This window comes from Berghia stephanieae, chromosome 7, assembly GCF_034508935.2.
Source record: "Berghia stephanieae isolate SIO BIC M18660-M18661 chromosome 7, UCSD_Bste_1.3, whole genome shotgun sequence".
NCBI classification, from domain to species: domain Eukaryota; kingdom Metazoa; phylum Mollusca; class Gastropoda; order Nudibranchia; family Aeolidiidae; genus Berghia; species Berghia stephanieae.
In genome coordinates this window covers 34,648,965-34,706,464 of record NC_088366.1, presented here as the reverse complement: position 1 = coordinate 34,706,464, position 57,500 = coordinate 34,648,965, and the positions used below count along the sequence as shown (strand labels likewise).

Sequence of the window (57,500 nt, the reverse complement as noted above, 5' to 3'; positions counted from 1 at the left end):
CTCCCATTTATTGTACGACGAATTACCTAAAAAAATCATAGAACATAAAACCAAAATAGTTTTGACCATTCGTTGCCCCAAAGATACAGCAGTGTCTTTATACCACCACAATATAAACTTCTTTGAATTGTATCACTACAATGGGACTTTTGACGACCACTTTAAAATGTTCATGAAGGGAGAACTTGACTTTGGTAGTTATTTCAACACTTATCACTCATGGGGAAAAGTGACGAAAGAGCAACAAGACAACCAAATATTTGTGCTCGAGTTTGAAGAGTTGCGGGAGAATCCCGTTCAGAAAATTATGGAGCTAGCGAACTTTTTGGATCTTTTGACCACTGAAGAATTTGCAGAGAAAGTTGCCGCAGCGTCACAATTTTATAACCCCCAGATACAATGTCATGAAACTTGTCCAATCTTCAGAAAAGGTAAGTACTCAAAATCAAAATGTTTCAAACAACCTGTTGTCAGCTTTTTGTTTTGTCTTGCTAAAGATCTATCATCTATCCATGTTTGATGGTAACTCCATATGGGGCAGAGCGGACGCATTCTTATTCAATTTGACCTGATAACCAACATTGATATGGTCTCATTGCTGTAATGGAAATACTCTTTTTTGAAAAGCAACTTTGTGTCCATTACAATAATGTTAAACCAATCCTATAATTATGTTCGGTTATCCGACCTACGAATGTGTGCACGTAGGGCAGAGCCATGGAAATTCGATGATTTGGGCCCGTTTTCATGAACGCGAACTAGCGCTTAGTCTCTGACTATCTCTGACTTTGGTCAAGGACTTGAAAAAATCGGATTTCATGTGAGCTGACGAAGAAAATCTCCGACTAAAATCACAGCACCTTCGGACTAAGTTTGGTCAAGTTTTAGTCATTTCCTGTGGCAGGACTTCAAGCTTAGTCTGAGACTAGTTACTAGGATACATCATAGCGTCGACAAGATCGCAGCTATGTTTAGATTGACAGATTCGGAAGGAAAATGCGTCGGTTACGAATGACAGAGGCAAAAAATGTTCTGTTGCTATTGACACTGGCTTAACCCTCTCCTTATCAAACATAGGAAAATCGTCACATTCGTTACGATATAACCAACAATTTATTTGCTTATTCCGATTTTAATTTGTTATAGTTATAGCTATAAAAACTCGACACTGTGATACAGAGCTCATTTTCTGAACAAAATACAGAATATACTCGTTTCTATCTGTTTGAAAAATCTATTTTTGTGTTGTTTGAGTGTGAAGTTTCGGGTAAAATTCTGAAAATAGCTGGTAAGGAGAGAGTTAAAAAAAACCCCGAAAAACTATAAGATAAGTGCAGATTGTCGAAAGTTCACATTTTTTATGAGTTAAAACTAAAAAAAAAAAACTGAATCTAATCGGTTCGCGAGTTGCGAATGACCGGAGACTCGAAATCGACGAATTTGCGTCAAAGAACAATAAAAAATGATTAGAAAGTATGGTGGAGACAAAATTTATTTTATCGGAGTGGCTATTCGTCAGTACTGACCCCCAGGCGCTGGCACCTGCGGGTCAGTACTGACGAACAGGCACCGGCGTCTGGGGGTCAGTACTGACTAATACTATTACTAGTACTGATGCCAATTGGTCAGTTCTGACCCGGCCACGGGCGTTGACGGTACCAAAATTATGGAAAAATGCCATTTTTTAAAATAACTTGCTCTACGACAAATAAATCAGCATTTCCTGTCCCATACTAGTCGCAGGGAAGCCCTTGTTTTCACTAAATCTTTTTGTCGGTTTACGTGAGATTTGTTTAATAAATATATCAATAAATTAAACAAATGAAATTGTCCAATCCTGAGAAAAAGACCAAATTTGGTGTTGAAACGCCAAACTGGAAGCCATATATTTCGGTTCATCCAACGCGCATGCTCACTGCACTGATGCGTGGCGCCAGAACTGAAAGTGAAAGCTCTTTCATTGTCTCGTCTTTCTTCATTCCTGTCATTTGAAATTCGGCTTGCTCGCATCTTACTGAGACAGGAAAAGTAGAAAACGGTAAGGGCTGCCTGAAGCCGGTGATCGTAAAATACTAACAAAAGAGTGAAAATGAAAGGCTTCGTATGGGAACAAAACAGACAATGGACGTTTCGGGTACAAACCCTTCATTAACACAACAATACACCAAAAAAAAAAAAAAACAACGTGGAAAACAAATAAAATATAATGAAAAATAACTTGTATCGTCTGTACTCAATGGTGGTTGCAGTATGAATGAAATGTTTGCGTGGGTAGAGGATAGGGTGCCCCAGGGGGGTGATCTGATTGATAAGAAAAGGTCAGCGTCAGGGAACAGAACCTTCCAGAAAATAATGGAAGATAAAAGACATATAAGTAGTAGTAGTAGTAGTAGTAGTAGTAGTAGTAGTAGTAGTAGTAGTAGTAGTAGTAGTAGTAGTAGTAGTAGTAGTAGTAGCAGCAGTAGTAGTAGTAGCAGTAGTGATAGTAGTAGTAGTAGTAATAGAATGGACAAAGTATTATAAAAGAATCGTAACAGGAAATATTTTATAACACATTTTCCTCTATTTTTCTTTAAATTAAGCTATAACGAAAATATACGGGGAAAAAAACAATAAAAACAAGATAACCCAAAGAAATAGAATAAACAACATAAAATAAAAAAGAATCTTACGGTGGCTTGAAATAACGAGTCATATCGTTGCCCCAACGGCATCTAACGCGTTAGAAATCAAACTTATCTAAGTGACCAAGTGTTACTGTGTGCCATCGGATAAGTTGGCCTGAGAGCCTGGAATTTTAATTGTTTTGTTTTTTTAATGGTATACTTTAGGAAGTGACGAATAAGTGCGAAGAGGTCTTTGCACTGACGAACAGGTCCGATGTTCGTCTGTGCTGATCAATGGTGGGCGGTGGCACAGACCGAAGAGAGGTTGTCTGTGGGCGGTGGCACCTGTTGTTCAATACTGACCAATAGACACCAGGTTATTGGTCAGTACTGACCTCCAGGCACTGGCGTCTGTTCGTCAGTACTGACCCGCATGTGCTAGCGCCTGGGAGTCAGTACTGACCAATAGCCCAATGGCATTGTAACTGACTGAAATGATCAGGTGATCAGGTGCCCCTGATCAAGAGCAACACGTAATATGTAGAACGAGACATGACGTCTGTTAGGAGATACTACTTTTTTCCCGACAGAGACAACACTGTTAACGACCATGTACTCATTTTACACATGAGTACGGTGAGAGAATGTGAGTAAAGAGCTTTTTCCAGGGACTCAACTATGCGCCAAGCTAGATCAAACCCAGGACCTTCCGATGTGAAAGCGAGTGTCAGACCACAAGGCCAGATAGCCGCACTCAATGAACACTCTCACGCAATCTATTGGACACCTTAGAATCACCAGAGAAAATTTGAAATATCAGAACACTCAGGGTATTGTTCTTTGATTCAGGCAAGACAAGCACTTAGGGTATTGTTCTTTGATTCAGGCAAGACAAGCACTTTCCTCTTTAAGTCACTAAATAACTGACACAAAATTGCAGTTTTCTCTGAATGTGTGAATGCGACTTATGGCGTTTTGAAAGATACCCCACCATATTATAATATAATATATATTATTATATGAACAAACCAAGTCATTTCTACTTTGCTGACAATTTAAGATTAATATTATTAATTTATTTGGCCAAGCACTTTCTACCAGATATGTTAAAACTGCCATACGTTGACAAAACACATTTTTATCATTTTGGCCAGAAAATATTTATTTCACATGCCGATAGATTAAGGTGACCATGAACTTGACAAAACATCTCAAACGTAAGCTTTCCTTTTTAAAATATCAAGTTTTGCTGTAGTTTAATACTGTTTCCAGAAGTTGGGACTTAGACCTTTATAGATATTAAAGATTGTTGGCCAATGAATATGAAAAGAGTGCGTCTCAATATTGTAAGTTATTGCAGATCGCATTTTCTCTGTTTAAAAGAAAATGTAATGTAGATTACATGCATTCAGATCAGGTTTTTATTAAGAACATCTGAAAGCTGGGCGTTTACATTACGGTTCTTATCGTGCAACAAAAGTAAAGTAATGTCAAGCGTGATCAGTGGCCGACTGGATGACAATGATCGTAGAAAATTTGGTCTCGGCGTCGTGTTTCTGCGCACCTTACACATATTACCCCTTTCGACTCAGGTGTGAATGAGTACCTGGCTACAAGCAGTGGTGTATATTGTGAGAGTGCATGGACTTAACGGTATCTTGAGAGTGTTTGCACAAAAAGGACACATTACCATCGACTGGTACTGTAAGAAATAGAAACATGGTTCCATATGACCTGTTGAGGGAATATATCAAACTTTATGAATCGCATTGAGCGTGGAATTACGCTATATAAATGTTCATATTTATTTTTTAAACCTAAAGTATTGAATATAATATGTTTTTTTTTATTCTCAGGAGAATTTGGGGACTGGCGGAACGTGTTGACCAATGAACAGACAGTCGAGGTTGACAGAGCTTGGAGAGACAGTATGTCGGACTTTGAATAACAAATTGGACTTCAGATGTTATCACGTACATAAATTTATATTATTGTATTATTGAGACGGTAAAAGAGCAATCTTTTCTGCTGTATATAATTTGCAAAACACGTTACTCAGTTTTGACAGAAAATGTTACTTCAAATTATAGGAGATCGAAAAAGTTAAATGATCCCTCAAAAAGCCTTAAATCTGAGATCTCAGAAGCATAAGTCTCCCGTTTGAGTTTTCTTTTATTTTTGTGTGTGTAATTCTTGGGCCACATTCATAACGCCCCAAATATAGAATGAAGTTGACGTTACTCGGGTCTTTGCTATTGTTTTTGCCATCCACGTTAATAAGTAATTCTCACTTAACTGTTTTATCCAGACTATAAAAGTTCATGGTTACAGAGAGTTTTGTGTGGTGGCCGTTATACTTCCTGATGGCAATATTGTGAGCTTCTTACCCAAGAGCATATTATCTATAACAGACCTGTCTACTATTACGAAAAAAATCGACGAATTACGAAATTATGGCTCCAATTTCAGAACTTAATGAGCATCTCTTAAGTCATTAAAACTTATCGAAAATGGAAGACTACATATTTTGAGTAATCCTTTTGAGGGAAAATTTTACACTTTTAAAGTTAACTATAGCGACTACAATTTTTATCTCCTAAAAATTAAGAATTTTATGATTTTCAAGTGGGCAGGTCTGCTATACCGTCAAGTGGGGTGACTTTACCTTTATGGATTTTGACAAATTAGATTATATTTAGTATTGTGACAGTTATTTCTTTTGGTAAAAAAGCAAGTCCTCTAACTGCAACAAGCCTGAGAATACTCAAAATGTTCCAAATCAGCAAAGGCAAAGTCACCCCCTGAGGCAAAGTAACTCCATCTCTCGGTACCTAATATGTATACAACTCGAGTTGATGAATAAAGCAGAGGCAGTTCAGTCCACAGACCAACGAGAGGGGCCCCTCTTTGGTCTGTGGTTCAGTCTGAGTTTGCTATAGAAAACATCGTGTCACTGTTCTTTATTTGAGATTCTTAGCTATTATTATATCTACTATAGTATGAGAGCGGAATGCATGGTAATACAGAAAAACTCCGAAAACAACAACACCTGCAATATAACGATTCACGGCGAGCAACTTACCAACGTAGAAAGTTTTAAATACCTAGGTTCAATAGTGACAACAGATGGAAGATGTAACCGAGACATACGAGCAAGAATAACTCAAGCCAAACAGGCCTTCATGGACCTGGGAAACATTTTGAAAAACAAACAGATGTCGTTCGGGATTAGATTCCGAGTCTTGAAGTGCTACGTGTGGCCAATCTTGTTATACGGATGCGAAAGCTGGACTACAAATGCAGAAACACAAAAGAACATTGAAGCTTTTGAAATGTGGTGCTTGAGAAGGATGCAGAGAATATCGTATACTGCACACAAAACGAACGAAGAAGTGCTAAAACAAACATACCAACAAAGGAAACTAATGCCCTTAATAGTGGATCGACAACTATCCTTTTTCGGACACATAGTAAGGAAAGATAAGAATGAATACCTGGCAAGTTGTGGAAAAATACCTGGTAAACGCGCCCGGGGGAGACAAAGAAAAACACTCATAGACCAACTGAAGGGCTTCACCAACCTAACAATCCAAGAGCTGTTTGAAAAAGCAAGAGACAGGGAGGAATGGAGAGAGATAATTCATGCAGTATCCGAAGCCTGGACCAGGCATGGAACCTAGAAGAAGAAGAAGAAGTATGAGAGCATGATGTAACTGATGTGTGGGCATCTACTTGGAGCATCTGCTATTAACCAGTAGATTTTTGACCGATCAAAACATGGAATTTGTGACACACCTTCTCACGAGCTCAGACAAACATGGTTGATTGTTTATAAACAATAATGTGAATGAAATCGACCTCTCTCCGATCATTATTATAATTTTTATATCGCCAAATGGGTGAGGACTTATCACACGATTTTTTCGATCATAAATTACTAACGTTTAAATTTACACATAGTTTTTTGTGTTGGTTCTATTGATCAAGCGGTAGAATAGTGGGTATTTTCCTCAGACAAATACCACTGATAGGAAAGCCTGTGTAATTTACTATGTTTACCAATCACTGTCATTGTTTACATTATGACGACTGTCTGAGAAGCGTGGTTTTCTAGGTGCCTATTGTTATCTATGTTGTTGAGCTTCTAAGCTATTACTACAATATGAGGGCATAACTGCTGTGTGGGAGTCTACTTGGAGCATCTGCTATTTTTATCAACGTATGTGTTGCACCCATTGTGAACTTAACTTAGAGTTCACGATGGTTGCACCTCCCGGATCACAATTATTATTATTATTATTATTATTATTATTATTATTATTATTATTATTATTATTATTATTATTATTATTATTATTATCATAATTGATTAAATAATTATTTTATTTATGCAAGGAATCGTTTCCACAACAAGTATCAGTGTTGAGGAAAAAGGGAGGGGAGGAAGAAAGGAAGGGAGATAGAGACATTAATATAGTTAGATAGGTAAACAAAAAGATAGACAGATAGATAGATAGATAGATAGATAGATAGATAGATAGATAGATAGATGATAGATAGATAGATAGATAGATAGATAGATAGATAGATAGATAGTAGATAGATAGATAGATAGATAGAGAGAGAGAGAGAGAGAGAGAGAGAGAGAGAGAGAGAGAGAGAGAGAGAGAGAGAGAGAGAGAGAGAGAGAGAGAGGAGGGGGGGGGGGAAGAGAGAGAGAAAGATAAAACAACAATTGAGAGAGGCAGGGGGGGGGGGGGAGGAAAGAGAAGATAGACTCATACAACACATTACTGAGAGTGAGTAAGTTTACAGGTGAATTGTGCTCATATCAAATAAGGGTGGAATCAAGATAGTGACAGGCATAAAGATTTATCAAATCAAATGTTTAAAAACTGTAAAACACCCAATGGTGAAAAAGTGTCATCATTTTATCTGAAATCGACAAAAACACCAGTTGAAATTAAAAACAAAACAAAAAACAAAAAAAACACACAAAAAAACAAAACAAAACAAAACAAAACAAAACAAAACAAAACAAAACAAAAAAAAAACAAAAAACAACGAAGACTGAGAAACCATGGCTTCATCTAACAAGAGGAACGATATCACATTACAGTCTTAGGGTGATGAGTGATGTCAAACGCAAAGGAAAATGATGGAATTTACAACCAATAAAAGCAAAAAACAAAAAACAAAAAAACAAAAAAACAAACAAAACAAAACAAAAACAAGACAATAACAACAAAACCCCCAAAAATAAAACAAAACAAAGCAAAAAAAAAACAAAAAAAAAAAAAAAAAAAAAAAACAAAACAAAAAAAACACAACAGAAACAAAACAGCAACAACAACAAAACTATTTTTTTTAAATGCCAAAACAAAATATTTTAATGAGGCCATGGACAGTCCCCAGCCCGTGGAAGCTCAGAGGGAAAATTTTGCAATAGTGGACAAAAAACTCAACTTCGGTAATCGCAACTTCGGCTAATCGCAACACTTTCGCTGATTCCAAAACGTTGCGATTATCCGGAGTGGACTGTAATATAATATAATATAATATAATATAATATAATATAATATAATATAATGTAATATAATATAATATAATATAATATAATATAATATAATATAATATATATATTAATAATATAATATAATATAATATATTATTATATAATATTATATTATATTTAATTAATTATATTATATTAATATATATTATATTATATTATATTATATTATATTATATTATATTATATTATATTATATTATATTATATTATATTATATTATATTATATTATATTATATTATATTATATTATATCATATTATATTATATTATATTATATTATATGATTATATTATTACAACTAGTGGGAAAGAGGAAAAAGGGACGCCCAAAGACTAGATGGTGGGATAAGGAAAAAGATGATATGAAAGAACTGGGCCTGGAGGAAGATGATGAGCTGAACCAAGATGCATATGGAGATGTGGCATTCATTATGGCACCCTGCAAAATGCGGGAAAATCTGAAAGAAGAATATAATATAATATAATATAATATAATATAATATAATATAATATAATATAATATAATATAATATAATATAATATAATATAATATAATATAATATAAAATAATATAATATAATATAATTTATTAATATAATATAATATAATATGTATTATGATATAATCTGAATCTGTATATGAATCTTCCTTTGATGTCCACCTTCACTCATGAAGATTTTGACATGAACAATAATTAAGGTGAAAATCCAGCAGTGATCTAGAAGCTCTGTAAATAAATATAAAGTGGCTGCAGATGTAACTTATCGTGGTAAATTGTTCCAATCTGTGATGGTTCTGGAGTAAAATGAGAATGTTCTAAGGTCTTTGGTGGATGTTAGGGGGGTCCTGGGACAGTCCTGTCCCAAATCTGTAACATATATTAATAAAGAGAAACCTACCGCACCTATTGGGACGGGACAAAACAGTCCTAGCGTGTCCCGAGCCGTTGTGAAATGCTACAAAATCGGGAATTCTCAATGAAAATATTTTTTAAGTCATCATCATCATATCGTGTCGCGCCAGTGGTGGATCCATTGGATGGCTTCAGGGGTGCAGCCTCTCAGGTCCATATCACTGATATGTGGTCCAAGTTCGCACTCGTGAAGGATGTGGTCCATGTTTTGAGCCGTGTGTCCACATTGACATCGGCAGTCTGAAGAAAGTCCCCATTTTTGTAAGGTTGTTTTGGTCTTCCCCACTTTAGACCTTGCCCGGTTCAGTGTCAACCAATCTTTCCTGGGGAGATTTACTCCGCTTGGCAGTTCTTCTTTGGGTTCCTGAATGGCATCATTTGGGCAGCAGTCCCATTCTTTCCATGAATGCACTCTGTATATGGCTGCATGGTCTGGGTGGATGGCTTCAGTTGTCAGGAAGCTTTTCCTAGATGTCAGTCTCCTTGGCACGATGTTATGCTCATAAAGAGGATGTCTGGTGTCACTTTCTTGTTTGTATTTCTGGAATTTGGTCTGTGCGTCTCTCTATCGTTTGCTCAACATGCAAAGAAGATTAAGGGGAAGGTGGCCACCAGGAACAGCCTGCTTTGGAAACTTGCAAACACAAGATGGGGAACAGACCCGAAAACCCGAAGGACAACGGCCCTGGCACTTTGTTACTCCTCGGCCGAGTATTGCTAGGTCAAGCCACGCCAATAAGATAGACCCTGAACTAAACAATGCTTGTCGCATTATTACTGGGACACTGAGACCTATCCCCATACCAGCCATCTATAGACTAGCGGGGATAGCACCACCACACATCCGCAGAGACGCACATTTTTAAAGTAAGTCCTTCTGAGCCGCTTGGGCTCATTGTAAGACAAATTAAGTCCGTTAGAACCTTGTAGCCAATGGTGCAGGAGTTATCCCGGTTTCAATAGCGTGAAGCGGACAATTAACGTATTTGTTTGAAAACCTTTGAACAGGACGCTAGTCTATAGGAGATTACTAATTCCAGCTTGACAGATACCTTTTTACACCTGAATGGAGTGAGTGATTTGAGTAAATTTTCTTGCTCTAGGAAAGTACAAATTGGCTTCGGTCGGAATCGAAAACAGAACCTCTTAGTCCAGAGTACAACGCGCTAACCATTCGGCCATCCTGCCTCCTAAGCTTATAAATCTGGAACTTATCCATGTTTCTGTAGCGTTGAGCAGACAGATAACAGTTTAAAATTTAAAAAAAAATCCCTTTATTCATCCCATAGGGGAATTTTTTCTCGAAGGTCTATTCCAAGGGAAGACTGGAATAACCTAGGCGTCAGCAGGCAGTGCAGCGACGCAAATTGAGCTAGGGCGAGGTGACTTACCCAAGGCCACATAGCGCAGCAGCGGGTGATCGAACCTGGTACCTTTCGGGTACGAAGCAAAGACCGTACCACCGAGCCATGCTGACTTTCTATTATCCTCTTGAATGTACGCTAGTCCGTCGAAGATTACTTTCATCAGCGAACTGGTACTCATTTGCACCTGGGTAAAGTGAGGTGATTCCAAGAAAAATATTTTAAGATAAGATCGGAGATCACCATAGAGTCTATGGAATTGACACTTGAGCAATCTTTGGGTCATTAAAGGATGCACCCAATTTTGTTTTCTCTTTCCATTTTTCTTTTTTCTAAAGCACATGCACATGCAACCTCTATTTAATCCATACTTATAATCCATTTGCGCAAGCGATACGCAAGGTGTGTCCCAGGACAGTCATGTCCTAGTGCGGTACCCCTTTTGAATACTAGAAGTTTTCTCCAGTGGGACAGGACAAATTCGTCCTGGGACAGTCCTGTCCTAGTGCGGAAGGAGCCCTAGGGGGATGAAACTGTCCATGCGGGAAGTCTTAGATGTTCGTGTCGGTGTTTGGAGATCAGGAGTTGAAATCGCCACCAGGTTGTTCTTTATCTTATAGATCATGGTCAGGCGAGATATTTCCTCCTAGTTTGGAGTGACTTCCATTCAAGTTGATCAATCATGCTGCTCACACCTGATGTTTTCTCATAGTTTCCCTTACCAAAACGAGCGGCTCGTCTCTGTTTTGCCTCCAGTTTATAAAAAAGGTCTTTTTTTTTGGTGTGCTGTCGTTGTTTTTAAAAACACATTAGATACAACGTTAACCATATAGCACATGCTGTGTTCATTAAACAAACGGCAGTGTGGTTCCCAAACAATGCACGTGTATTCAATTTGTGGTCGAACTCATGACTTGTAAGCTAATGATTTTAGGCTTGCTGATTAATTAATCTTTAAATTTCTTCGGAGGAAACCCAGGGTCCTATTTGCTTTTCTTTTTTATGATGTTGTTGATGTGCTCGTCCTACTTTAAGTCTGATTTTATTGTTATTATGTATTTGGCTGATGTTATGTGCTCTAAGGTGTGGTTGTGTAGCTTGTAATTGCATGTGATTGGAGATTTCTTTCTGGAGGGTTGAAATGACAGTGCATTTCACTGGATGAAACTCAATGCAGTGCCTCTGTTCCCAAGCCGCCAGTTTCTCAAGGTCGTGTTGCAAATGTGCTCCAACCTCATGTGGTTTTATTATCAAGTATCCAAAAGTGTCATCTGCAAGAAGGCGAACTTTAGATTCAAGAGCATCTACCAGGTAGGTCGTGAATATAAAAAAGAAAGAGTTGGATCAAGGACTTGGTCTCGAGGAACACCAGGGCCCGTTTTCATGAACGAGGACTGGATTTAGTAATTTACTAGTCTAGTAAATGACTAAAAAGTCTTGAGCCCAAGCGAAGCAAGCGTATAAAATTTTTAAAAAATAATCGGATTTCACGAACGCTTTCTAGTCTCGGACTAGCTAGTCTCTTGCCTAGAAATGGGCGTTGTAAGGACGGCGACTAATTCGGCTATTTTGTGCGGTAATATCACCTCTCTACTACACGAAGGCAGATAAGATACACCCGCTTTCATACATCAATGCAAAAGATTTCCAAAGAGGAAATTAACAACACACGTGATATTGACTGTCGACTGTTATAATATAATACAATATAATAATAATATAATATAATATAATATAATAAAATAATATAATATAATAAAACATAATATAATATAATATAATAATATAATAACATAATAATATAATATAATATAATATAATATAATATAATATAATATAATATAATATAATATAATATAATATAATATAATAATGATAAAATCCTAATCTCATTTTAGTTTACTATATTATATTTTATCAAAATATTATATTATTATTATATTTTATTAAAAAGTAATGAACAAAAATGAATATGATAGCTTCGCAAAAATGCTTTTGCTATTGGCTGAAGAGGGAGTTTGAGCCCGAAACTTTCTGTATTTGGTATAATTTGTTTATTTTTGAAGCTGTTATTACATTTGTTTTTGTTCACCAAGATTCATTACCTTCGACCATTAACATCTCTAGTACATAATAGAAGATAATGGATAGATAAACGATACTTACCAAAGTTGAAGTTTGTCTGTTATTCTACAACACTGGTCGATTGTGAATTCATTTGAGTGATGAACCATCCATTTACCGATCACACTTTAAATTTTGAGCGGGCTACTATATGAGCCCAGATACTACCCAACTCTAACATAAACTGCTCATGGATTGTATGAAGATAATATAAATCTATCACCAGAACTAGAGGGGAGGGTATATTATGATAATTATGGTAAGGGAGGGCAAATGAATTCACAATCGACCAGTGTTGTAGAATAACAGACAAACTTCAACTTTGGTAAGTATCGTTTATCTATCCATTCTACAACACAATTGGTCGAATTGTGAATTCATATGAGACTTCAAAGTCATATAGTAGCACGCGATGTAAAACGATGAAAACCCACAAAATATTATCGCTTCAAGACTAACTAAATGAATCGTAAAATATAATGAAATATCCGCTACATTATTAGTCCAAATGAACGAATCCATTATACTTAATGCATACCACCCTTTGTGGCAATAGAGTAAGGTCTGTTGTACGAAGAGAGTAATTGATATCCCGAGTTACACATGCATGCACCCTACAGAAACACCTAAACTGTAGCTTCCGTAAAATAACCTGACTCTACCAAATATTTCAGTCAAAAGTGAAGGCCATGGTCATACCACCAAAAGTGAACAAATCGTTGATTTTATACAACAGTTCAACCAACAGGGTAGTATTTATGTTCCCTGGCCACTCCTAACAACAAAACACCAGTCGACGCAATTGTCTTAAATGACGTCAAAATTACATGGGAGTCGGACTATAATAATCATTCCAGTAACACCACAAGCTAATAATATAAGTCAAACATTAGCACGTAGCAGCGATGATGGCACGTAGACAACAAGCAAGTCCTCGGGCTGGGATCAGAACCTCCATAACATAGAGGCGACAGTTTATAACTCATAAGGCCTCTGGATCCATCCCTAAGGCCATTAACTCGCTCAACCCTAAAACTGACTATATCCGTAGTTTAACAGAGTTACTTTTGCCCCATGCCTATTTATTGCGTATTTTATGCGACAAATTATAGGCGTAGTATCAAAGCTAATGTTTTTAGTTTTACATGTTAATGGTGGTTGAACAAAAATGTCTATGTATATGCTCATTTTTAATATATCCAATTTTGAAAAGTAGCAAAAAATTCTAGGATTGAGTGAGTTAAAACACCCGCTAATCCTGCCTTGATTAGGCATAAATACTAGAATATGCATCAATCAAGCCCGAATCAACAAAGCCCACCTAAATACAATCGAACAAGTACAAAGAAAATCTTCGTGAATGTCACCAACTGGAACTCAAACCAGGAAGAATCATCCCCATACTAGGCTAAAGTAAGTGACTCACATTACAGAATAAGAGATTAACTCCTACCAGCGTTCACACCAGAAACCAACATCGGACACGCCCGAAACCCGAAGTTCTGACAAACCGACCAGTCCCATCAGTCATAACAGGCATGCCTGCCCAAGCCGAAAGACAATTGCCTAATCGGACCTGTTCACCAATTAAAATGTTTAAGATACTACATTAGTTTCTCCTTTCACCTTCATAAACATCCATCTGTCTTCACTCCTTGTCAATAAGATGTGACTCAGACAGCCTCATCCTCCTCATCCTCTTCACCATCACCAACGCTATTATCATCATCCTCATCATCATCTCATCATCATTCCTCACACGTCCCTAATCCTCATCGTCACCAGTTTCCCCCTGGTGCAGCTTTGTAACCAAATATACAAAGACCTCCATGGAACAATCTGACAAATTCTGCTTCGGCCCATTTAAATAATAAAATGAACTAAATATACCGATATCCGTGTCACGTCATGTGGATATTACACTATGCTGGAAACTAAGACTGCCGCAAATCGTGGGTCGATGAGTCTTTTGCATTTAAACGGGAATCAAGACCCATGTTGTATGTATGCATTAAAAAATTATACACAAAATAGTTGCTAAAAATCCCAAACAATTTCAATCGAAACAAGGGAAAATATACTGTAGGTCATTGTATATTAACAACACTGATAAAAACTTAAGTATAAAAGTTAGTGCATCAGCCTCACAACCATAAGTCGTTACCCATAGTCTCCAATCAATAAAGATCTAGAATCTAATATCATCAGAAATTCTTTCCAGAGATGGCAAAACTGTTGAAAACCAGCTCCCCCTTTATCCAGCGCAAATGTCAGATCGAAGGACTCCCTACTAAGTATGAAAATGTTAAACCACCTAGGTTAATGGTCCAAGTAACATAGAATGTTGTCAAATCAACCAATACAGAGTGTTAAGTAATGCCACTCTGAGTGAATACACCACGGCTCTTATTAAAGAGCGCCTGTCTAACGCCATATGTAAGGAGATGTCTATAAAATATCTAGTTTAAAAAGATGTGAACAAAATATCCAACCAGGTCTATTAAGGATATGTATAATCCAAAATCAAGAGGTAAACCACCCCTACACAACAGATATCCCTGACACCCAGTATGCAAAGTTAGGTAATCCAGCAGAGATATATGACTAAGCGCATACTATCCCTGGCCCCGGCCAAAGCTGAGGAAGCCATTCACAAAAACCCAAAAGTTATCAGGGTCATCAAGGCACTTTGACCCTAGCAAATAACTGCCCACCTTACAAAGTCTAAAAATCAGGCAAACAGTGATAGTTGACTGAGTGCATACTATCCCTGGTCCGGAACAGAGGCTGACTAACAGTCAAAGCCCCGTCCCATACTACTATCCTTGTTCCGGAACTGAGGCTGACTAACAGTCAAATCCCCGTCCCATACTATCCCTGGTCCGGAACCGAGGCTGACAAACAGTCAAAGCCCCGTCCCATACTATCCCTGGTCCGGAACCGAGGCTGACTAACAGTCAAAACCCCGTCCCATACTATCCCTGGTCCGGAACCGAGGCTGACAAACAGTCAAAGCCCGTCCCATACTATCCCTGGTCCGGAACCGAGGCTGACTAACAGTCAAAGCCCCGTCCCATACCATCCCTGGTCCGGAACAGAGGCCGACTAACAGTCAAAGCCCCGACCGAATAAAAATCAGACGTAAATAGATCGTTTGATACAAACAATCTGGCTGATGAGGCCTAGACAAAGCACCTGACATCTATGGTCAGAGTAGTCTAAAGTATAACGGCAGAAAACCGTGCCGGTGACAGGTGACTTAGTGCACACTACCCCCGGGCCAGGACAAAAGATTAAGCACCTAGAGTCCCGTAGGTCATTAGAGACGTAATGACAGTAAAAAAGGATGATCAATCCTGGACATATAAGCTATGTCCGGAACCTCACAAGAGGGTTCCCTGGCATTGACAAACTTTACCTATGCCTGCTCCAAACGCAAATACCACGAGCGAAGCAGCATAGATCTACCTGAAAAATAAAAATAAAATAACTATAGTATGACCCAAGCATTTGAGACACAAAACCGTCTCAAATGTCTAAAATATGAATGCCAAAAGAGCTAAAAAAAAAACGGCAGAAAACCGTACCATTGATAGATGACTTGCTTAGTCAATACTATCTCCGGTCCAGGGCCAAAGGCTTAGGCAGCCAGAGTCTGGAAATGATGTGGGTCATACATAAAGATTGCTTGATACAAACAATCTGGCTGATGAGGCCTAGACAGAGCCTCAGACATCTAATGTCTGGGTTGTCTAACGTATAACGGCAGAAAACCGTGCCGGTGACAGGTGACTTAGTGCACACTACCCCCGGGCCAGGACAAAAGATTAAGCACCTAGAGTCCCGTAGGTCATTAGAGTCGTAATGACAGTGAAAAAGGATGATCAATCCTGGACATAATATAAGGTATGTTCGGAACCTCACAAGAGGGTTCCTTAGCATTGCTATTTGTACCAATGACTATTCCAAACGCCAAAAACACGAGTGGAAATCTCATAGGTATCCCTATCCAAACCCAACAATCCCTATGCAGTGAGTAAATATCCAACAATTATAATATGTGCTATCTCACATGATGAAAAATTGAAATAAATGTTCTCTCACCTGTATGCTCCAGGCCCAAAGATTAAGCTTATGTAGTTCGTTAGAATAGTAATGACAGTAAGAAAGGATGATCGATCCTGGACATAATATAAGCTATGTCCGGAACCCCACAAAGAGGTTTCATGTCATTGTCAAATTATTCCTATGTCTGCCCCTAAACACAAATAGGACGAGCGAAGCACCATAAATCTACATCAAAATAAATAAATAAAAATAACTATTGTATGACCCAAACATTTGAGACACAAAACCATCTCAAATGTCTAAAATATGAATGCCAAAAGAGCTAAAATACGGCAGAAAACCGTACCGTTGATAGATGACATGCTTTGTCAATACTATCTCCGGTCCAGGGCCAAAGGTTTAGGCAGCCAGAGTCTGGAAATGATGTGGGTCATACATAAAGATTGCTTGATACAAACAATCTGGCTGATGAGGCCTAGACAGAGCCTCGGACATCTAATGTCTGGGTTGTCTAACGTATAACGGCAGAAAACCGTGCCGGTGACAGGTGACTTAGTGCACACTACCCCCGGGCCAGGACAAAAGATTAAGCACCTAGAGTCCCGTAGGTCATTAGAGACGTAATGACAGTGAAAAAGGATAATCAATCCTGGACATATAAGCTATGTCCGGAACCTCACAAGAGGGTTCCCTGGCATTGACAAACTTTACCTATGCCTGCTCCAAACTCAAATAGTATGAGCGAAGCAGCATAGATCTACATCAGAGAGAAAAACTAACTAATGTATGACCCACGCATATGAGACAAAAATCGTCTCAAATGTCTAACATATGAATGTCAAAAGAGCTAAAAAACGGCAGAGAACCGTACCATTGATAGATGACTTGCTTAGTCAATACTATCTCCGGTCCAGGGCCAAAGGCTTAGGCAGCCAGAGTCTGGAAATGATGTGGGTCATACATAAAGATTGCTTGATACAAACAATCTGGCTGATGAGGCCTAGACAGAGCCTCAGACATCTAATGTCTGGGTTGTCTAACGTATAACGGCAGAAAACCGTGCCGGTGACAGGTGACTTAGTGCACACTACCCCCGGGCCAGGACAAAAGATTAAGCACCTAGAGTCCCGTAGGTCATTAGAGTCGTAATGACAGTGAAAAAGGATGATCAATCCTGGACATATAACTATGTCCGAAACCTCACAAGAGGGTTCCATAGTCTGGCGTGTTGCACCTATGACTTCTCCAAACGTGAATTCACGGGTGAAGACAGCCGAGGTCTAACCATCAAAAAAATATTCCTCGAGAGAAAACAACTTTACACTGAACCCAAGACTAAATTAATCAATCCGCGGTGCTAACATAGTAATCCTATTTCATTCCTGTCCACTCGTACTAAACTGAATCTATTATCATTAGAATATGCCCATATAAAAACAGATAGATATGTGTGTGTAATGGATAAAGCAGATACAGAATGTTTGTATACATATAATACACTAGTCAATTGTTAGTACCACTAACTGTTAGATTCTCTGTCATACTACCATAACAGTGTAAAGCTGAGAAAATTGATGATATACTAAGACCTTCTATCTTCTCACGTAATAAACCATGCTAGCAGCTACAAAAAATCATTCTCCCACACTAGCATAGTAGGTATCGAGAGCAAAAAGCCTATGCTCCTCTCCTAGTAACGAAATACCGTAGTAATAAATTAAGGCTCCTGATTGAAAAAAGGTGCAAAATCATCAGTATAATATATGCCATCGTAAAAGCATCTAATGAAATATTGAACAATTGACACGTGTCTATACATATAAAATACAAATTAGCTGGAAGTGCCAGCTATTAAGTAGTGTGCCTCAATAACATAATGGTATAAAGCTGGGACCATTAGTGACGTCTAGTTAGTCACTAAGACTAAGACCACATATCTCCCCAAAGTTATAGACTATGTATACGGCTCCAATATATCAATGTTGCCAAAATCGATATGTCATATTTTAGGCATAGAGAGAAGACAAAGGCTTACTCCTCTCCTAGTCCTAGCACCAAAATAGTACTAAAATAAATTAATGCTCCTAATAGAAAAACAAAAACAAACAAAAAACAAAAATTATATATCGTCATTATAATATGCCATCATAACAGCATATAATGAGTATTGAAAAAATGTCAGTGTCTGTATATATAAACCAGTTCCAATAAATCATTGTTGTCATATTAGTCCTATATTAGGCATAGAGAAGACAAAATCTTGAAGTCTTCATTCCAATCCTTTGTAACAAAAAACTGTGCTATGCCCCCTGAGTGAATGGAGGTCCACCATCATGGCATAAAGAAGAAACATATATAGTCTTGTGAGGGTGTGAGATGGCTTCGTTGTTAGAAATCAACAGACGCATTGCCAAATAGACTAGAAATTCTCCAAAGTAATCCGACCCTAAGGAAATGCGATCATATTATAGACGGTCATATTTACATACAAATAAGATCTTATATATATATATATATATATATATATATATATATATATATATATATATATATATATAGCGCAAATCCACTAAATGTGTTCAGAGCGCTTTACAAAGGGTCACTGTCCAACAGCAACATTTAAAATGTAGAACGCTACTAGATGTCAATGATATTGGTCGATATTACCAAATTCCCAGACAGCACGTTAATGGTCAAATACACATTTTACACCTGAGTAGGTGAGAGAAAGCAACAAGTATATAATATAGTAAATCATTGGAAAATGTGAAAAAAGAGCCTTTCCCGAGCACTCAACTATACCCCTAAGCAAGGCTGGAATCCGACACCTTCCGATGCGACCGCGAGTGTCATATCACAAGGCCACATAGCATAGCCGCACATTATAAACATTTTGTCAATATTTTTTAATCCGCGGATAATTGGTTATGAGTAGATAATCGTTACAGGTCTAGCTCACATAGCCTCCATCATAGTTTCTCACATGTCGGTAAAGAGAATACTAACTGGATAACAAGGCCCATAACTCATCCATTCTATGTTCCTCAGCATAATCATAAAGAGCCGATAGTAACCGAATTACCCCGTTCCAAAACGAACTTAAGCCAAAACATGTGAGAACCTCATGCGACGATAGAGCTGCTAGCAAGGCCTTCGTATAGATGTCGCTGGCTGCTAGCCATAGATGTCAGAAGATATGCCCCATTAAAAATATAGATAACGATTAAAAAATCGCCATTCTTCCCCCGAAGCCAACGGTACATAATAACAACCAAAAACCATAATTATTATTGCCTAAGAATTATGGTTCCAAAAATAAATAGCATCAAAGGGTGTAATCTATTATACTGCAGTGCAATTGAAATAAATACACCGAAGTACTCTCAGGTTAGCCATATCGCCTCTTGTATAAACATTACATTATTCAACATCAACCAAGCAACTCCGCGCCATAATGATCCCGCGCAGTCACAACAATAGTCAAGGCCGCTTTAACTCTAAAATTCAACCCGCCAATAGCGACAACCACCAAATATCCATAGGCGGAGTAGTCAAGACTGTTCTCAATCAGTAAAACCTAATCGTTGTGAAGAAAATGACAGGATTTCCAGTTTCGCAGGATGTTTCCAGCTTTGATTCAAAAAATTAAAACATGTAGATATGGATCCCATATTATCCGCGGGTGAAAATTATTAACTTTGTACTTTGTGTGATAAAAATCGGGAAAAAGGTTCGACTTTGATGATGAAAAGTGACTTAGATAAGGATTATTGTAAACTTTTAAAAGTACCTATTCTTATTATGAATAACTTGTAACTCCCTAATTTGTTGGTCGATTTTGTCATTCGTAGTATCAATTTTATTATAATAGAGAGATAGGAACTTCAGAGTGGAAAAATGGTTGGTAAACAACAATGTTATATTCTTTGATCAACCGACACTGTCCATTCCTGTAGAATTGTGAGTCAAGCATATCAACGTGTTCGACTAATCACATGCTCTTTAACTGGCCGGCCGAAACAAAGACGCTACCTCCCGTCCCGGGATTACGTTATTGTTATGCAAAATATGTAACACCTTCCGCACCACCAGAGGGTAGTTGCAATACCCAACGAGCGATGGAAGCGATGACATCAAAGAGCTACTCCACCACAGCGTTTGGATGGCTTTGCGAGATCTAAAAGCTATAACCGCGAAATGTCATGTTATTCTGACTCTTAGTAATATCGAAACGTCTCATCGTCTCATCTACTCAAAGTAAAGGGAGGGGGTGTCAATCGGATTCAATAGTCTGAAGTCACGTCCGCCCAGCAAAGAAAATTGGCACTATTTTTATTCTTCATTCTGGCTAGAACTTCACCTGTCATGTGATCCGAATGTATAAAAGTAAAAAACATGATCAGTAGGTTACTATACGTATTCTATACGAGGGAAGTGACGTCACGACTGTTACCCTCCAGACGCGACTTACCGCAACACTGGCCATGGAAGCAAATGCATCTATCTAAATTCTACTTATAGTACTCAATGATGTCCTGGCATCTATCCCATCTATCATATTAAAATTATGATATAAGCATCAAACGTATAGTAAATTAGGCACGGGTTTCGAAGGTGTCTATTCAGTGAGTAATTTATGATTAATTTTTGAGTAATTTCAACTATAAGGTAAGATACAGTGGGCAGAAAAGGCGTGTATTTTAGTTAATCACACACCATCAATACACAAATGCCACTTTTACTGACTTGACATTGAACACGCCCATATAGAATAGAAGGAGCCCCTAATTTTCACGTCTCCAACGTAGGTTACCGATAGTTTACATAGTTGAGCCTTGCGACTGTCCCCCAAGGGGCGTGGCTATATTCCTCTACACTTACTGAGTGTCTATCCACAGACTACCGTCCTGTGTTATCTATGTGTCTATGTGGGGAGGGGGGGGGGGGGGTGCTAAGTACCAGATACCACTAAGCCACTAAGGATTCACGTTTCTAATGAATTTTAATTATATGGATAAATCTTTTTAAAACCCGTGACATCTGACCATGGCGTACTAAAAGAGTTATAGTAGGGCTATGCATCTGACTGATTAGATCAAGCCTCATAACATTCGCTGTGTTTGGGTGTAGTCATTCCGTCTATATCCCTCGAATCAGACCGCTCCAAAACTAAACCACACCCTTAGTCCCCGATATGGCCACACCCCTCATATTATGATTATGCCCATAGTTTGATGTGACAAATTATTGAAACAAGACTAATGTGAACCTCTGATGTTCTGTCCTGACGTAACTTATGTCATTTCCCGTGGATTCAGGAACATCCCTACCAGAAAAAGACGTGTGGAAATCACGTCTAAGCCGTAATCAGTTCCTTTGAACCCCCTACAACAGGGGACTGAGGAACACTGATGATGCCGGGTTGTGCAATAATGTCCAACCGCGCCCTCATCGTATTGGTCCCCAAGTATGCTAAAATCTATTATCTAGCAGCCAAGTTCCTACAACTAAACAATCCATGAGCAAAAACACCTAAAACATATAAATAACTAAATAGAACTCATCAAAATCATAACAACAATATCATATAGCAGCTACTGAATAGCTATCAATTATATATATAAAAACGTAATAAAGATAAGAAACGGCGATGCTTGTATAATCATGGAAAAGGCAGGGTGTTAAATGAGGCAACTTACTCTCAATCTCCAGACACAGTGATTATACAAAATTAAATCAATGTAACGAATTATTTAAAACACGATACACAATAATCCACTGAAATACACTCAAGAATTAAACACATCATTAACGTAATAAAAAGTTACAAAAAGAAGTAAAGATTCCTACAATAGCTGGGTAGTATTAGTATTATAATTCTCGTCACCAATACGAGAGAGAGACCAAAAATGCGTGTGATCAGTTAGACGGAAAGATTCCAAGTGATCGGTAAATGGATGGTTCATCACTCATATGAATTCACAATTGTTGTAGAATGCCTTCTACATTTCAATCAAAACGAGGTCAAGGCTGTTCAACCCATTTACCGGATGTAAACAAATTTAGGAAAGGGAAGTGGTTTGTGATTGTGACGGTGGTGTGCGCAAGACAACAAAACAACGTGGGTTGTGAGGCTCTACCTAAAGATTTTATTTATCGTAATACTCGACTTAAGTTGAGTTTCAGATTCTCATAATTTGATAATTTATCAACTATGTTTTGAAGCTATCTTTAATCGGTGTGTAAGTTAGTCACATTCATTTCATCATGTCAGTCATCATTGCGCAATGTTTGTGACAATGTCAGTGACAGTGACAGTAATGACAGTTCAGACAATGACAATCATTGTCACAATGTGTAGTCGTGGTAAGTGGCAGTGTTAATCATGGTCACGCCCACTTTTAAGAGGTATGGCAATCATCATCACCTTATGTGTATACTTTAGATTCATTCTATCATTCATATGATTATTGATTCGGGGATAAGAACTTCAGAATTGATTCTGAGTCTACTGACTACTGGCTGAGAAGTTTTCCTCTCTAACTCTAACTCTAACTCTACTCTTGAATAATTTTTACCATTCAGAAATTCTGGTCTGTCTCACGCACAGCATCGCAAGTATCTGCAGTAGCCTACTATACTAACAGTTAATAAAATGCAAAGTCTTTTCTTTGACTCTAAATTGTCGAAAGGATTTTGTTATGGAACAAAATGCCTTGCAGTGGCTATTTTTACAGTCTCGTGTCGTAAAGATGGTTCTTGGGGCTATTTAAACGGCGTCGCTAGTCTATTACAGCAATAATGACTCAATGGGGATGATTGCTCAAGGCAAGATTCAACTCAAAATATACAGTAATTGTTTGTTAGCCCCAAAAGTAAAAGAGGACAAGAGTGAGGACGAGAAATAAAGCTTTTACTTTTATGATAAGCTAAATCAAACAGTACAAGAGACTCGAAAGCATGATGTTACCTATAATAATGCTTTGTGGCCTAAACGCAAATGTTGGACGAGATTGTTAAAATAGCCCTGAGAACCATACTTTACGGGACTTTAGAAATAGCCACTGTTCCTTAAAAATACCACAGTGAAAAGCCACACCAAGTCTGGTCTTAAATTTTGATGCGATTTGTTGAGAATCTGCAGCAAGTTGTAAGTTGCTTGTGAAAAACCTTCCCGGTCAGCAGATGAAGCCTTAGGATTTATGTGCACTCAACAAGTATGATCAAGTTCATATGTATATGGATTACGAGCAAATTTTCTTTTTGATGATACTACGAAAGCTGGTGACTTTGTTTTGAAATTATTTTTTTTTTTTAACCTACCTAATGGCAAAATTGCATTATCGGTGGGGACTTTCCACCTGTCCAGTATGTACCCGTTGTGGTAACTAGCCCAAAACCTTAGAGCATCTAGTTGAACGGTGTGTTGTGAAGAAGCTTCTGGGTGGGTTTATGACGGTGCATGAGTGCGGTACATAATTTGCTAATTTGGTCGATCGTCATAACCTAGTAGTGTGAGCACCATTAGCTGCTACCGTCAGAAAAAAGTGCTGATAAGATTTGAAATCATCGTTGGCAGTTAGTTTGAATTTTAAAAAAATTGTTACTCAGGGGCCGGTTTTTACTAATGAAATATTTATTTGATAAGGGAAAATGATACAATTATGCTAATGATAAAACTTTTTTACACCTGAAAAATGATATTTTAATTCAACGAAAAAGAAATTACATCTTCATAAATTAGTATGAGATAAACCACATGCAAGCAAATTCAGACAACTGTTAGGCAGGTAAGAGTATCTTTACTATGAGTCCAGTATTCCTTATCGATTCCTCTGACATATCTTGTGATGACGTTTTCAAATAGCTCAGAATCATAATAGACGATCATCAAAATTTTGACAAGCACATTGCAAATATTTATTGAAGAGTGGTTCAATAATTAAATGTGCTGAAAATATTTGCCAAATTTTTTTCGAAACACAAAATAAACTTACAAGTTTTCACTCATTTGTACTTTCAAAGTTGAATTTCTGCTCCCTTGCTTGATAGATCTGCTTGAAATCAAACAAAAACAACCTTGCAAATATTCTTCTTCTACGTTCCCCCTCATATTGTTTTCATGTTTGAATGTCTATTTGGTGAAGGAATGCCATTGTCTTCCTCAATTCTGTCAGGGACCAATTCAGTTTAGTCTGCAGAGGTAGAGGTGTTGTACCAGGCCAAAATTACTCTTTTGCAGTCGCATACTTTGGGCGGTCCTGGAGTATATGTTGGGAGCAGTGGCGGTTCTAGCCTATTTACAGTGGTGGGGCAAAGATGATTCGGTCATAAATATATATATATTATTTTTTATTTTATTTTATTTATTTATTTATTTTTTAATTAATTTTTTTTAATTATTATTTTTTTCACCTTTAAAAAATAATATTTCAACCACAAATAATCACATTCACAATGAAATGACAATACAAGTAGATTTTAATTATTCCAAACGTAATCAAAACTGAATCACCAAAGAGAATACCACTAAAAAATAAAGCGACGAGACATAATGCGACAACACCTTGACAATACAAGTCCATTTCGTTCACTCGAAAAAATTAAAGATTTGCTTTAATCCCTCAACGGCGAGATTAATATTTCTGTTACATTATTGGTTTTCAGTAGTATGTAGTAACCTTAAAGTTTTAATCGAGAAGCAACAACAGCGATATGACTCGAGTTTCATTCAGAGCTCAAATTGCATTTCACTGCTGTCTTGATGATTAGAGTGATTGTGCCGGTGGTGGTAGTGGTTGGAATAGTGGTAGCGGTGGTGGTGGTGGTGGAGGAGGATGTAATTATGGTAGTGGTTTTGGTGGTGCTGTTGGTTAGAATGATAGTTGTGGAGACGATGACGGAAATGTTATGATGATGTTGATATTGTTTTTATTGCTATTGTAGTACTTGTTGTTAATATTGTTGTTGTTGTTAATGATGAAGATAATGATATGATGATGATGATGATGATGATGATGATGATGATGATAATGATGATTATGATGACAACGACGATGTCGTCGACAATGATGGTTACCATACGATATTACAAAGTTTATTCAATCTTAGGCTTTCGACAATAAATCATACAATTTGATGACCACATGAACGTGGGAAAAAATGGTAAATGGAACCAAACAATAAACTGATACCATTAATAACCACACAAAAATACAACAATAGTAATACCACCAATACGTACAATAATAATAATAATAATAATAATAATAATAATAATAATAATAATAATAATAATAATAAATAACAATAATAATAATGATGATGATGATGATATATAATAATAATAATAATAATAATAATAATAATAATAATAATAATAATAATAATAACAATAATAATATTACCATCATCATTACTACCACCACCATCATTACTACTACCACCACCGCTACCACTATCACTACCACCATCACCATCATTATTACGTTTCCAATCATTTTTTCTCGTTTAAAAAAAATTGATATCTATCAAAACAGTCGAAATTCCGGTCATTTTTTAAAAGGGTAGTTAAAATATCTACGATTTTATTAGCCCTGAAAACTACGATTTTTATTTTCCTATTTCAAGTAGGCAGCTCTGCTATGACAAGTACTCGTATCAGTATCAGTTCCATAGTCAAAATAAGACAAACAAAAACAACGTTTATTTAATCTTAGGCTTTCGCCAATACTTCATACAATACAATTAAGACAAAAATAATGTTACGAATTTCTCCTCATGCATTCGTTAGCATTACAATAACACCGTGTTACTTTACTCCTTACCAACCAACCCCGAGCATTCCCGCCTCTTCATCGCGAACTATCTTATGTATGTATTAGCTTCAGGACGGCAAGTACGGAATTGCCACCCTTCCGTATTTCTCTATAATCAGTTAGAATTCAACTCTCTCCTTTTCTCAGAAGAGTATTTCTCGTATACTAATTCAAATGTTGAGCAAACCAAAATTGTAGTTGTAATTTTATATATTTATTTAGTCGTGACTTTGAATAAAAGTGTTTTGTTTATTATACGAATACAATAGAAAATTACATTGTTTTGCAAAATTATTTTGTCTGGCAATAAAAATACAGGGTAATTACTTTAAGAATTAAAAAAAAAAAAAAAGAACTAACAAATTAATTTTTAAAAAACAAAACAAAAAAAAAACAACAACAACAAAAAACAAATAAGAAAACAATTTAATAAATGAGTTTTGAGAAGCACTAAAGAAAACGAGAAAAAAAGAAAAGTTTAAATGGTAAAACAATATATAAAAACAACACAAATCATACTAATTGATGTAAAATTAGTAATTAATAAATTTAATTCAATACTGGAACATTCCAAAGTCATTACATCAATGGTACCAGCCAGTAAGGCAATAAATAAGAAAAAGTTCGTTTGCCAAAATCTCTATTTAGTTTTCACTGGTTAATAAGGTGGGCTCATTTGAATTAGCCCGACCTAGTACTAGGAGGCCAGACAGCAAAATCGGAGTTAGTTCACCGTCAGGCGACGAGAGGGATGGAGTGACGATGTGGGCGGAGTGGAGTGGTTGGGGGGGGGGGGGGGGGGGGGGGGGGGGGGGGGGTTGATAAAAAAAGAACAGGAGCGTATCCTGGTTTATGCATTAAGGGATGCATGGTGATTCGCAATCTATCAAAAATACACACAAATTGATTTCAGTACGAAGTATCACGTTTAAGTAGTAACTTTTGAAATTATCTAATTTAAATTTGATTATTTCAGACCTGGTAATACAGCATATAACTTGAAAAAACAGGCTGGTATTTGCCCACCCTGCCCATTATTACCAGCCGTCCCTGCTTAGTGGTATCTGGTACTTAGCACCCCCCCCCCCCCCTCCCCACATAGACACATAGATAACACAGGACGGTAGTCTGTGGATAGACACTCAGTAAGTGTAGAGGAATATAGCCACGCCCCTTGGGGGACAGTCGCAAGGCTCAACTATGTAAACTATCGGTAACCTACGTTGGAGACGTGAAAATTAGGGGCTCCTTCTATTCTATATGGGCGTGTTCAATGTCAAGTCAGTAAAAGTGGCATTTGTGTATTGATGGTGTGTGATTAACTAAAATACACGCCTTTTCTGCCCACTGTATCTTACCTTATAGTTGAAATTACTCAAAAATTAATCATAAATTACTCACTGAATAGACACCTTCGAAACCCGTGCCTAATTTACTATACGTTTGATGCTTATATCATAATTTTAATATGATAGATGGGATAGATGCCAGGACATCATTGAGTACTATAAGTAGAATTTAGATAGATGCATTTGCTTCCATGGCCAGTGTTGCGGTAAGTCGCGTCTGGAGGGTAACAGTCGTGACGTCACTTCCCTCGTATAGAATACGTATAGTAACCTACTGATCATGTTTTTTACTTTTATACATTCGGATCACATGACAGGTGAAGTTCTAGCCAGAATGAAGAATAAAAATAGTGCCAATTTTCTTTGCTGGGCGGACGTGACTTCAGACTATTGAATCCGATTGACACCCCCTCCCTTTACTTTGAGTAGATGAGACGATGAGACGTTTCGATATTACTAAGAGTCGGAATAACATGACATTTCGCGGTTATAGCTTTTAGATCTCGCAAAGCCATCCAAACGCTGTGGTGGAGTAGCTCTTTGATGTCATCGCTAATCGCTCGTTGGGTATTGCAACTACCCTCTGGTGGTGCGGAAGGTGTTACATATTTTGCATAACAATAACGTAATCCCGGGACGGGAGGTAGCGTCTTTGTTTCGGCCGGCCAGTTAAAGAGCATGTGATTAGTCGAACACGTTGATATGCTTGACTCACAATTCTACAGGAATGGACAGTGTCGGTTGATCAAAGAATATAACATTGTTGTTTACCAACCATTTTTCCTATCTCTCTATTATAATAAAATTGATACTACGAATGACAAAATCGACCAACAAATTAGGGAGTTACAAGTTATTCATAATAAGAATAGGTACTTTTAAAAGTTTACAATAATCCTTATCTAAGTCACTTTTCATCATCAAAGTCGAACCTTTTTCCCGATTTTTATCACACAAAGTACAAAGTTAATAATTTTCACCCGCGGATAATATGGATCCATATCTACATGTTTTAATTTTTTGAATCAAAGCTGGAAACATCCTGCGAAACTGGAAGATCCCATTTTGGCCACAGTATCTGATGTTTCATTTTCTATGATGCCGCAATGACCAGGAATCCATTGAAGTCTCACTTCTGTTTGATTTATTATCATTAGCTCTGTACTTACATGATTCAATTGTTTGCAAAGGGTTGTGTAATACTTATTTGGCATCTTTAAGCTGTTGGTATTGATAGAGGGGTTTGATTCCCTAACTATATTTATTCCTTCTTTGATTGCCAGTGCCTCAACTCTATAGGGGTGCAATGAGCTCCTGTTGCCTTGTATTTTTCCATTTGGCCATTTAAAGTAGATTCCAGCTCCTCATTTGTTTTCTGCAGTTGCTTTACCAGATGTGTGTATTTTAATCTATTCATTTTCTGGGTAATTTCCTTTTATTTATTCAGATTCTTTTTAATAATTCTGTTTATGATTTTGTGATCTTTGCTTAGGGTTCCTTTTATTCCATTGATGATGGCTGATATTTTGTGCCTCTGCCAAAAGAGAGGGAATATTGAAAGTTTCTTTAATTGTCAAAAATTGCATTTATATATATCCTTTATACTATACTTTTGTTCATTGTTTCTGGCTGTTTCAATGAAGTTTGATCTTTTCATTTTCAGTCTTTGTTTTGACTCATTCCTTGGAGTATTTATGGAGTGGTTGTTTTGGATACTTTCTCTTTGTAAATTGTGCTAAAATTCCTTGGTTCTTTCTTTCTGCTAATGATTCAAGACCACTTAGTTTTTCCATTTGTATGATTGATGTTGATCGGATTCCTCGTGTGGTTCTGGTTTTGGAACCTGTTTAGTTTTTCCATATTTTTATTTGTGCATGTACCCCAGGCTGCTATTTCATATTCTAGTCTAGTTATTTTCGAACATAAAATTTGATACCTTTGCTTCAGGATAGTCATGATTTCCCCCCCATTTGGCACTGGAGAGCTTGTTCTTGATTTTTGAGTGTTTTACTTCTTTTTTTTTTTTTTTTCCCTGGGGTCCGTCAACAGAGAGGGTGCAAGAATAGCCCAATGCCAAGCCAACGGTTCGTAAAAGGTGACTATTGGTGTTTGAGTCACCCGGTCCTCCAGGTTGGTGGTTGTTGAAGGGTTAAACTCAAATTGTTACAGAAACACAGGCAGACAAATCAAATCCTTTTTTAGCATGGGCAATGACAGAATTTATGAAGGACAACAGACAAATCCGAAAGGACTCTGTTGACCCAATGACATCTTCGCCAAACAAGCAGCTTTGAATTGCGTAGTGGAACGTTCGCACCATGTATGAAGCAGGAAAAAGCTCTTAAGTTGTGACAGAGATGAGAAGATACAGGCTGCATATACTTGGAGCAGTGATGCTAAAGCTCCGGTTTCACCGTATAAAAATCCAGTCTGGAGCAAAAGATTCCGGGTTGTGGACAACTTCCGTCAAATTCTGGTGAGGTCAATTTGTTCCAAGGTTACCCCTCCAACCACCACATCATCATCACTGCCACTATTACTAGGAGTAATAATTATCTAGGCGCTCTGTGAAAAAATATGTATTGACTTATTTAAAATCCCAAGAAAGTTAGGAGAGATTTGAAATAGATCACTGCACCTGGTTATGGGCAACTTCTGTCACATTCTGGTTAGGTAATTTTGCTCCAAGGATAACCCCCCCCCCCCTCTGCCACCAAATCATCATCACTACCACCAATATTACAACCACCACCATCACCACATCATCATAACTACTACTACCACTCCATCATCATCATCACTACTATTACAACTACTACCACTACCACTGCAACCACCACCAACACCTCATCATCACTACCACCACCACATCATCATCATCATCACTACCACTACTACTAAGCAATCGCCACCACCACCACATCATCATCACATTCGCAACTACTGCAAAAACTGCCATCGCAATATCATCACTACCACAACTACTACAACCACCACCATCATCACACTGTAACTACTACTGCAACCACAATCATCATCACTACTACTACTACTACTACTACTACAACCATCACCACCATATTGTTATCATCACTACCACAACTGCTGCAACAACTATCACCACCTCATTATCATCACTACCTCAACCACATCATCATCACTACCACTATTGCTTCAACTACTACTACAACTACCATCACCAAATCATCGCTACCACTATTACTACTACAACCAGAGCACCACCACCAAATCATCTTCACTACCACTACTACTAAAAAAACAACAAAAAACCCCGCTTTGTAAAGCGCTTTGAGTACGTTTAGTGGATATTGCGCTATATAAAAGCTCGTTTTTTTACTACTACTACTACTACTACTACTACTACTACTACTACTACTACTACTACTACTACTGCTGCTGCTACTGCTACTACTACTACTACTGCTATTAGTACAACTACTACTACCACCTCCACCACATCATCATACCACTGCTACTACAACCGTCATCACTCATGTATTATCATCACTACCACAACTACTGCAACCACCACCATTAGGTTTTGGAGCTTTATTTTATTTGAAATAAAGGGACTTTGGTAAGGTATTTGGCATTGTGTTTACATATCGTATAGTTCTAATTAGTTAACTATATTTAGAACTATACAATAAGTAAAAGCAATTCCAAAAACCATCCCTATTCCCATTTCTTGTATGCAGAAATTCCTCTTTCTGTATTGAAATTCCACCGAGTGGTGTCTGAAATTCCTGTCAGCCAAATTTTAAGTTGGCGCCTGCATACTATTGAGTATTTCAAGACCAGACCAAAGACAGAATATTAACTTAACATTCCCTTAATTTTTTAAAACAACATTCATACTATATATTTCATTGGTATTAGTATTTGCAATAGTCAATAGATCTATAATTGTGACATTTAATTTTCTCAAAATTGAAAATATCTGATGTCAACAATCCCTTGTTACACTTTCTGACCACGTTCGGTTGAGTTTGGCACTCTATGAATTTTATTTATTTATTAATATTTATTTACTTGTAACCAACACTTAAAACGACAAAATGAAAAGAAGTAAAAATTGCCATTCATAAGTTGAAGAAAGTTAAGAATGGCATGATTAAAAAATGCACATAGCCCTAGTACACTTGTTACCTCGATGATCCGGGTTCAAACTGAGATGTTATCATTTTTTTTCTTCAGAGTTTTCTTATCATTATTATCAGTGTTGCTTGCCATTTGTTTTGCTCTTTTCATTTGTACTTAATTACATTTTTTCTCCTTTTTATTTTTTTATTTTTTGGGAGTGATATTGTCCTAATCATTATTATCAGTATCACATACTGTTTGTTTTTCTTTTCTTTTTTGTTTTTTTATTTCTTTCAAATTTCAATCTTTATTATGAAAACAGTCCTAAAGAGCCATTAGGCCCATGGAGCTGGAGTTTATCCAGGTTTCTTGAAATGGACTGTATTAATTGTTTGCTACCTTTTGGATAGGACACTAGTCTATCTCAAAGTACTTTCCACCTGATCTAACAGATTCAGCTGCGCAATCACTGCTGGGTAGAAAGAGGGGTCAAAAAACAATATTGATTTCACCCAGGATCGATCACTGTCCTCTTGCTTTTGAAGTGAGTGCTCTTCCAACGGAGCTATTGGGACCCCCCTATTGTATTATTGCCCAAATACTGAGCCTATAATATTGCCACATTGGCAATTGGCCAAATAATTCTCTATTTTTGCCACATTGCCTAAATAACTATGTAGCTATTTGGGCAATATTGCCAAATTTTCGCTTCCAATGTTATATATTTGTATAAAAGTACCTTGTATAAGTATATCATGTATGTTTTTTTTAATTTTTCAGGTGATGCAGATTCCATATATCTATTGACAACAAAATGTCGAGGGATGTTTCTTCAATTAGTTTTTCTGATTTAAAGACCATCTGTGGAACTTTTGAAAATATAGTCAAAAATAGCTTTGGTCCAAGAGGTCAATCAATGTTGATGTCATCAAGTACGGGTCATGTCTCATTGTCATCTGATGGACTCACCATACTCTCATCTCTACAACTCTCTCATCCAATTGCAAGGATTATTGTCAAGAGTTTGGATTCATTTGTATCACACAATGGTGAGGGATGCAAATCTATGATTTTGTACCTGTCACATCTCATCTGTGCTATGGAGAGAGAGGCTAACAAGAATGTTTGTGATGCATCAATTCCATTTAGTGAGACTTATATAAGGGGCTCCCTGTCAACATCCCTTCTTTCATTCCTGAGTGTAAATTTGCCAGTAATAATTGAGAATTTGACCAAATCTGTTACACTAAATATTGAGAAGGATTTAAAGTCCTTGGAGTTTGGAAATATTATTTATTCCATTGTAAAAACTGTACTTGATGGATCAGTGCCAGATGAAAATTCTTTAAACCATTTGTCAAAAGTCATTGCTGAATATTTAACAGGTGATTGTGTTACCATAAGCGATGTAAGGCATTTTGTCCATTGGTTTAGCAATTCTGTCCACCTTATCCCCAATCAATCATTTTTATCATCCCACACTATCAGTGGAATCCTACTAACATCACGGCTTTTCAGCAGAACAACTCTTCCTCTCTGTGATGCTAACTTCATCTGCATGCAGTGCCCAGTGGATGGAAGTGTAGAAAAGGATGATTCCAGTATGGTTCAACTTAGTTCATCCGAGAGTTACTTTTGTCATAGACATTCAGTTTTAGAACAGTTCATTTTAAAGTTAAAACAACTGGAAGTTTGTATCATCATATCTAGTTCAAAAGTATCAGATTTCTACTTGCAGCGTTTTCAAGAGGCAAATATTTCTGTGATTGATTGTGTAGACGAATCAGATATTATATTGATTTGCACTATATGTAAAAAGTCTCCTGTTTTTAGTGTCAAAGATAATATAAAAGATGTAAATATCATCAAAATGTCTCTCTGTGATAAAGTAACAAATGGGCAAAAATCATACGCTAAAATTATATTGGATGAATCTTGTTGCCATCTGAAGTCGTTCATCTTATGTGCTCCTTCCCAAGGAATATGTCAGCAGCTGAAAATGAAAGTAATGAGGTGCATCAAAGTTGTCAATTGTCTTCTCAAGAATGCAATTCGTGGACAAAATATTTCCTTGGACTCTCCGTCATTGATGAAGGATTTGTATTCAAATATTATTCCTGGTAATGGATTTTTTGAAATACTATTATGTGATCATCTTCGTTATTATTATGAAAAAGATAGCAACCCTGGTATTCGGATGTGCTGTACCCTTTTGCAAAAAATGCTTTTGGCAGTTCCTAAGGCGTTAAACGTGAAGAATTATAAGCTCGGTGCTATTGGTCAAAGGAATAGTTCAGGAGGTAATTCTTGTACATCTTTGGATTTATTAATGAACATAAATTGTGCGGATTCTTTTAATTTGTTCAGTTTTGGAGGTAAACACCCAATTGAAAATTCATGTTATTTATTGAATAATGGAGTGTTGGAGGTTCTTGCTGTGAAAATTGCTTTAGTGTATTCCACTGTCAGCCTTGCTGCGAAGCTGATCAGGATGGATAAGATAATTGGAGTAAGGGGTAGGATTGACGATGGATCTCAAGGATATGACTCTGGGGAAACATAACTACAATTCAAAGTTCGACCCTCGTATTAATATGGTGAGTTAAGTTTAAGACCATTTTAAGACCAACTTAAATTATTTAGTTTGAATGATAGATCCTTCTTTACATATTAATTAGAAGCTGTAATATTTACATTTAAAATTTGGAAGACCAGGAGAAATGGGAAATATTATAGAGATCATTAAATCTTATCCTGAGTACTGTAGGCTCTGTAAGTATAGGAGGTACGAGGCTAGCTTATTGGTCAATATATTATAATTGTTAATGGTTGATTTGGGTGTTTTATTTTAATGGACACAACTGATGCACTCTAATAAAATATGCAGGAGCTGCAAATAAAATAAAGTATAAAACAACAAACCCCCCCTCAAATTTGCATTTTTTGCTTGTTTTTGTTTTGGATGCCTGCATCTAAAAAAAAATGTATGCATTAATTATTCTTTACTTTAAAAAAGATATTATCATTGCTACCAGTACACCTTCTCTTATTTAGTTAATTGGCAGTATCAATAATTCTTCTTCGATAGAACATGTGTATATATAGTAAATAATAAGCCTCGCTGTCTGAGTGAATATGTGTATATATACTGTCTTTTAAAGTTAAAGTAAAAACTCCAGTATTATATCATTTAAGAAGGTTAAATAAAAATTTTCTCGCTTAAAAACCCCAAACTCACAGGTCAAAACCTATTTTAATAATATATATAATATAAGCTTTTCTTCTCCTGTTATAATATGAAAGTAAAATTTAAGAAAAATATATTACCACAAATAAAAAGAATGTTTTATGTTTCAACTCAATACATAGTCTCTCTCTCACTTTTTTTTTTTTTTTAATGCGGTTGAACTTTCCTCAGATTTAACAGTTTTTTTATGTTTCATGAATCTCCTTCCCCCCTCACCCCAATGGGACGAATACCTTTTAAGCTTCTTTTGATGATTGGCTGTAGGTAATGTTTTAAAGTTGAAGAACCTTCATTAATCCATATATGACTTTCATGAAATTGTCATTTTATATTTTTAATTATTTTTGATGCATCCCCAAGAAATGAATAAGGTTGCTTGACATTACATCCGCACAACGTATTAGTATTTGGTTCGTATTTTTTTTTTTTGGGGGGGGGGGGGGGGGTTGTTTCGACCATGTTTTCTCCTGTTCATGAGGGCAAGATGATGTTAGCAGTGTAGAAACCAGGAGTTCAACATCACATACAGAATCAAAGTGCATGACGCAGTTGTCAGAAGTGTTTTTTTTTTTTTTTTGGGGGGGGGGGGGGGGGGGGCACAGCTTAATTCGTAACACATTGATATTAATTATTATTATTTCATATGTGATATGTCTTATAAACTAAATTGTTCTAACCGACGTGTATATGTATGCAGGTTTGACATCCGAACGCAATTATTGGCCTAGGCCTAGTTTAACAATATTTTGCCTCATTTTTTAAGATTTCCATTACAACAATGAGCCCAGAATGAATCGGACCTTATCAGTCCTTCAAATAAGTATATATTTCATTTTTATTTTAAAAAAATTAATCCTTTCATTGTGAGCCTTGATTTCTACATGTAGGTAGTACGTGTACTCAAATTTTAGAACTATAGAGGTATATTATTTAGCGAATTAATGGTTCCCGTTTTCACTTAAAGAATGGACTCTCGTTCGTGGTTCTTGGTGAAAACGACGATTGAGATAAGATTAAGATCTAAATCCGATAGTAAAGCGTTAATTTATGTCTACACGTCTTTTTTCTTTTGAATTTAGGATTTGGAACATCCAGCTCTCTAGTTTGTTCACGATGAGTTTGAGCAATGGTGGACGTTAAAATTTTCCACCTTGATCGCGGCGACCGCTCCAAAGATTACAATATTTGAGTTTTAAATATCAGTTTTATTTTTAACGTTTGTCAAAATCATGTTGTTTCAACTAATTTTGGAAAGATGTGTTCGTGTGTTCCATTATTTTGCCCTTTGAAAGATTTATTCGTCTTTGAGGTTATTATTCTTTGTCCTGCAGAGGTCACGTTATTGCAATGCGTTTATCTAAAAATATCTTGTAAACATTATTGTCCACCAATCGCAGTAGCCGAATTCTTAATTATCATCCGGGCAAGTCATGACAGTGCCCGTGTTCTCATGAATATGTAATTAGTTTCTATTTTTGACACTAAGCAACCAATGAAATGCTAGTATTGCTGTACGTAAACAAAGGCTGACGCGTGCATTCTCCGTCGCTGGGTTGTGATCAGCTGTTCTCACTTGTGTACATCAAACTTAAACAATTTCATTCGATTGCACAGCACTGTGAAATTTCAATTTTATTACGTACCAAGATCGTACAGTCTTCAATTCTCACTATTATCCTGTTTGGTAAGACGAATCTTTATATTTAATGCGTTTTCAATCTTACATTTGCCTTCATATCTCCCGATTCTATCCCGAGAAGCTGGGCAGTGAGTGGGAGTGGGAGGTCATTTTACCAAAAGAATCAATAGCCAGCTGACATTATTTTCGACTTGATCTACTCGCTCTCTATCTTTTTCTCTCTCTTTTTAAGATTGCATCTATAACTCGTTATTCTTTTTGATTTCATCATCATTTTGCCTTAGAACAGTTTGCAAACGAATAATTATAATTTTAAAGAAAATTACTTAGTTCTATTTTCAATGTTTGGCTAACTTGACTTGCGATTTGGTAGAGCTGCAGCTGAACTAAAGAATGCGCTAGCTTTGCTGTTGATTAGGAAATGCTACAGTTTTCCAAGTTGTAAAATTCCGCAAACTCGTTCAGTAAGCTGCCTTTGTGAAATAAAATTTGAGCAGATCATATCAAATTCAAGACGAGAACTTTCCAATTATAAGAGTAAAGTGTCCCTGATCACTGAATGGGTGACCTACATCGTCAGCTAACTTGTTACTATTTATAGATTAACAACACGGAAAAAGACGCCCTCGTCGTATCGATTGTTTATTTTCTATCCTTTTCTTTCCATTTTGCAAATCGTTCTTCATCTCTTCTTCCCAATTCTCGTTATTTGTTCTTAAACAATTTTCTTAGAGTATTATTTGGTTTGTAGTTTTGACAGGTGGGCGAGTCTGTCTAAGTCTAACTAGAAAAAGTCGAGCCTCTTTTTAGAGGTGTGTTGCCTTTCCCATTCGGCCAGGGATTGTTGCCATCCATTGCGTATATGTTTATGTACTATGTGGGCAGTCCAAACACGCACTCTGTTGTGTGTACTAAGCTGAATCTCGTTTACATTTACATAACGCTTTATTGGTTTGTTGACTTATTACGTCATTGGGTATCCAGTAAGTCATTGACCCTATCCAGGTTAGCAATAATAATAATATACTTGCTATTAATTTGTGTGTAACCTAGTTCAGACCTGACATCAGACTGACAATTTTCAATTTCGTTTTGTGTTGAATCTTGATATTGATCGACTCCACTCCAGTGTACTATTACTAATAATAGACTGGAGAGTCATCATTCCAATGAAATTGTTTTTTAAGGACAAAGGGGATCCTGCTATTTTTACTTTTACTGATTAGTCAAATTAGTTTGTTGTTATTGTTAACATTGATAGTCCAATTGTTGTAGTTGTAGTTGTTTTAGTAGTGTAAGTGTAGTGATATTAAACTTCTTTTTGGTTACAATTTTAGTGATTAGGGTTTTAGTTTTGTAATTTTGTATCACTAAGTATTTATAGAGACCTGCATGTTCACTCTAATTAATTGGTTTCTATTTTATTTAATTTTTTGGTTCAACACAAATAGGTATTGGCTTATAATGAAAATAATAAAAATTTACAATGCTAGAAAAATATTATTTTTTAGAGTGCTGTTTTATTATTATTTGGGGTTGGATTTGATTTGGATGGGTTGGAAAGCGAGTAATGAAACAAAACAGGTATACGAACGAGGAAGTGTTGGAGAAGGAGAGAAAAGGAAGAATATTGATGGATACCATCAGAAAGAGGCAGTTACGGTTTCTGGGACATGTGCGGAGAAGAGACGGAATAGAAAAGTTGGTAACATCTGGGATGATTGAAGGAAAGAGAACTAGAGGAAGACAAAGAATGACTTATTTAAATAACCTAAGAATGGCCAAATAGGCTATCATGGACAAACAGGTATACGAACGAGGAAGTGTTGGAGAAGGAGAGAAAAGGAAGAATATTGATGGATACCATCAGAAAGAGGCAGTTACGGTTTCTGGGACATGTGCGGAGAAGAGACGGAATAGAAAAGTTGGTAACATCTGGGATGATTGAAGGAAAGAGAACTAGAGGAAGACAAAGAATGACTTATTTAAATAACCTAAGAATGGCCAAATATGATTTTAAAAGCAACACAGATTTCATGCGCACCGCAGAGGATCGTGATTCGTGGAGACAGCTGACTTGCAACGTGCTCAAGAGCACAAGCCATGATGGATGATGATATTGGAAAAGGAATTTGAATCCTCCTGCCCCCTCCCCCAACCCCTTATCCCGGAGGGCTGGATTATTGTTCAGAGATTCACTCCTAGACGAGCAGCCTCATCTTATATGTGTGGTCAAAACTTTTTCATACTCTAACGGTTATGGCAGTTATTTGAGCATCTTTCATTTATATCAGACATATCAAGGTGGCTCCTCCCCTTACTTCACTGCTTGGTCAAGAGATTTTCATTCCACGGTGCAGAAACTCATAGGCACTGTTCTAATAGCTGTTATCTGCATTTTTTGCCAAGTTGGGGCCTAAAAATCGTCAAAATTTGCCCCCAAAATTCCCAAAATTTGCCAAAGAATTTGCCGAGCAGAACTAAGCCTCCCAGTAAGAATTAGCACGCTAAATGGAAAAATAAATATAAAAGACATTTTATTACACTTAAAAGAGGCTGCATTTATTATTTTCCGCACTGTAACGTGATTTATGCGCCCAAACTTTCAGACAATCACACACGCACAAAATACACACAGACACATTCTGTGGAATAGAACACTTACACTGGTGAACATTTAACTCATTCAGACATAGGGCCTACTCCCTCTCATTCACAGTATACCAGTTTTATCGAACTTTCACACCTACAGACTATATCAAATGTACACTTTCTCTCAGATTCATTCATCTAAGGCCTAGTTTTCCTTTTCTACTCAAAAAAAGAGGCATCACTGAACTTATTGTAATAAAGGAAAACTAGCCTTTGATGTTGTCTTCTGTGAGCCTAAGCCTTCTAGAAGACAAACTATTATTATATAAAGAAAAACTTTGTTCAGCATCAGCTGACGAGCATATTAATATTAAGAAGGCATACCGGGACGCCAAGGCAACGAGAGCTGGAACATGATCTGCCACAGACTTCCAGAAATGAGTCAGATCAATGATTCCAGTATCGGACTCTCTCACACCCCTAGTTTCTCAATATATCTAGTGACATTCTGAGGAAGATGACAAAAACCAGGAACTGCAGTGTATGCAGATACACTGCGAGTCTTAAGAGGACTGAAAATCCTAATATCCTTCAAAAATTCGAAGCCGAGTTACCCTTCAACGGACAGGTATTTTTGAAGCTTGGCATAATATGTTGCCTGATAAGGCTTATTAAGCATCAGAAAACCATTGTCTGGCTTCTTCCTTCTCTCTGCTGGTGAAGCAATGAGAGAAAAACTCCCCAGCTTCAGCCATATTCACCCCTGAGCCGTCTACAGAAACTCCAGTTCCTCAAGTGCATTTTGTTTTCTTTTTTAAAAAACAAAAATGTGCGGATCGCCCTGATATTTGCGGCCGCTTATAATGCAGATGACAGATAGTAGTAACAACTGCTTGGTGATGTTGCCCTTAGGATAAGACATCAGTTTTGATATTATATTTTCTACCAGATATAACAGACCCAGATTCTCAATCTCTGTAAGTAAGGTGGAGAGAGGTGTATATGAAGGTGAGAAAAGACTTGCACTTAACCCAGGATCTAAATCAACTTCCAAGCAACTGAGCTTCTCTTCCAAACAACAACAAACGCATTAATGGCAGCTCCATTTAATTTTATTTATATATTTATTTTCAATAAAGACCTGAATTCAACCTAATCATGTCTTCTGTTTCCATCAGATCCACCATGTTTAACTCTGTGGCCAAGTATTTGTGGGGCAGTGCTGAAGATGAAACTGACATCACTTCAGATTCCCAGCAAGTGGCAAATAGTCCTGAAGGTGCCCAGGGTGTTGGGGAACAGTCCCATTTGATGCCGCCTGCTATCGAGTGTGAAGAGTGTGGTCAGGTTGATGACTGGGTTCTTGTCGGGGAAGCTGGTAGGAAACGTTGATTATTACTCCTCATAATAGATGTGTGAATAATTGATTTTCTTTATTCTTTGAAATATGTCTTCCCATCTCTCTCTCCCCACACCCATCCCCTCCCTCTCCCTCCCTCCCTCCCTCTCTCTCTCTCTCTCTCTCTCTCTCTCTCTCTCTCTCTCTCTCTCTCTCTCTCTCTCTTTCTCTCTCTTTCTCTTTCTCTCTCTCTTCCCCCCCCCCCCCCTGTTGTTATCTCCTACATTCTGCCCTTCCCATTTTCTCTTCAATTCACATCTTCCCACCCCTCATCTTTGAATAATTAGTAAAGACCGCTTTTCTTAGCAATGGGGCATTTTTTGGTGAGCTCACTCACATATTGTACTTTATCTCTACTTAACTACTAGAATAAAATTGTTTTTGTAATAAAAATATCACATAAGAATACGCTTCAACATTCGGAACGTCACTTCCTTCGTAATGACGCATGGTAACTTAGTAACTGGCTCTAAACTATCGGAACAATGGCGGATGCCCTTATGAAATATTTCTCCGACGAGCATAAAAGTGTATCCAGTGGAAAAAAACCCATTATAAATCTGATCATGTTTTGACTTTTACACATTCTGATCACAAGACATATGAAAAGTTCTAGTCAGCATGAAGAATAAAAAGTACCAATTTTCTTTGTTTAGAACCACAATGGCCGCTGTTGCTGGGCGATGTGACTTCAGACTATTGAATCCAATTGTCATTAAAAATGTTCTTCGTCAACTAAACTATTAGTTATATATTTCATTCTATAGCTTACTCAAAAGAGTTAAAGTAGATAATAAAATAATGTCTATTTAGCATGATTGCCAGATCGTCGGCAAGTTCGGGCATGAAAGTATTATCAATTTTTCTAAATCTGCCCAGGCTGTATGTTTTTTATCTATCTGAAGTAAAATGTTTTTTAAGAGGGTACATATCGTTTTGAACATGTTTTGTTTCATGTTCTTCTGGAAATTTTGAAAGTTTTTGAAGCTCAATTAAAACTGATAGTACCAATGACTTAGGATAAAGTAAAGGGGTTTCATTTATATTTACTCTTGTACATTTGTTTTGTGTGTGTGATTGATGGTGATGGAAAGAACTTTTTTGTTTTTCTTGGTGTCTGGTTAGACTTCACCCCATCTGCAAAATTTTATTTTATTATTTTAAAAAGATTCATCTGATCACATTAATCAATGGACAACATATTTGTTCAGTTTTTATCAACATATATAACTTTATAGTTAATGAGACTGATTAAAAAAATATCTTTGGATTATATTGTATGAAAGGATGAAGCAAATTCCAGAAAGCATTTAAATAAGAAATACCAAGATGAAGGACAACAATCCCATTTATAGAGAGACTTTTTATTCGGTGCAACACAAAAGTATCGACAAACTTATGACATAAATCCACTTATATCAACACCAAAGTCCTGATTAATTTGACCCGAGATATTAGTAAGAAAATATCTCGATATTAATGCAGATTTGACTAGAGGACACTTATATATGGAAATTGTGATTTTATCAATGGGGACAAAATAGATCTGCAGCGGAAATAAACAAGAGATTATTGACCAGTGATCTCCAACAATAATTTTTTTTAAAAATAAAAAAAGCGTTAGGCACGGTTAGGTAAAAATGCAACTTAATTGGCCAATGATGTTTTGGACCAATAACAGTTGTCAAGTAGTCGATTTGTTAGAAAATGAACCATTGATATCTAGAGGTGAGGAAAAATTGACAAGTAAAAATTAATAAAAAATCTGAGATTATCGACCAGTTTTAAACCTGGCAAAAAGTAGACCACCATCACTGACTTCTTCAAATCTTAGGACTGAAGGCCAACAACACCTTGTTTTCAATATGGCCCTTTAAAGGACCCCTGTATAATCATGGTTGACTTTGTCTTGTACTTTGCGCATTTGCCACATGTTTTCCATTACTTTTTGGTAGTTGCTTTTTTTATTGACGTGACGCTTATTAGTTAAAAATAAACAATTAAAAAGTGAAAGAAAATCAATGGCAAATGCAAAAAAGTACGAGACAACATCAATTACACTTCCCGGTGATATCAATGTATTTGCACTATAATAATAATACTTTATTTCATTTTTTTTGGGGAAAATCTTTGTACAGAGATCTTGCTCGTTTATACTTTCAACATGCATTTTCATTATCTATGAAAATATATAAGAATAAAGCTTTCTGGAATATGCTTATGATTGTCGTCCCAAAAGAAATAAAAATTTGCATGATGAATAATAAAAGACAAACCGATTTTATAGAAATTCCAAAAAACCTGATTTTTTTTTTCTTTCGATCCTTTTTACAGACAAGGAAAACTTAAATGCCCTACCAGTTCTACAACATCACCATCAACATTATCATCCTCATCATCACCACCCATCCCATCACAGCTCATTTGATTCACTGCCTCAGGCAACAGCAGCGGAAGTTGAATTATTAGACGAAGCAGCATCCCTCGTCAGTCAACATCAAAACTGTGGAGATCCCAAATCACTCTCTGATCAGGAAGACAATGGGTTGGACTCTGGTTTGCGTCCTTCATCACCTGAATCTGTTTTTTCTGCATGTTCCGGTCGTTCCTCTGCAACTTACCGACCCCGAGGGGTGGACAGTGAGGAATGGGTAGTAGCACCACCTCCTTGTTTTACGGGCTCTCAGTGTGGTAGCTTATCCCCTTTAGTATCCAGTCCTCTTGAAAACCTGTTGATAGAGCATCCTTCCATGTCTGTTTATATCACCCATCCAGCCACTAATATTTTAAACTCATCTAAGACAGACAGCTGTCTAAATTTGAACTCTCAGGATTTGTCTTCTGTTAACATTTCAGGATCAGCGACTACTTTGCTGGAGTCTACAGCTCCAGTTCAAAATGGTGAGACAGACACTGCTGATGCTGATACCACCAGGGCTGTAGGAAGTCATTTTGGAAATGGCACACCATCAAGAAGAGAGCATGGAGATGCTACTCGTCATCAGCACAGGGTGACTCTGGAAAAGCTTCATCGAGTTGAGAATTCAGCACAAAGCAAAGCTATTTCCATCTGTCAAAAGAGATCTGTCAGCAAGCAAAAGTGTAAACATCAGAATCAAATCAGAGAGGTTTGCTCAACCCCTAAGGGGCGCATCAATCGCAGGAACAAGCAAATGTGTCCCTCTGGTTTTCGGTCCTCCCGTTTCACCCAGCGCAACAACTCCTCCTCCAAGCATGTATAATGATGATCATATAGGGTGTATGTTAAGAAATATTTAATGGAATCACTGTTGTTTCTTATCATTTTCCTATTTATTTATTTATTTATTTATTTAACTTGTTTACTACCTAGCATGTTAGATAGCAAGTCCAAGACTTACCATTCCCCACTAACGGTTTTTGTGAATAATTTTCTTAAAAAATAGTTTTGATGTGGTAAAATATGTAATTAAGTGGAACTGAGTATTAATGGGTTTTATAAAAATATAGTTGAAGTTAAGTCAGAGGTCTGTATCATTGCCTCTTAGCTTTTAATGGCAATATTACTTTTGGTCTCATTCTACTGGGCACTATATACATGGGTTCTTATTTCCATTATTATTCTTTTTTATTGAAAATTTAAAGGGGATTCACCTGAATTGATTCAGTGAGTTATCTTTAATTTCTATGTTGTAAGGAAAGTATTGTCTTATATTAAACCCCCCCCCCCCCCCCGGGAAAAATTTTTTAAATTAAAAACCAAAACAACAAACAAAGAAGGAAACAAAACAATTCTGATATTGCATGCCTAAATTTTCACCCTATTACCTGACCTCCCATAGTGGGCAGGGGGGGGGGGGGGCTACATACTGTGTCTTCTATCCCCTTATATCTGTTTTCCAACATGCTTTCTGTCTTTGTCTTGGATTGAGATTACTTGGTTTTGTCCTGGCCCTGGCCAGAGTCCTAGCTGGGAGGGAAACAGTCAAATGCATAGTTATTGTTTTGGGAGATGATATTTTTTTCCTTGTAAATCATCTCTCTGTTATGTATTATTATATTTGTTATTTTGAATTTATAATGTAAGCATTTGAGTGTATTCCTCTTCGTTGGATTTGGTGCTTGTGTCGGATGAGACTTATAGGTGGTCTTAAACTAAGTACAGTAGAATTACTTTAAACCGAAATTTTGGGGACCTTCTAAACCATTTTGGTTTAAAGCAAGTTCCCGTTTTGCAATGTTTTTCAAGGGTAGTAACTATTTAAGGAAATTGCTCATTTAATCGCATCATGGGTTTCCCGTTAAATGGAGTTGTTGAATAAATGCCGTCTTCGTAACCATTAACATTTTTTATTTTTTTTTGTTTTCATTTTTCTCTTTGGGTGTGTTTTAAAAATATTTTTGGGGGTTTTCGTTTTCAAATCAAAATTGTTGAAAGAGTTGAGTTCGGGATGCCCTGTATTTTACATTATATCTCCGTCTTGATCAACTTTTTTTTCATCGACTTCATGTAGTATTTTGATTTTAAACTCCAACGTGTAAGCACAGTGCTTTCTTTTAGACATCTTTTAGTAAAATGCAAAGCTAAAATAAGATCGAAAGTTCTTGTGCGATAATTGATAATGAATGATGCGCAGCTACTCAGAGGTGAAGTGAAGTAGAAATGAAAAGTGAAAAGGCGTGTAAGTGCTAAGCTGTCTACTACACATCTCTCTTTTGTTGAAAAGCCATTAGGTTCAAAGGCCTAATTACATCGAACCCCCCCCCCCCCCCCTCACACACACACATTTAAATAAAGTGGAAATGAAATGGCATGTCAATTGTCGTGTTGAAAATCCAGTCAGTTCCAAAGCATCAACACACGAGCGAGAATATCTCGCTTGCGTGATTCTACACCCCAACTCCCCCTCTTTCCTCATTTTCGCCTGCCAGTCACCCGCTGTCTTCCTTTTCCAGTCTGTGCGATTGTGGTGTTGGCCAAGCCCAAGTGCAGTGATCAGTGACATCTATAGAGTATATGAAGTCCTAGGCAGTGATTGAAGTGTTTACCTAACCCCCCACCACCCATCACCCTCATCTTATACTTACGCTCTTTGTTTAATATCGCCGGGCATTATTATGTGTGGCCTCCTTCCCGAATTTTTGAAGAAAAATAGAGAGAGAAAAAGGGAAAGTGCTCTCAAGTTGTTTCGGTTTAAAGAAAGTCCTGCTTAGAAGTATTTCGGTTCATCGTAAGAATTAGTACAAAGATAATGAAGAAACTAGTACAGTTTATTAAATTCTTTGCGGTTTAAGGTATTTTTCTGTTTAGCTTCTTTCGGTTTAAAGTAATTTTACTGTACTTTGATAGTGTGCTCTTGGAATATACATCTGATCCCTATTTGTTCCCAGTTCCCCTATGTCTTACTTTTTCTTGGGTGCTTTATTTGTAATTCTAGAACTTTTTACTATCCCATTTTCTTCCTTTTAACTGGCGCTGATATAACCTAAATGTGTTGCAAGCGCCGTAAAACCCTTAAAAAACAAAACAAACATCACCCTATTACGTTTTAAATCATTTATATATTTATTGCTAAAGAGGTAATTTAAAGTCTACCTTTCTACTTTAATTATTCTATTGGTTTTGGGGTAACTTTATTTGATTAGTGAACAGTTTTTATTTCTACTTTTATAATATTCAGGCGATTTGAAATTAGCTTATGTTGAAATGTAAATATCTGGGATATCTGAGGATGTCTGTAAGAACTAGAACGATTTGACTTTATCTTGATTGATGACATTTTTGATCAATGATCTGAAGAAATATGTTTTAAAAAGATCATGATTTATTTTATATCTGCTCTCCTGATATCTGTGTTTGGCTGTATTAAGTGTTTGTGTGAAAGGGTGCACTGTGATTTATATTTTTTGTTGTTGTCAAGAGTCATTTTTATTGTTAGTTTCATGTTTCTCCGGCAGCATTTACGATTCAGCTTCACCAGGAGGAGTGAAAAAAATGCGATAAGAGTAAATTTGGTGCATTTAAATAAAGAGCACATTATTATCTTATCTTTGGCATAGTATGAATCCATGATTTTTGACGATTGTGTAATTTTCTGTTTTAGTTTGGATTAATACTATTACTTCCTTGTCAAATAGCAACATCTTTGGCATTGTATTTAAACCTGAACCAATTTGTTCAACATCTTATCTTTGGACGGGTACAATCTCGTTTAAAATCATCTTTATGCTTGACTTCCAAAGTATAATTGTCTCAATTGTCATGTACAAATATCTCTTAAACATAAAGGTGCTTTTTCTATTTTAATGATGATATAAATAAACGATATGATCAGTCAGGGTTGACATGATTTGTACAGTGTTTGTTCCATCATGCCAAGTACTGAAAAAAAAAATCTTACTGACATCGTTATGAATGAAATTCATTTGTACCATAAAATCATGTGTGAAAGCTAGAAGGTTTAAGAAAATGCCGTCCTATTGCGTCATTTACAACAGAATAATGTATGATCTGGGCATTTGATGAATGCTCATGAACAATCATGCGTATAACTGAGTAATATTGCTTATCGATAAATTTTGATTATCTTTTCAATATTCAATACATCTGTATGCCCCAGTGGCATGGTAACCACCAGTACATGAAATAATGAAGGGTCTAGAATGTTTTTAAAAAATGTGCATTATGTCAGTGTAATGTAGGTAGTTAATAAAAGAAGTTGTGAGAAACGACCTGAGCTTCTTACTGCTTCTTTGGTCACTGTTAGAAATGCTGCTGAGTTTGAAAAGAACTTGTGATGCAATTGATAGAGTACTATCAGAGTACTTGTGTAGACTATGTTATACTTCACTAATGACATCATGCACTATAAAGCCAGCTATGAAGTATTTAAAAGTAACAAATCATAAAATAAAATATATAAATTGAAAATTGCAGGTCCTTCATATGTTGCATGTACAGCAATGAAAAATCCACCGCATGACATAATACTTTTTCGTTTATTTTGGCGAGAAAACCTAACCTTCAAATATCAATAGATTACGATAATTTCCAACTTGTCAAAAAGTCTTGAATCTAATCTAAGACCCTGAATGTTGGAGTTCAAGACTTCTTTGACAAATCGGAAGTCATTTTTATCTGTCAATTTATAAAAAGTAAATGTTTTCTTGACAAAATGAAAAAAAAAGTGTTTTGTCACTGTACAACAGGAGTGTGCATATTATTGTATATTATAGTAGGTAAAGAAAAGCAATCAAATCTTGGATCTGGAAAGTGATATTGTTATCTGTTATCTTATGAAACACTTTTCCATCAAATTGCTCATACATTTTAGATCTTTCTTGATTTTCTAATTATTTTACTGTCACGGGAGTAATATGAAATATAAGTATTGCAAGCTCTGAAAACTAAAACTGAACCACATGAATACAACCAATATATGATTGACGGCGAATCAAAGTGATCTGTATTTTTTGTTGTCAGAAATTTATAACAATTTTTTCATTTAAACAAAAATCTAAATTGCATTCAGTGCACTCTGGATGAGTCGATGTCGCTGGAGTTGATCTTGGTTCCTCCCCTTACATCTTATATAACATAAACAAAAAAACAAAACAAAACCCTCCACATCAGTCGGATGTTATTATCACCCACACTCATCATAAAATGACAAAGAATCAAATATTTTACACTAAAATCATTGGCTTACCATTATGGTTTGTAGGTGGTTTCTGCTTAATGAACTAAGTGATACCAAAAATCTAATGGGTCATTGACCCTTTTCTTTTTTCACGCCTTCCACCCAGGAGGCGAGTTGACAACACAAAAGAGATAACAAGGGTCTTCTTGAGATCCTTCTTTTAAGTTGATCTTTGCCTGGACATCAACTTATCCAGAATGTACTGTAGTTTAAAAATTCTAGTGCTGAAGGAGGTGCTGATTTCTCCTGAATGCTGCTGCTGAATCAAGTGTAGATTTTGATGTAAATTCCTCTGCAGTTTATTATATATATAATCTGTGTATGCTGATGTTTTCTTCTTGCCTTCAAACTGAAGAGTTCACTTGTACTTCTTGTTTTTCATTTCTTCTTCTTTCTTTTTTTTTTTTGTTCTTTGTTTTATATAATTCATTTATTTATTTTTTGTCTTGAAAAATACTTTGGTGGTGAAAAGCAGCATACATTACTTGAACCAGGAGGGAAAAGATTCACCCATCAGAATACCTATTGTTTGAAAAATGGTAAATGTGTCATTAAAAATGTATTTGACTATTATGAACTAGATATTTTGACTTAAAGATCTAGATCTGTGCCCACAACATCACCTTCCATATATTAAATTGCACTATCTCCCAAATCTATTTATATTTAATTATAATAAATATAGAAATGATTATTATTTAATTATAATAAATATAGAAATGATTATTTCTTTATGGCCAAATCCAAATTTTTATCGTCCTTGATCCATGCTTTAGATTTTTGTACCTGTCATGTTGGTTGTTGTTAACACACGATCTGTGCAGAATTGATCTATAAGTATGGCATTTTTCTTTTTTTTTCTTCAGATTTTGGAAATCAATGTTAAAGATAAAGATTACTATTTTTTGTTGTTGAAGTTTTGAAGACAAGCATTTTCAAACTTTGTTCATGGTGTGGAATAGCTTTATTAGATTTGTCAATTTGTTTCCAGTAATTTGTAGTCCAACACCTGATATTAAATTTGATTTTATCGTAATGCAGTCTAGTCGTCATGTCAACTCTAGTAATGTATTTGTAAAGATGCTGTCTTAAAGTTCTGTTCCTGGGTCGGGTTCCTGGCCTCTCATAGCGGGCAGGGATGTATATACTGTCTTCTATCCCCCTATATATTCCAACATGCTTTCTGTCTTTGTCTTGGAATGAGATTACTTGGTTTTGTCCTGGCCCTGGCTGGAGTCCTGGCTGGGAGGGAAACAGTCAAATGCATAGTTATTGTTTAGGGAGATGATATTTTTTTCCTTGTAAATCATCTCTCTGTGTTATGTATTATTATATTTATTATTTTTGTATTACGTATAATGTAAGCATTTGAGGTATTCCTCTTTGTTGGATTTTGTTCTTGTGTCCGGATGAGACTTATAGGTGATCTCAAACTAAGTACATAGGTGGTATGCTCTTGGAATCTACATCTGATCTCTATTTGTTCCCAGTTCCCCTTTGTCTTACTTTCTCTTGGCTGCTTTAATTGTATTTCTAGAACTTTTTACTATCCCATTTTCTTCCTTTTTACTGGCGCTGATATAACCTAAATGTGTTGCAAGCGCCGTAAAACCCTTAAAAACAAAACGAAGTTCTGTTCACCATCTGGGTGGGGATCCTGACCTCTCATAGCGGGCAGGGAGGTACATACTGCGTCTTCTATCCCCTTATATCTGTTTTCCAACATGCTTTCTGTCTTTGTCTTGGAATGGGATTACTTGGTTTTGTCCTGGCTCTGGCCGGAGTCCTAGCTGGGAGGGAAACAGTCAAATGCATAGTTATTGTTTTGGGAGATGATATTTTTTTCCTTGTAAATCATCTCTCTGTTATGTATTATTATTTTTATTTTGAATGTATAATGTAAGCATTTGAGTGTATTCCTCTTTGTTGGATTTTGTGCTTGTGCCTGGATGAGACTTGTAGGTGATTTCAAACTAAGTACATTGGTGGTATGCTCTTGGAATCTACATCTGATCCCTATTTGTTCTCAGTTCCCCTTTGTCTTACTTTTTCTTGGGTGCTTTAATTGTAATTCTAGAACTTTTTACTATCCCATTTTCTTCCTTTTTACTGGCGCTGATATAACCTAAATGTGTTGCAAGCGCCGTAAAACCCTTAAAAACAAAACGAAGTTCTGTTCACCATGTTTGTCCTTTATATTTTGACATCTTATAACGTTGCCTGATCTCCACCCCACCTGCGATCACGTTTTTCCTTCCTTTTCTCTTCTTCCTTTTCTCTTCTTTTTTTTTTCTCTTTTTTTCCCCCATGCCTTGACATGAGATGAGGTGCATGAAAGCATCCTCTCTGAAAATAGCAATAGGATATTTTTCTTGGGTTTATTCACCTTGTCCTTTAGATGCTATCAAATTTTATAACTCTCAAAAGTATATTCATGTGCAATCCTTTTTACATCAGTCTATGCTGGTGACAATTTAAAAAAAAAAAAAAGAATCCCGATCATGTGCGTTATATCATGAAATGTGTAGACGTTTTAAGTGTAAATCGGTTTTTGTGAGAATGAGAAAAACAAACAAACCAGAGCTTTTTTGTTTTTTTGGAGAGTAAAGTAAAATTTGCTGAGATGCTATGAAAGGTTTGTTTCAATACATTGCCCTGAACTTTAAGAAACATCATGTATAGATTGTAATTATGTAGAAAACAATTGCCATTTCAAATATTTTACAACTGAAATCACCTCACGAACACACGATTTTCCATCCCTAAAAGTGCCTATAGATGTAGATGTTTTTTGTTGTGATACATCTATGAAATAGAGAATGGATGTCACAGTGATGAATTATGCAACTGCAATGATAAGAATATAATTTCTACGAAAAGGGGAAATATAATCTAATATAATCTCAATCTATGACTTGTATCAGTTTCCTTTCTTTCTCACTTTCTTTTCCTTTTTGCTTGCTCAACATTATGCATTCATTTTTGTTTTCTTTGTTTTCTGTTTTTCTATCGATTATAAAAAAAAACTTTTGAGATTTTCCAATAATTTTAGCGGTTTATACATTTTTCTTTTCAAAGCTTTGCTTCCAAAAAAAAAAAAATCCTCTGTGGAAAGTAGAAAGCACCTTTTATTGAGATTCTTCGGATTGCTTCTACCAGTTTCTGTGTCGCATACCATTACCATTACCATCTTCCTCTTCTTAAGCACTAAGAAATGACCCAAAAATGTTGCAAAAGTCAGTTAAATCTGATAACTTCATTATAATTATTCTCAAAGTTATGATTATATGTTCTAGCTTAGTTTAAAAAAATTCATATTCTTCTTGTTCATGTTAATATTCATTCTCGTTTATTTTTGTTAAATTTGCTTTAAATTCACTGTAATCATTACAGATGCGTAGTTCACACATTTAGGATTAAGATGTAAAAAATGTCATTTTAATTTTAGCGTTATTGTAATTATTTTCTTTTATGGCAAGATCTATTATTTGGGTTAGCTGTATCTACAGCTATGGCCACAAGTAATGGCTGCCTTGTTTTGATTAGATTTAGACTCATTCATTATATATCTCTTGTCCTTCATAACCATAAAATATACCTCATTGTTCCTTGTTGTCTGTGAATAGGATATCATTATTTAATTATGAATGGGTGCGACAATTTTATGAATGAAATGTGACAAGTACAACCTGTTAATTCACATGTTATAGTCACATTTCTTTTTGTCTTCATTTTCTGTTCTCTACTTACACAATCGATATGTAATTGCACATCCATAGCTATATCTTATTGTAGTATAGACGTATTTGAAAATGAGGGTGGCTGGTTTGATTTTCTCGATTTTCCTTTCTCATTTAAGTCCGAGATTAGTTTTAGTTGAAGCATTTGAATACAAACAGGGACTTTGATTTTGATTGAAATTTTGAAAGTTCTTATGTTGGTTTGAATCTTTAGCTGAAATGGTCTAACCTTTGTCATATTTTTTTGATCACCTATTTAGTCATCCTAATAAACAATACGTTGTTGATAAATTAAGTACCTTTTACAAGTTTGGATTTATTTCCTTTTACTTGAACCCTGTGCCTGGCAAGGACTCCTTTCTCTCGTTAAACTCGCAGATAGGTAGCTTTTATTCTCCATGAATTTCTTCCTTCATCTTTGGCGTTTGTTTGCATTGATAAATCTTATGGCTTTATTCTTCCAACACCTGATGCTATCTCTATTAGTGGAGTGTTAGCATAAGGCTGGCATTCAAGAGTCGCAAACACTATCAAAAATATGTCATGGGGTTAAGCTTACTTCATCTAACATTTTCCAGGGTCAAAGTAATTTCCATCCTAATACGCATTTAAAGCTGTGGGCTTTTTTTTTTCCTATTCGAGATGCATAAAAATCTTAGCCTTATAAGGAAAGGACAACGAGAAGATGAAATAACCACTTACTTTCATTTTTAAACAGACATTAAAAAAAAATTGTATTTGCAAATATTCATATATTAGATATGTATATCTGTGCATTGCATACATATTATATACAATATAATTCTCAAAGATATATGCGCTGAAGTTGAATGAACTCTTTTAATCACATTGTATCATTATGGTGCATTTGTTTGAAGATGAGTGGAAGAAACTCCACGCATTTATACTTTATTAATTTATTTTCTGATTATTCAAACATTTTCTCTTTCAAATCCCCTTATTGCTTTTATTATAGAATAAATAAATATGAATAAACTGATATTGTCTTCAATAAAATGTTGCCTAGGATTGTTTATTTTATTCTAGATCTCTATTTGTGTCATATGTCAGTTGGAATCACCCTTGGGGCGGTGGGTGGACATTGACTGCCCTCCGGCCGATGGATTTTGCATGGGTTCACACCATCGAAGGCTCTTCCGCATTCTGGGTGGGGTTCCCGACCTCCCATAGTGGGCAGGGAGGCACTTACTGTGTCTTCTATCCCCCTGTATCTATTTTCCAACGAGCTTTCTGTCTAGTCTTTGTCTTGGAATGAGATTACTCGGTTTTGCCCTGACCCTTGCTGAGAGGGAAACAGTCAAATGTATAGTTAGTTCTTCTTCTTCTTCCTTTGATTGCCCACAATCAATGGGTTGATTATTATGGCAAATATGAAACTGCTTTCTAATCTCTCTGTATTCCTTGTTTATAATCGTCTAAAATCAATTTCCAGGGAAATTCAGGGGTCGTCAACGTTGGTCAGTGATGGTTTGTGTAAGGTCTAAGTATCTGCATAGCAACTTGCCACAAAAGCATCAATTGTAGTGGCTTCGGTCACTTTAGCGTCAATCCCCTTTGTTTTGAGAGATGATATTTTTTGTCTTGTAAATCATCTCTCTGTTATGCATTGTATTACTTTTTAGTGTAATATATAATGATCTGTAAACATTTGAGTGTATTCCTCTTAGTGGGGACCTGCACTTGTGTCTGGATGAGACTTTAAGACAATCTCAAACTAAGCACATTGATAGTGTGTTCTTGGAATCTGCATCTGATCCCTATTCGTTCCCCGTTCCCCTTTGTCTTACTTTTTCTTGGGTGCTTTAAATTGTAATTCTAGATCTTTTTACTATCCCTTTTTCTTATTTTTAATGACCTAAATGTGTCGCAAGCACCGTAAAATCCTTAAAAATAAAATAACTCTTCCGCATTCACAATATTATGTATTGTTGCGAACCTACCATGCGTCATTCATAAAGCAATGTGACTGAGTGGGTTTGGTTTCCTGACCTCCCATGGTGGGCAGGGAGGCACTTACTGTGTCCTCTATCCCCTATATCTGTTTTCCAACATGCTTTCTGTCTTTTGTCTTGGAAAGGGGTTACTTAGTTTTGTCCTGCCCCTGGCCGGGAGGTTGGGTGGGGTTCCTGACCTCCCATAGTGGGCAGGGAGGTACATACTGCATCTTCTATCCCCTTATATGTTTTCCAACATGCTTTCTGCCTTTGTCTTGGAATGAGATTACTTGGTTTTGTCCTAGCTGGGAGGGAAACAGTCAAATGCATAGTTATTGTTTTGGGAGATGATATTTTTTCCTGGGTGGGGTTCCTGACCTCCCATAGTGGGCAGGGGGGTACATGCTGTGTCTTCTATCCCCTTATATCTGTTTTCCAACATGCTTTCTGTCTTTGTCTTGGAATGAGATTACTTGGTTTTGTCCTGGTCCTGGCCAGATGCCCTGGCTGAGAGGGAAACAGTCGAATGTATAGTTAGTTTTGGGAGATGATATTTTTTTCATTGTAAGTCATCTCTCTGTTATGCACTGTATTATGCTTTCTTTATATTATATATGATTTGTAAAACATTTGAGTGTGTTCCTCTTAGCAGGGACCTGTGCTTGTGTCTGGATGAGACTTTAAGTGATCTCAAACTAAGTACTTTGATAGAGTGCTTTTGGAATCTGCGCCTATTTCTTATTTGAACTAATTCCCCTTTGTCTTCTCTTTTCTTGGATGCTTTATTGTAATTCTAGAACTTTTGACTATCCCATTTTCTTCCTTTTTACTGGCGCTGATATGACCTAAATGTGTTGCAAGCGCCGTAAAACCCTTAAAGACATAAAGACAATATTTTTTCCCTTGTAAATCATCTCTCTGTTATGTATTATTATATTTGTTATTTTTAATGTATAATGTAGGCATTTGAGTGTGTACCTCTTTGTTGGATTTTGTGCTTGTGTCCGGATGAGACTTATAGGTGATCTCAAACTAAGCACATTGATGGTATGCTCTTGGAATCTACATCTGATCCCTATTTGTTCCCAGTTCCCCTATGTCTTAGTTTTTCTTGGGTGCTTTCATTAGAATTCTAGAACTTTTTAATTTCCCATTTTCTTCCTTTTTACTGGCGCTGATATAACCTAAATGTGTTGCAAGCGCCGTAAAACCCTTAAAAACAAAAAACAAAAACAAAAACAAAATAAACTGGCCGGGAGGGATACAGTCGAATGTATAGTTAGTTTTGGGAGATGATTTTTTTTCTTGTAAATCATCTCTGTTATGCACTGTATTATGTTTTGTTGACATATTATATAAAATTTGTAAACATCTGAGTGTATTCCTTGTAGAGGGGAATAGTGCTTGTGTCTGGATGAGACTTTTAGGTGATCTCAAACTAAGTAGGTACTTTGATAGTGTGCTCTTGGAATCTACACCTGTTTCCCTATTTGATCCAATTCCCCTGGGTGGGGTTCCTGACCTCCCATAGTGGGCAGGGGGGTACATACTGTGTCTTCTATCCCCTTATAACTTTTCCAACATGCTTTCTGTCTTTGTCTTGGAATGAGATTACTTGGTTTTGTCCTGGCCCTGGCCGGAGTCCTAGCTGGGAGGGAAACAGTCAAATGCATAGTTATTGTTTTGGGTGATGATATTTTTTTCCTTGTAAATGATCTCTCTGTTATGTATTATTATATTTGTTATTTTCAATGTATGTATAATGTAAGCATTTGAGTGTATTCCTCTGTTGGATTTTGTTCTTATGTCCGGATGAGACTTATAGGTGATCTCAAACTATGTACATTGGTGGTATGCTCTTGGAATCTACATCTGATCCCTATTTGTTCCCAGTTCCCCTATGTCTTACTTTTTCTTGAGTGCTTTAATTGTAATTCTAGAACGTTTTACTATCCCATTTTCTTCCTTTTTACTGGCGCTGATATACCTGATGATGTAACCTAAATGTGTTGCAAGCGCCGTAAAACCCTTAAAAACAAAACAAACAACCAATCCCCTTTGTCTTCCCTTTTCTTGGGTGCTTTAATTGTGATTATAATTATAGAACTTTTTACGATCCCATTTTCTTCCTTTTTACTGATATGACCTACATGGGTTGCAAACGCAGTAACACCCTTAAAAACAAGCAAAGTAATGTGCATTGATGATAATCTTCCGCGGAATTCCGGGATTTTGGGATTTTCTCTGAAATTTTCCGCTGATTTTGCCGTGTCAAACATTTTCCTCTGATAAAAGCTCAGGTCAAGTGGTGGATCCGTGAAAAAATCATCATTATGTCTTGTGTCATATTTTGACACCTGTGCCCAATTGCATGAATTGCTGATGACACTCGAGTCTAGATAAACTGGAGCCAGATGTCAAAATTGAGAAAAGGCAATTGCTGGTCGAAAAGAGAGGGAGTAAATGAGTCTAGATTTTATTTGTGAGTAGGTCAAAGGTGGTAGTACATTTATTGTTATTAGTCTGTTTAAAAAGATAATTATTATAACTTCCCCCTAATTAGAAAAAGAGTGCCATCAGTTAAACTCTCTCTCTCTCTCTCTCTCTCTCTCCCTCTCTCTCTCTCTCTCTCTCTCTCTCCCCCCCCCTCTCTCTCTCTCTCTTCCTCTTTCTTTTTCTCTCCCTCTCTTTCATCTTTCTTTGTTCTGTTTCTCTCTTTCTTTTCCATATCCATATATCTTTGCCAACCATTCTTCTATCAACCTCATGTCAACTTTATAAAAGTCATCTTGTAAAAGAGAGATGATATAAACCTGTTAAAATTATAAGGGTGTGCTCAACTTAGTTTACTCATTTTCTGTTTAACTTAGATTTTACAATGTTTAACAATTTTAATTTATTAAAGATGCTTGTGTCTTATTTATAAGATCCGTAACCACTGGGCTACAGTAACAAAGATATAACAAGTAAAAATAGATACTTGCTGGCCTTTTGACCAAAAGTTAATTTTAAATCTCTTGAATAGAAGGTAGATATAAAAAAAGTATTTTTAAGGAAAAGGATAATTCATTAAAAATTTACATAAAGTAAGTTATATCTCTACTATTAAGAATAGATTTCACTAGAAGTAGTAATATAATATACAAAACTATGATATTTTATGTGATGATGTTGTTTGGGTTTGACAAATGGACCAATACATTTTCCTCCTTTTTGACAAATTGCCATTATCATCAGTGAATGTGAACAAACAAATGCTCCGCACTCTTTGGACCGTTACCACAGCGAGCGCAAGTGGGTGACACCGCCTTATCCCACTGATGCATACTG

General features: G+C 36.4%; 2 protein-coding genes across 13 annotated transcripts in view; both read left to right on the top strand.

Moving 5' to 3' along the window:
* The window catches only part of LOC144977139 (sulfotransferase 6B1-like), a 9,385-nt gene extending 3,833 nt beyond the window's left edge, over positions 1 to 5,552 (top strand). For all 3 annotated transcript variants that reach the window (XM_078921988.1, XM_078921989.1, XM_078921990.1), the window contains 2 exons: positions 1 to 431; positions 4,463 to 5,552. The exon at positions 1 to 431 is cut by the window's left edge. In XM_078921988.1, the coding sequence (XP_078778114.1) occupies positions 1 to 431; positions 4,463 to 4,554 (523 nt within the window). In that variant the 3' untranslated portion in view covers positions 4,555 to 5,552. The remainder of the gene's footprint in view (positions 432 to 4,462) is intronic.
* Positions 5,553 to 22,730: 17,178 nt separating this feature from the next.
* Positions 22,731 to 45,928, top strand: LOC144977138 (BBSome complex assembly protein BBS10-like). 10 transcript variants are annotated; one of them, XM_078921987.1, is made up of 4 exons: positions 22,733 to 23,014; positions 32,700 to 34,516; positions 40,576 to 40,775; positions 43,131 to 45,928. In XM_078921987.1, the coding sequence occupies exons 3-4, from the start codon at positions 40,583 to 40,585 to the stop codon at positions 44,036 to 44,038; spliced, it is 1,101 nt and encodes a 366-aa protein (XP_078778113.1). In that variant the 5' UTR covers positions 22,733 to 23,014; positions 32,700 to 34,516; positions 40,576 to 40,582; the 3' UTR covers positions 44,039 to 45,928. The 10 variants fall into 10 exon arrangements, with proteins under 10 accessions (XP_078778104.1, XP_078778113.1, XP_078778112.1 ...); XM_078921986.1 differs by having other exon boundaries at positions 22,737 to 23,056; XM_078921983.1 differs by having other exon boundaries at positions 22,737 to 23,056; positions 40,576 to 40,784.
* Positions 45,929 to 57,500: the final 11,572 nt, after the last annotated feature.

Bases quoted from the DNA above. Each gene is read 5' to 3' on its own strand.
- LOC144977138 (XM_078921978.1), top strand. From the start codon at position 32,734: ATGTCGAGGGATGTTTCTTCAATTAGTTTTTCTGATTTAAAGACCATC.